Source organism: Benincasa hispida, chromosome 1, assembly GCF_009727055.1.
Source record: "Benincasa hispida cultivar B227 chromosome 1, ASM972705v1, whole genome shotgun sequence".
Lineage (NCBI taxonomy): Eukaryota > Viridiplantae > Streptophyta > Magnoliopsida > Cucurbitales > Cucurbitaceae > Benincasa > Benincasa hispida.
In genome coordinates this window covers 41,458,936-41,531,024 of record NC_052349.1, presented here as the reverse complement: position 1 = coordinate 41,531,024, position 72,089 = coordinate 41,458,936, and the positions used below count along the sequence as shown (strand labels likewise).

Sequence of the window (72,089 nt, the reverse complement as noted above, 5' to 3'; positions counted from 1 at the left end):
GAAAGTGTGTGTTTGCGATGCAGATTATTTTAATTTGAATTTAGAGAATTTATGTTTGAGTTGCATATTATTTTAGCCCAAGTTTAGAGCTTTATGTGTTTGGTCGTTGAATTGTCTAAAATAGAGTTCTTTATGGGTTTAAGGTTTAGAGTCATTTTTTTTTTTTTTGGGTATTGTATAGTATTATATTGTATTATACACATGGTGGAAAATTTACATTGGAATTTCAGTAAGAGGGAAATTTCACATTTCAAGGAAATTTTGAGAAAATTTCAAGATTTTTTTTTTTAAATTTTGTTATCCCTGCATTTTGATGAAATTTTGATAAATCTCGATAATATGAGAAAATTTTAATTTTTCTAATTAGTTACGTTAGCTCAGTTCAAGTTTTTTATTTTTTTTATTAAAATAATATATTTTTTAATATATAATGATAAAAATAGGGTAAGATGGAAACTTTTTCTAAGAACAGGTGTTTGGGGGAAACTATTGACAAAATTGGGGTAGTGAAATCGTGTACGGGTACACGATTGCCATGTGGCAAACTCGTATACCCGGTACATGAGTACTATTTAATCCAGTCAGCACCACGTCGACTGACTGGTTGACCGGTCAGATGCAAATTCGTGGACCCGATCTACGATTTGATTTTCTTTTTCTTTTTCTTTTTTTAAAAGTAGTGGGGTGGTTGGTTCCGATTCGACAAGAGTCGAATACCTGGTCGAAGGTCCAGTACAGTAGGTAGCAGGCGTTTTCGTTTTGGCTCCGAGCGAGAACGAGAAATAGGCGATGACCATCCTTGCTGCTACGTACGTTGACCTTGACTTAACAGATTCATCCAATTGAACCACACTAAAGGAGGACCACAAGCTCGGGCTCGACGAAACGGAAAGTATCAGCATGTTGAAACTTCTTGGGTTAGCAGTGAAAGAAAGAGCCCGACATTCATTTCTTCATTCATATTCATAGCTTAGTCTACTAAAATCAAAGGGGACCAGCCTCATCGTGGTAATTAGAGGACATCTTTATCGTTCAGCAGACTCTAATGTGACACGTTCCCTCCCAGTTATATGATCAACGGGATCAGTCGTCCCTCGAGCGGGGCTCTTTTTCTTCCGGGGAGGCAAAGTCGTCCCCTCTACTGATCGAACCCCCTTTCTCTAATAAGTCGGAGGTCTTCGTAAACATATTAAAGGGCTCCCGTCTTCGGCGGGACGTTGACTATTTTTTTTTTTAAATTGTAGATGTACTTTAGAAATGGGTCCACAAATTCCTTCATTATTAAACTTAATTATATATTTAATCTACAATCAAAACATCTTACACTGATATTAAAAAAAAATGTCATGATATTAAAGAAAATTTACAATTAGTCATTTAATTTACAATTTGAAAATGAAAGTTTACATGAAATTTAAAAATGAACCCTCTAACCCTTACCCCTCATGCGGGTTATCTTTGTATCCCTCTAAATTAGGTTCACCTGTTGTCGCTGTCGTCATATGACGAATACGTCTTCGATCGGTGTCAGCAACATTGAGTCGTCTTGTTTGTTGAATAATACCTTCTACGTTGACCAATGTTTGTTGACACATTGAACCCAAGTCTGGTAAGTTGTTCTACACTGAATACTATTGAACATCGTCGATAAAATTATTCTGTACAATAAAAAAATAAATATTAAACAATATTCATATCATATATATGGAAAATGTCTGATTTTAAATCTTTTACCATTTAGTAATAGTAAGTGCTGTCAGGTGTAATAAATCGCCTTGTGATTGAATTATACCAGGAAAAGTAATCGTCTGATACAGCTAGCCCATTTGTTAATTCTCCCTGTGCACAACGATCATGTAGTCCATGCCAGTAGGATAAATATTTCGCATGGATTCGACGCTAGTCTTGGTCGTGCTTACCTCTCAAATCGATCTGGTGTAATGTTGGGAGTGTATAGGACAACGAAGGTATCATTTTTCGCAGACCGAACTGTCACAACACACGATCTAGATGATGCCACTCTACTATATGGAAGTATATAAGAGAGCTAACGGTCAACCAGATGTCTTCACCATTACGACAATAATCATGTAACGATAACCAAATCTGTTGTGTGTATAACGTCCAAATAATCTGACAAAAAATAATAATAATAAATATACATCTAAAATGTTTTAAATATTTATTTATATATACATTTTCTACCTGATTGTGCATCAGCATGCCAAATATTTTTCTATACATGAGCAGCATATTTGCTAACTGTTCAGAGACAGCTAATACACCACTCCATCTAAAATTATAAAAAAAATACAATTAATTTATATTCTTACATAAAATGGTAACGAAATAAATATATAAATGAAATAATATCTGACACTAAGTGGACGATGATCTGGGGCCTATAGTTGGACTTGTGGTGCTATAATTGGAAATTTGTCATAAGCTCATACTTGTAGTAGTATCAGTGGCCCCACTATTTCCAACGCTTGTGCACTGGAAGCCCGACAAAGTTCTCTATACAACCATGCAAGACATGCACCACCCCACGAGTACGTACCAACGTATCAGACAATAGTGGGAGGAACATGAGATGCACTAGAGTATTTGACTTGTCAGAAAACAAAAATCCTCCAATAAGCTGCATGATATATGCTCGTGCATACTTACGTACGCTGATGATGTCGGCATTGGGAAGTAATTCTAGAAACTGGGATGCCAACCAGGGGATACTCAATCTTGATCCTTTTAGATCCTCTGGTAGAACGCCTAAGAGCTCTTCACAAACGTTCTTCCAATCATAGTGTAGTGAACCCGTCAATGGTTGCCCGTCCACTCGTAACCCAAATTGTATGGCAACATCCTGCAATGTAATCGAATATTTCCCACAAGGCAGGTGAAATGTGTGGGTTTCTAGTCTCCAACACACAACTAGAGCAGTAGTAAGATGCCAATCAAGCTGGATAAAACAAATTTGTGCAACCCAAGAAAACCTGCATGGTGAACATAGGGAATAATGCGGTGATCAAATGGGATAGTATGTTGTGCAGTCGGCTCCCTTCTCCGACAACTCAACACTATAGTGGAAGAACTATCCATACTGATTGTGAACGATGCGTATTTTATTGGTCTAATTGTACAGGATTAGAAGGACCAGACTCCATTACCTAAGAAGTTCAAATTACATTACATAATAAAATCCATGAAATAAAAGTTATATAAAAAGTACATAAAAAGATACAATTACATAAAATAAATTCATTACATAAAAAATACAAGTACATAAAATATACAATTACATAAAATGAAACAATTACATAAAAAGTATAAGTACATAAAAGATACAATTACATGAAAAATATAAGTATGTAAAATATACAATTACATGAAAAATATAAGTACATAAAAAATACAAGTACATAAAATATACAATTACATAAAAAATACAAGTAAAAAAAAATACGCCTAATGACCCGAAGACGGAGCACCTAATATATGTTGTGGACAAGTGCGTCTGTTATGTCCTTCTCTCTTGCAAATTATACATCGCACTTTTTGGCTTGCCTCTCTCCAATCCATTTTATTATGAATGTGCGTACTTTTTGGTCGACCTTGTTCTCTTAGTAAGTCCGCATTTGAACGAACTTCTGTAAATGATAATTCTGGCCAATAATCTGGGTGTTGAATTGGATGGAAGCGGCCTTCATAACAACGCTTGAAATTGGACAATTTGTAGCATTCATCAATAAGTGATATGTATGTCATACGCATGTAATTACAAACTGCAATTACATTAGAGCATGGAATCTTGAATGACTGCCACTTATTGCAAGAACATGTTACTTCTTTCAAGCTCAAAATTTGGGTGTGTTGTCCTTTATAGGAGAAATCATATTTATGCCAGTTTGTATTTTGAAAGTGTATCGGGTACACGATTTAAAAACCTATTTTTGACAATACTTTCACTTCTGCCCTATTTTTGTCATTATATATTAAAAAAATATCATTTTTTTAAAAAAAATCAGTTTTATGATTCTAATTAAATAAAATTGTATAATTTCATACACGAATGTCATTTCCGATGAAAGATGAATATTTTTCAATGTGCCACTTTTTCTAATTTCCAACTTTTCTCAATTTTCAACTTTATTTTCAATCCAAAACTTTCATTTTTAAAGAAATCAAATTTGAAAAACCAACAAAAAGAACCTATATTTATTTTTAACCTCATTCAAACTTTTTCCATTCACATAATTTCACTTCAAAATTGAATTCACGCGAGTTTTTTTCCCCTTTACTATCCAAAACTTTCATTTTCACATTTCACCTCAAAATATTCCAAAAAATTATACTTTTTTTTAATTATTTTTCATTGATTTTTATAAATTTATGTATTCGTGTCGATATTTACATCGACATTTATAATATATATCTAAATGATGTCTTACTTTGTAGAAATGATGATTAAAAATGGTTAATTATAGACTAATTAAGCCACGATCAAAGTTTCATTAATTAATTATAATAGTTTCCATCATTTTCATAAAGTTCTCCAAATTCTTCATCGATATTTCCATAAAATCGAGGATATTTCCATTGACATCGATATTTCAAATTTTGATCATACAAGTATTAGTACCTTCAATATTATATTTTGTAAAGAAAAAACTTCAAGTGTACAAAAGCAACCAATTTTTTGTATGTGTATATCTAAGCGTGATAGTTGTCATATATAGGCCGCCACCACGATGATACAAAAAAATTGTCAACTTATATACATGATTAAAAAAAATGATACTAAGATATCATTCAAAAGTAGTTCAAGAAGAATGGTTAATCAAAAGTGTTTTTTTGAAGAGGAGTGATGCAATACTAAAATAGTTTATTATATTATAAGAATGAATGGAGTGTGCAATACTAAAATAGTTTATTATATTATATGGATGAATTAAAATGTATAAATCATTTTAAAAGATTTCTGGGAGGATTTTTTAATCTTATTTTCTAGTTTAATTTTTATGAATGACTTATTTTTTCATATATACAAGTTTTTTTGCTTTAAACTTTGATGAGGCGCATGAAATAAGTTATATCTTAGGACATGTTTGGATTGACTAGAAAAATATATTATTCTTTATAAAAATTGTTTAAAATAAAAATAGTTATGCCTTTGATTACATTTTTAAGTGCTTTATAAACAAGTTTGTTTGGTTTGTTATTTTCAAAGTGTTTCTATTAAAGTTAAATTACTACAAAATAAGACTATTAAACACTATAAATTGATTGCTGGAATGATCATTGAAGTTAGTCGGTTGTCGCTGGAGGTGGATGTCAACGAAATTGAGTGTCGAAAGTGTTCTTTATTAGAGTTGGCTACCTGAGGTAGTTGTTGGAGTTGGTCGTCGATGAGGCGGGTCATTGGAAACATTAGAGAGAAGGAGAGCTAGTTATTTTAACCACTGAACTATAAATAGTGCTACTGCATCAAAACGAGTGTTAAAATAACTTTAATCCCTCATTTTTTTTAACATATGCCCCGAATAGTGAGTTGTATATTTTACCCAACTCAATTCATTCCAAATTGGAACTGCAAACATGTGCTTAGTTTTTATTTTAGTAGTAGTTTCATTCTTGCCATAAGATTTTTATTAATTACTAAAAAATAAAAAACTAATCTGACACCCTTTTTTATAGAAAAAAATATATTTAAAATTTTGTTCAAATAAAAAAAAAATACTTTTAATTATTCCTTTTTTCTTTTTCTCTTTCCCCTTCCTCCCATCCTTTTTCCTCTTCTATCCATGGTTATAATCGCAATGGCTGTCTTTTCTCTTTCTTCTTTCCTTCTTCTCATTCTTTCCTCCTCTTTTCTTTTCAATTCCTCTTTTCTCAACATCTCTCGTTTAAGATCTAAAACATGGGAGGAACTCTCTTCGTAAAAAGAAAAAAAATCAGGAGAAAGCGACGGGCAAAGAAAGAAAGAGGAAATAAGGAGAGGAGAAGGAAAAAAAAAAGGTAGATGGCATCGAGTGACATTGGTAATAGGTGGTGGTTGCAGGCATGGTATTAAATTTTTGTGGATACATCGATATTTTCATCTATATTTTCACGGATTCGTTATGGACATGAACGGTAAATCGATATTTCTATTATTTCATTAATTCTTTTATTTCAAAATAGAAGTTCACATGAAACTAAAAGTTTGAATTACAAGTCACTCAACTTTCCACATGGTGGTTGTCTTTGTGTTCCTCTAGATTAGTTTCACCTTGTTGTCGTTGTTGTCTACGAAGAATACGTCTTCGATTAGTGTCAACAACATTGAGACGTCTTGTCTGCTAAATAATATTTTCTACATTTACTAAGTTTTGGTTACACATTGAACTCAACTTTGGTAAATTGTGTTGTACTAAATACTGGTGTACATCTTGAACAAAATTATTCTATATAATGAAAACAATTAATACTAAATAATGTCCATATCATACATTTGGAAAAAAAAACATAAGATAATAAAACTCTTACCATGCAGTAATAGTTAGCACCATCAGATGTGATAAATCGTCTCGTGTTTGAATCGTACTAGGAAAAGTAGTCATTTGATACAGCTGGCTCATTTGTTATTTCTTTTGTGCACAACGATCATGATGTGCATGCCAGAACGATAGATATTCTGCATGAGCTGGGCGCCAATCTTGGTTGTGCTTACCTCTCAAATCAATCTGGTGTAATGCTGGAAGTGTTTGACACAATGATGGTACCGTTTTTCGTAGACTAAATTGTCTCAACACGAGATCTAATTGATGTCACTCTACGATATGGAAGCATATAAGAAGGCTAATGGTCAACCAAATGTCTTGACCATCACGATAATAATCAAACAGTAATTACCAAATATCTTGCATGTATGACATCCAATTAATATGAAAAAAAAAAAGAATAATTAGACACCCAAAAAAGTATATAATTTTCATTTGTATATTCATTTGTTACTTAATTGTGCATCAATCGATCAAATATTAGTCTGTATACTAGCAACATATTTACTAATTGTTCGCTAAGACTGTAATACCCTCACTTTTATAGGGTTTCTTAAGAGGTAAAGAACAGCTTAAAGTACAAGCTTTAGAAGAAGAAGTTTTGCTAAGTCTCTAAACTATGCTTTAGAAGAAGAAAATTTCGAAGTGTTGGAAGTATAGTAGGTTAAGAGCCCAAAAATTGGCTAAGTATGGAAATAGGCATGGATGAGGTTAGTCTCTAAACTCACTCAGGATTAAGATCGTGTCATCTATGGTCATCCTAGTGAAATGTAAGTCTCAATTATGAATGGTGTTATATAAAGAGACTAATCATTTCGTGGTCCGGTCTTATACAAACTCTCTGTATAGCATACCCTCGCTCGTATGTCTCATCTATATGAATGGTCAGGATCAGATCATTTGTAGCACTTTAGAACACTTGTAACATCTACAAAGTAGGTCGTATCCGTAGTGTCACCAGGATAAGGTATCCCTCCTTTATCCTTATACTACAAACCATTTAGGTTATTACTTAAGGCATGATCCACTTGTATGTCTCCACATACATGCAAGTTACATAAAATAACCTCGGATCTTAGCTGATTGGATTGAGTAAATGCTTAAAATAACACTTATTTTATTAATAACAATATGTTCACAAAGTGTTTATAAACTACTAGACCACCAGGAGAATTAGAACACCAATCCCAATAAGGTGATGGTGACAGCCTTAAGCAAGGTGGGTGAGCCTAGACATGCACTAGTCTAGAGGCATGCGGCCAGGTGAGGCACTGGCGGATGCGCACGAGCAGACCAGTTGACGTAAGGTGTTGCGTAAAGGTGAACGCGTGGTTGCACGAGTATGAGCACAAGGCGTTGGGTGTGCGTTGAGGCATGCGGCTGTGAGATATGCGATGACGAGATCATGCGATTCCAAGACCATGCGATGTCGAGGCTGGTGAGCTATGCGATGCCAAGGTTGTTGGGGTAAACTTTAGGGTTTGCTATAAGGTAGTAGAGTGAGCTATGCATGGATTCTATACGATGCCGAAAGGCAAAAGCCATGAAAAAGGGGGTTAGATGTTGGCTTTAAACTAAGCGATGGGCAAGGGGGAAGCATGAGGGAAAGTGTGACATATGGGGTGGATGTTGAAGAAACCATGCACTCAACCCAAGACATATGGGTTGATCTTGAGCATTATTGGGTATTAAGGAACAAAATGACAGCAAGATAAGTTAGGTGGCTTAACCAAATGAAATCTTGGCCAAACCAAGTAGGAGGTGGATGCATACATGTATAGGATAAAGAAGGAGAATACACCTCAAAGTAGAAGGTGGTATGGAAGTAGGTGGTGGCACATTGAGATGAAGACACTCCAAAAAGTTTACAAGAAGGAGGTGTCATACATTGGGGGTAGTAGATGATGACAAGGATGATTTGGAGAGCCTATAAATACCCGAGGGACCTTCATTCCATGATGCAACTCAGAAATTCTCTAAAAAAGGCTTAAGGGAGAGGAGGGAGACAAACTAGGCATATAGAAAGGTCCACTAGGCGTTGACAAATGTCCCCTAGGCATCCAAAATGTTGTCTGTAAAAGGAAGTGTCTCAAAATAAGGTCGGGAATAATAAGTAATCTAAGCTTCAAATTGAATCTAAAAATTAGGGTTCGAAGAGGGAGCTAGGAGAAACCAGAGAACTTGCAAGGAAAAGAGGGTTCCTACAAACAAACTGTGAGTGGTATTCTTTTAAGGTCTTGAGCATATCTTTAGATTCTATGTTTATATTGTGAATGAGTAGCCATAACGAGAATGAGAATATATGGTCGGGACTGTCACGGGGTCAATAAACCTAGTTCCTAAGCCCGAGGCAGAATCTCACTAGATTGTCAAGGGACCATTAGGCCTAGTTCCTGAGCCTATGAGAGGAATCTCATATGGGATGGTCAGAGGTTTGACGAGCCTAGCTTCTGAGCCCATAAGAGAAGGATCTATGTGCACATAGGAGATAGAGCGGATATGATGAGTACTAGCTTTAACTATCTACCGTGTGTGTAGGTAGGATAGAGAATTGACTCATTTGAGGTTGAGGTTTGAGTATTAACCTCGTAATGTGATATGTTTTTATTATATGAGTTGAAAGAGACTCTATATGTTGCTTACCACGCACTGGACTTCTTAAACCTCATTCTTTTATTTTATGTTTTTCTTTCTAGGTAGCGAATGATGAAGAGTTCCAAGGTGCTGCTAAGGTCAAGGTCTGCCACACTACAGCCACACTTCCGGATTTAAGTTATTGTTGTAAACATTTGTAGTTAAAAGCCTGTAATTGTTGGGTTAAGTCTGGAGATTGTATAAATGTTATATCAATTGTAATAAAATAAGTTAAGCCATAGGCTGTTATTTATTTACTTAGCTTGAAGTTTAATGAGTGAAATAGGTTCAGATCAGTATCACAAAAGAGTGATATCTGTTGTCCTCATGCCTCCTTTCGAGTCTTAGAGGTGGACTTGGGAAGAAGTGTGACAACTACACCATGTCATTTAAAATTAAAAAACATACAATTAATTTATTTTATTACATAAAATGGTAACAGAATAAATATATAAATAAAATAATACATGGCATTGAGTGGACGATGATTTGGGGCCTGTAACTAAAATTGTGGTACAACAATCTTAAATATATCATAAGCCCATACTTATAGTATTATCAGTGGTTCTGCTATTTTCAAAGCCTATGCATTACTAGCCTGACATAGTTGTCTATAAAGTCATGCAAGACAGGCACCACCCCACGAGTACATACAACATGCTCAAAATTAGCTAGCAGTGGAAGAAATATAAGGTGCACCAAAGTGTTCAGATGTCAGTGAACAAAAATCCTCCAATAAGCTGCATAATATATGTTCGTGCATATCTCTCTATGTTGATGTCGTTGGCATTAGGGGACAACTCTGTAAATCAGAACGCTAACCACAAGATACTCAGTCTTGATTCTTTCAAATCATCTGGTCGAACGCCCAAAAGATTGTCACAAACTTGTTCCCAATCATATTGCAATGAATCCATCACAAATTCTTCGTCCACTCATAATCCAAACAGAATTGTAACATCCTGCAATGTAATTGTGCATTCCCTACAAGGCTATGGAACATGTGAGTTTCTAGTCTCCAATGCTTTACCAACGCAATAATGAGGTGCCAATCAAGGTGGATAAATCCAATATGTGCAGCTCTGAGAAAACCAGTCTATTGTACGCAAGGCATGATACATGGATCAAATGAGATAGTGCGTTGTGCAAATGCCTCCATTCTTGACAGCCCAAAACTGCAATAGAAGAACTATCCTATATCAATTGTGAACGATGGATATTTTGTTGATATAGTTGCACAGGATTAAAAGAACCAATATCTACGATGCACAATCACTAAAAGAATATAAACAAAATTAAATAACGAATTCCAATTACAATAACAAAGTCTACTAAAATAATAAAAAAGTCGATTACAATAACATATATTAATAAAGTCAATTGCATAACAAAGTCCATTACATAAAAAAGTCCATTACCTAATAAAGTCAGTTACATAACAAAATCAATTATATAAAAAATTCATTAATGACCCATAGAGAAAGCATCTAACATATGTTGTGGACAAGTACACTTGTATGTCCTTCTCCCTTGTAATTTGTACATCAATTTTTTGGCTAGCCTCTCGCCAATTCATTTCATTATGGATTTGTGTACTTTTTGGTCGACCATGCTCTCTTAATAAGTTTGCATTTGAATGAATTTTTGTAAATGATAATTCTAGCCAATAATCTACCTATTGTATTGGATGGACGTGACCTTTATAACGTCGCGTGAAATGGGACAATTTGTAGCATTCATTAACAAAAGGTAAGTATATGTCAAATGCAAATAATTACAAATTGCAATTATATAAGAGCATAGAATCTTGAATGACTGTCATTTGTTACAAGAAAAAGTCCCTTCTTTCAAACTCACAACTTATATGTGTTGGCCTTTATAGGGAGAAATCATACTTATGCCAGTTTTTACTTCAAAAGTTTGGGTTTCCTTATCAATAGACGTCACTGTATGTGCATATGCTCGTTTTTCCTATCTCTTGAACTTTCTCATGGCATATTTTGTATATATGTTCCCACGATCGAGTGTTTTGCTTATCTCTTGTCTTTGACGTTCAAAATATAGTATTGTGCAATAGAATGTTAACCTAACCAAAGAAGTAATCGATAACATTCTAGCTCCATTGAAAATCCCATTCATATATTCAGCTGCATTACTATCATCCACTCATAGCGGTACCCATTATCATATAATTATGTCCATTTTTTTAAGTCAATAAATCAGAAAAATATTCAAGGCACTCAGGGTTCAATTGCTTTAATTCTTTCATATTAATTAACTTGCACCTTTACTGTTGATTTCTTGCCTTAAACACTAAATCTTTCAGTTGCTTCGATTTGTATTACGTATTGAAATTACTAGCAACATAATGAAGACAATATTGATGGTACGCTCTAGATTCACTCCAACCAATTTTCTCATTGTTAATTGCAACAAGAATGCTCTTATGTCTATCAGAAATTAAGCAAATTTCATATTGTTCGGTAACATATTCGCGCAATACCGACAAAAACCATGACCAACTGGACGAGTTTTCTCCTTCAACAATAGCAAAAGCAAGGAAAAATTTATGCCCATTTACATTAATAGATAAGGTAGTCAATAATTTTCCCTTATACAATTCGTAGGGATGAGTTCCATCAATATGAATTAATGGCCTACAATATTTGAACCATTCTCTTGAAAGATCAAAGGATTAGAAAACTCGACAAAAAATAGTCATACTTGGTACATCAGATAGAAGAAAATACTGAAGGGTTTGGACTACCTGAAGTGGAAGCACTTGACTATCGTTGTGTTCCAATTTCATTTTACAGAACATGAAATACAAAGGGACGAAAGCCAAGATAAACTAAAATAAATTAAGCATGAATTTCTACTGAGATTTACAAAGATGGGAAAGGGATTAAGGGACTAAACTTGAAGAATCAAAATCTTCACGTTTCCTCTCCTCAACACAAACAGGAACAAAACTCTTCTTGATCTCCCAAACTTGGCAACATGAACAACAACACTTGCCCAAAAAGAATACCACCACAAATTCATTCTTGTTATTCTTAAGGATGATAATCAATAGAGAGTGTGTGGGCTTCTATTGATTAATTTTGGTGAGGAAGGGAAAAAATTTTCTTTTGAGTGAGATTATATAGAGAATTCTTGCAAAGAGATAGATCATGAAGAAGAAACAGTTTAAGCTCCTATACAATCTGTGTATCACGTTTTTATGAGAGAGGTGGATTGAGGGAGTTAATAACTCCCTCCCTTTTTTTTATTTTAATTAATTAATTAATTAATTAATTAATTATATATATATATATAATTAAATATTCAACTATATGTTATATTAAATATAATATAACCTATAGTTTATTATTCTCTCCAGTAACCTCTCGTATTAATATGAATCATCTTATATTAATTTTAGCCTATAGTTTTTATATGAATTACATTCATATAATTAATATTTGAATCATATTTAAATATTTATTTTTCTCATTAAAACTTTTTATTATAATATATCATATACATTACATAAATTAAATGGTATCTAATTATTTCCCTTTAATTAGTTTGAACAATTCAAGTTAATCCAAAATTAATTTGATTCTCATTAATTCTTATTGAGCTAACAAAGGAACCTTCTAGATCTATAGATTGAAACTCCAATGATACTTAATTAATTAATTAAACTATTTACCGATGACTCCACTAAAGACCGACAACTACGCTCTTTGCAGTATAGATATATTTCTTTGTCCATTGGATATAACCAATCAATAATTCATTAACCCTTCACAGATTGCTCGTAAGTACAACTGAGTCAAAATTACCGTTTTACACTTGTAATTACATCTAACTCCTTAAGTACCACTGATTCCTGGCACCACATTGTTCAAGCCCCGAAATCAGCCCTTAAGGGAGCAATTTATCTCTAACAATAGGGAAGGAGTAGATTTCTTCTTGTATAACTATACTCCCAGTTCTCCAATCAGATGAATCCCCAAAATGATAGGCTTATTAAGTCGGTGAATCTGGCCACTCTCACCCATACAAATCAAAGGAACGAATATCTCATCAGATAAATCCTCAAGATTGTCATTAAAAAAAGCAGTCTTGACATCCATTTGCTAAATCTCATAGTCATAATATGCGACAACAGACAAGAGTATATGGATAGACTTTAACATGGCAACAGGAGAGAAAGTCTCCTCATAGTCAACTCCCTCAACCTGGGTATAACCCTTTGCCACCAATATAACCTTAAAGGTTTGCACCTTACCATTTGCACTCTTTTTTCTCTTATAGATTTACTTGTAACCTATAGGTTTAACCCGATCAGGTTGATCTACAAGATCCCAGACTGAATTGAAGTACATCGACTCCATTTTGAGACCTATAGCTTTGATCCATTCATCTTTGTCTACATCCTCCATTGCCTGTTTATAGGACAATGGATCCTCAACATCCTCATCAGATACGACGGTTAGGGTTTCTGTTAAACCCATACAAATTGATGTACTAGGCTCTTCAAATGAAGGGATTGAATCCTAATGCGGAAGTGAATAATCGTTCTGTCTTTGAATTGGGATTGAAAAACATCAAAATGATTTTACAGAGACCTCAATTAGGCTAAGCATGGAGATTTTTCAATTAGAAAAATCAGAGATAAAGTAAATAATACCTTTGTAGAACTAAGAAACTCCAAGCTTTTCCCTTCAAGGTCACATATAAATCACAGTGAAAATCCCAAGAGATCTTTTTCCAATACGGACATCACTAATTGGAGTCCTTGTTATTCTTAGGACACAAGGATTGAAGTGTGGGCTTCTGTGAGTTTTGGTAGAGGAAAATTTGAGAGAGAGGGTGAAAGAAAAATCTCTAGAGCAATTAGAGAGAGTCCAATATCTCTGTGTTTCACGCAGAGATCAAGAGAAAGGGGAAGGGAAGGGAGTTACGTTAACTCCCTTCCCACATTGTGCAAAAATAACTCCTCAAACAATAATTTCATGTTTAATATAATTAATATTAAATAATATTATTAATATAATATTTATAATATTGTTAATCTAACTATTAGTAACCATATTATTGTTGGGGTTGATGTCCTAAATCTCGTAGGATCCTATAGTTTGTAAACCTTGTATGAACAAACTTTTATGTGATTAATAATATATGATATTTTTATTCACTTTGTTTATAAAATATGTGATATTTTAGTTGCATTAACCAAAAACCAGTAAACTAACATCCAAGGTTATCGTTGTAACTTAAACATGTATGTGGAGACATACAGGTGGGTCATGTTTAAGTGATAACCTAAATGGTCTGTAGTATATGGATAAAGTTGGGTACCTTATCTTGGTGACACTACGAGTATGGCCCACTTTGTAGGTGTTACAATTGTTGTAAAGTGCTACAAATGATCTAATCCTGATCATTCATGTATTAGACATATGAGTGGGGATATTCTATGCAAAGGAGTTTGTATAAAATTGAACCACGAAATATTTAGTCTCATTATATAATACCGTTCATAACAGAGACTTTCAGTTCACTAGGATGACCAAGGTAACATGACCTTAATCCTATATGAGTTATGAACTCCTGCCCATGAGGGTAGTCCTTTGATTTGTATGGGTGAGAGTGGTCAGATCGCCGACTCAACTAGCCTACCATTTTGGGGATTCGTCTGATTAGGGAGCTCGGAAAACAACTACATAAGATGGAATTCACTACTTTTCCGAAGCAGGGATAAATAGATAAATTGCTCCTTTAAATGTTGATTTTGGGTCTTGAACAATGTGGCACCACACTATCTCCTGGCCCGAGAAGGGTTTAGTCATAGTGGGACTATGATCTATTGTTCATTAGAGGGATCAATGGTACTTAAGAAGTTAGATGCAACTACAGGGACAAAATGGTAATTTTGTCCAATTGTACTTACGAGCAAATTGTGAAGGGTTATCGTACTATTGATTAGTTATATCCAATAGAATAGAAATATATCTGTAGTGCGAAGAGTGTAGCTGTCGGTGAGTGTCTGACGATAACGGATGGTGGATAATGTAATTAAAGACTTTAATTAATTATTCATGTACCATTGGAGCTTCAAGCTACAGTCCATAAAGTCCCCTTGGTAACTCAAAAAGATTTAGTTGAGAATCAGTTTTTTGGTTAATTTGAATGTTCAAATTAATAAGAGGGAATTTAATTATATATGATATAATTTTCATAATGTATTTGATACATTATTATTTTGGAGGAAATAAATATTTGAATGAGATTCAAATATATTTTCTATGAATGTGATTCATGGTTGTTAAATTTAATATAAATATGATTTATATTAAATGCCATAAAATAGAGAAAATGAACTATAGTTTATATTGTATATGATACAATATTAAAACTATAAATCATGTGCTATATTTGATATAACATATAGTTTAATATAAGTAAGATATGATAAGTTGGTTATCAAATTTATTTATATTAATTTTATTATTTGGATAATTATTCCTTTTTTCTCTCCAACCACCTTAGTGGGTGGTTAAGTAGTTTTTTATGGCAAATGGAATAAAATGAAAAAATGATTTTCTTTTCTTCCACACGACATAGACGCACGTTTTGAGAGATATACGATAGACGAGTTCTGTCTTCTTCAATCTTGTTGCTCCTCCAAACTCAAAAACACCCTCCTAACCAAAATAGTCAGGGCCCACAACTCTTGGACTCTCACCCTGAGTATACCGAAGGTTCTTGGTGGTTGTGTCTCTTGTTGGTTCGAGTTTTCTTGAAGAGGATCTTCAAGCTTGTTGCTGTCTTTGGATTCGTGACAGTTTGAGGGTTCTACACGAAGAAATATCCTTCAAAAGTATAATCTCTTGAACTCTTTTTCTTAATAAAAATCATGTTGTAATTTACTATTTAAGAATGTGTATCCTGTATGTTTACTGTAAATTTATTTTTCAATCAAATTGGAATTTGGACGATCTGCTTCCACTTAAGGATCTCTTTAGAATGGGTTTATATGCATTTAAAATCACATTATAATGCAACCTCCTCTTTTAACCTATAGTTTTAATATGAACCAAATTCATATTAAATTTTAATCTATAGTATAAAATTTATCTAAAATATATGAATCTTCTTTAAACATTTTTCTCTCACATAATATATAGTTTTGTATGAGTGAGATGGCCAGATCATCGACTCAATAAGCCTACAATGTTGGGAATTCGTCTGATGGGGAGGTGGGAACACAGCTACACAAGATGAAATTCACTCATTCCCTAATGTTAGGGTAAGTAGATAAATTGCTCTCTTAAGGGTTGAGTCTGGGGCTTGAACAATGTGGTGCCACACCCTCTCTTGGCCCGAGAGGGGTTTGGTCATAGTTGGACTATGACTGATTGTTCATTATAGGGATCAGTGGTACTTAAGGAGTTAGATGTAACTATAGAGGCAAAACGGTAATTTTGGCCCAATTGTACTTACGAACGATTTGTGAAGGATCATCGCACTGTTGACTGGTTATATCCAGTGGACACAGATATATATTTATAGTGCGAAGAGTGCAACTGTCAGTCTTTAGTAGAGTGACTAGCAGTTAATGGATGTTGAATAAAGAAGTTTAATTAATTATTCAACTACCATTGAAGCTTCAATCTAAAGGTTCATAAGGTCCCCTTTGTAGCTCAACAGAGATTATTAAGAATTAATTTGAATTGTTCAAATTAATTAGAAAATTAATTATTGTGATATAATTAATATAATGTATTTTATACATTATAGTATAAAGTTTATTTAGAGAGGAATTAATTTGAATATGATTCAAATATTAATCATATGGATGAGATTCATATAATTGAATTTAGTATAAATGTGATTTATATTAAATACCATGCATTGATGAGAGATTTAAAAACTATATAGGTTATATTAATATTATATATGAATAACATTTAGTTATATATATATATATAAATAAATTAGTTATTATATATGTATAATATTGTTATTTAAATTAAAATTATTTTTAATTAAATTTAAATTTAAATTTAAAGGGAGAAAATAACTTTCCTCTCTTTAATTCTCTCTTGATCTTAAGGTGGTTGGTGGGTTGTTTTAATGGGAGATCATCAATCTTCCTTCAACCCCCCCCCCCCCCTTTTTTAGTAGATGATCTCTGAGAAATTTCTCTCTCAAATCTCTCTTCCTCTTACCAAAATATAGTAGAGCCCACATCTCCTGCTAATTCTCAACCCCTACAAAGAATACATGAGGCTCTCTTTTAGTTTTGTCCTCTTAGGATTTTTTTCTATACACGTGTCTTGGTTCGTGTTTAGTTCGTGACCAGAGAAGAGAAAATTTTGTGAAGAAGGTTTCGGTTCTTCAAGGGTAAGTTTTCTTGAAACCCTAGTTCTATTTCTTCTTCTTTATAGCATGCTATAAAACTATGTTAATGCATAATTTGGTTTTGTAAATTTCAATTATGTGTAAAATTTAAAATTGGGAACGATCCCCACTTCCGCTGTAGAACTTCACCGTTTCTTCAATTGGTATTAGAGCCAAGTTTTTTGTCCCAATTTTTAATTTTCCAGAATTAAATTTACGTTTTATGGTAGGTTTGCATTCTGTAAAATTGTTCATGTGATGAATTTGTATGGAATCTATGATGGTTTGAAATTTTTGGATGTTTTGGGATTGGACCCTTTTAGATTTATCGCTTTATTTTTAAATTGGTTTGTAAGGGTCCTTTGTTTTTGGCATAAATTGTGGTAGAATCTGTAATTTGAAAGCTTTTTGTTGTTCGTGATCATTGCGGTGAGTTTCTGGAGAAAACAAGGCCCAAATTGGAGAAGGATCGATGAAATTCGCAACTGTACAGTGGCTACTGTACTGAAGCATTGCAACATTGTGCCCTAGCGTTGCAATACTGTAAAGGACAAAACAGAAAAATATTCTGTAGTGTTGCAATGCTGGGTCATAGGGTTGCAACGCTCTGAGACGGAATTTTTTTTGTTTGTGTGCAGTTCGTTTCGTGGTTCAGCTGGTTCGCGTTCGATTCGCTTGGTTCGAGGGCTATTCGAGTGTTGGGCAGTCCGATTCGTGCGATTCAAGACCTGGTTCACCTGTTTAAACTTGTTTGGCTATTAATTATGTATAGTTAGTTGTTTTTTAATTAATTAAATTGATATAAGTATTATATTAATTTAACTAATTGCTTAGGAGTCCAATCAGGTCCATAATTGTTGTTAAATTATGCATTTGATGTATGATTTATTATTTTAATATATGTCATAATGTATGTCATATAGTAAAATCCCACCATAGGTTATGCATTATTCATGCATCATATGTATCATAAATGTTATAATATATAGTTGCATGATTTAATTTTATAGTATGCTCATGTATCATTTAATATAAGTGTTATAATATATACTTGCATGCATTAATAACATAGTCATGCATCATTTATGTTATAAGTGTTATAATATATAGTTGGATGTATGTATGAATGCATGTTTTTAATTATTTTATACTTTAGTATATAAATGTTATGTATGCATACAAATGAAATGGAATTGCATGAAGCATGACACTATTTTAGGTTATCTTATAATTGTAATAATTTACCTAAGTATGCTTTCACATGCAATGATTGGTTTTAATTTATTTCTTTTTTATATAATTTTTATAATTAAATAAAATTAGATATTAAAATCAATAATTTAGAATGACATGCAAACTTAGGTTCAAATAATTTTTAAAATAGTTCTAAAACATGATTCACATAGACCTAAGATTACATTTCTAATGAGATTAGAAATGAGTTTAATCTTTTAATCAATTTAATAGGATTAAATTAGTTTTAATTAAGAGATTAAATTTATCAAATGTATCTATAAGGGACCTTTTATCTAAGGCTAGTTCTATCTAGGTTGAGGTATTTGAGTTGACGGAGACAATACACCCCTACCTGAGAACTAACCTGAAAATGTCAATTAGATAGATTTGCTACAAGCATGCAATCATTGATTAAAGTTTATTAAAGTGTTTAATAAATATTAATCAAATTTGTTTAACTATCCAAAGTAATTGTTACTTTTGGGCAAATTTGAACAGTCACTTAGTAGAAATAAGTAGTCGTATTTTCCTAAGTTAAAGAACCTTAGGTAAAACACTTAATAGGAGGAAATGGTGGTATATGACACTTCATTTTTTCTTTTCACCCTTCTCCCTATAAGTTCACATCGTGAGATCTATACTCGGCCTCGAGACACCTTTGCTTGTATCCCCCTATGAGTGATGTTTGTATAGGTCAATACCAAGGTGAATAGAGAGAATGTTTATAGTATGTGGGAACGGGACATGTATCAACATATCCCTCGGTCTCTCTCATTAGTTTATAGTAAATTTTCATGGTTGGCCTCGAGGCACATTTGCTTGTCTCCCCCTACGGATGACATTTACATGACTCTTTACTCAAACTCCAGAAATGGATAGAATTGCTTTAGTTTTTGCCCTAATTGATTTTTCTTTACTGTTGGCTCATCGGGGCGGAACTTTAGAATCTAAAACGAGGGGTTACATTTACAAAAAAAAAAAATGTTCAGCTAGTTAACACTTTCTTGACCGAACAATGGTGACTAATAGTTATAATAACAAGAGTTGTTCTGTATATTGGTTGAGATTGTCTCATTTCAGTGAAGGGGTACCTAATCACCCTATGGTGGCTTTTCCCCTGCCTCACTGAAACATCATGGTAAAATAGATGTCACATACGGTGCATTAAAATTAATTTTCTAAGTTTGATTGGTTTTTCCAAGTGGATAATACTTAAAGACTAATATAAATAAATTGTATGATTTAGCAAATTTCATTATGACATCTGCAATACTAAATTTACTTGTTATCGACAAACTTACCGGAGAAAATTACGCTACATGGAAAAACACAATCAACATAATATTAATCATTGATGATTTGAGATTTGTCCTAGTGGAGTATTGTCCTTTTGTTCCTACTTAAAATTCTCCTCGAAACATTTGAGAGTCATATAAGCATTGGATATGGGCAAATGAGAAGACCCGAGTGTATATCTTGGCAAACCTTTCTGAAGTCTTGGCCAAGAAGTATAGGCCCGTGATCATTGGTCGTGAGATCATGGAGTCCCTGCGAGAAATGTTCAGACAACCGTCTGCACAACTAGGGCATGACGCTCTGAAAAACTTCTTCATTGCCTGTATGCAAGAGGAGACATCTGTTAGAGAACACGTAATCAACATGATGATCCACTTTAACGTGGTAGAGATGAATGGATCTGTAATTGATGAGGCCCGTCAGGTTAGATTTATCCTAGAATCTTTACCTTAAAGTTTCCTGTAGTTCTATAGCAATGTTGTTATGAACAGGATTGACTACAACCTAACCACCTTGCTCAATGAGCTATAAACTTTCCAATCCTTGATGAAATCCAAGAAATAGAAGGGTGAGGCAAACGTTGCCTTGTCCTCTAAGAAGTTCTACAGAGGATCATCCTCTAGAACTAAGTTTGTGCCGTTTTCTTCCGACACCAAAAAGTGGAAAAAAAAGAAAGATAGAAAAGGGAAAGTTAACCCACCAGTTGCTGCCCAAAAGGGTAAGAAGGCCAAGGCTACAAAGGGAGTCTGTTTCCATTACAACTATAAAGGACACTGGAAGAAGAATTGTCCCAAATACTTGGCAGAAAAGTAGAAGGCCAAGCAAGGTAAATATGATTTACTTGTTTTGGAGACTTGTTTAGTGGAGAATGATGATTCAACCTGGATAATAGATTCAGCCACCACTAACCATGTTTGCTTTTCATTTCAGGGAATTAGATACTGGCAACAAGTGGAGGTTGGAGAGATGACAATGCATGTTGGAATTAGGCACATCATTTCAACTACGGTAGTGGAAAGACTCCGACTTTGTTTACATAACTTGTATATTATATTAGATAATGTATATGTGGTTCCAAGTTTTAAAAGGAAAGTTATTTCTGTAAAGTGCTTATTAGAACAAAATATTCAGTTTCATTTGATGTAAGTGTTTATTTACAAAAATGGTGTATATATTTGTTTTGCAAATCTCAAAGATACTCTTTATGTGCTAAGACCGTTAGCAATTAAAGCCCTCCTAAATACCGAATTGTTTAAAACTACGGTAACTCTCAATATAATTGAAAGACTTGTCAAGAATGGACTTCTAAATGAGTTAGAAAAAAGTTCTTTACCTATGTATGAGTTATGCCTTGAAGGCAAAATGACTAAAAAATCTTTTACTGAAGAAGATCACAAGGCCAAAGAACCCTTAGAACTTATACATTCAGACCTCTGTGGTCCGATGAATATTAAGGCTGTTGAGGTTTGTGCCCTAAAGTCTCGTGTCCAGTAGTTTGTAAACAACTTTGTACGAACACTTGTGATGTATAATATAAATGATATTTACTTCACTACTTGACTTTGCACATTTATATTTTACTACAAACCAATAAACATAAAATCTCTGGTTATCTGTATGTGACTCAAGCATGTATGTGGTGACATACAAGTAGATCATGTCTTGATAGGTAACCAAAATGGTTTGTAGTATGTGGATATAGGAGAGAAACCTTTTCTTGGTAATGCTACGGATGCAGCCCGGTTTGTGGAATGGTTACAAATGTTGTGACTTGTCACAGATGATCTGATCCTGATCATTCGTGTAGGGGACATGCGAGCGGGGGCGTCCTATACAAAGAGTTTGTATAAGACCTGACCACGAAGTGTTAATGTCTCGTTATATAACACCGTTCATAATTGAAACTTCACTTCACTGGGATGACAATAGGTAACATGACCTTAATCCTGAGTGAGTTGGGAACTTCTGCCATTGAGGGCGGTCCTTTGATTTGCATGGGTGCGAGTGGCCAGAACACCGACTCAAACTTACCATTTTAGGGATTCGTTTGATTTGAGAGCTGAGAACTCAGCTACACAAGATGGAATTCACTCCTTCCCTGAGTCAGGGTTAAGTAGATAGATAGCTCTCTTAAGGGCTGATTCCAAGGCTTGAACGATGTGGCGCCACACACCTTCTCATGGTCTGAGAGGTGTTCACACATAGTAGAACTATGTTGTATTGTTCATTAGAGGGATCAGTGGTCCTTAAGGAGGAAGATGTAATTACAGAGGCAAAACGGTAAATTGGTCTGCTGTAATTACGAGCATCTGTGAAGGGTCTTCGTACTGATGATTTGTTATATCCAATGGACATAGAAATACATCTATGGCAAGAAGAGTTCAACTGTCAGTCTTTAGTGGAATGCCTGCCAGTTAACGGATGATGGATATCGTGATTAAAAAGTTTACGCAGCTATTTACGTATCATTGGAGCTTCGAGCCATAGGTCCATAAGGTCCCTTGGTAGTTTGGATACAAGTTGAGAGTCAGTTTTTGGGTCAATTTGAAATGTTCAAATTGACAAGAGGGAGTTCGATTGTATATGATATAATTGAACGAGTTAATTAAATATGATATAATTAACTTTATGTATGAGATACATTAATTTGGAGGAAATTGGATATAAATATGATTTATATCTAGTAGAGGAAAAAATATTATAATTAATATTTGATATTAATTTATAAGTTATGAATGTGATAAGATCATATTAATTGGACGGTTATAAAGAAAATGGGAAGGCACCTCTTCGTTTAAAATAACGGATGAGTGCATTATAAATAGCAGACGGTATGTTGATCTCAGGGTGCGTGGATATTATAAAAAAGATAGTGTCATCGTTTAGAAAATCAGTGCCTATACAATAGGTCTACAGGATCGCTTACATATATGATATTGCTAAGCGATCACATACCAATTACACCATCGCGCGCTATTATCTAAACGATCGTTTACCTTTTTACTAAGCGATCGTTTAGCTCCCGGTATTTACTAAACGATCGTATAGACAATCGCTTAGTTTTTCCTACGCGATCATTTTGGACGGTCACTCACCCTTTTCCAACACGATCGTATAGATGATCGTTTACCTTTTCCTACACAATCGTTTAGACGAACGCTTACTTTTACTATACGATCATACATTTTACCTAAACGATCGAGTATATTGTCTATGCGATAAACGACCGTATCTCTCACTTGCTTGATCGTTGTGTACGGTCGCTCTTCCTTTTTCCCTCTACCAAATTCGAACAAAGCCCACACTTTGGATTCTCACTCCAAGAATACTAAAGGCTCTAAGTGGTGTTGTCTTCTCCGATTCCTTCTGTTCGAGTGGTGACTGTTCGAGGTAGACGGTTGGGCTTCAGACTTGAGAAATCTTCATCTGGTATGATTTATTGATCTCTTTAGCATTATGAAAGTATGTTTGAATATATATACGGTAATTCTATCACAATGAATTGGAAAGATCCGCTTCCGTTCGTGGGTACTCTTGAATAAGAGTTTCTTCAAAGGCAAGAGGAGGGTTTGAATATTTTATCACCTTTACTAATGATTAGTCTAGGTATGGGTATGTTTATTTAATGCAACATAAGTCTGAAGCCCTTGAAAAGTTCAAGGAGTACAAGGTTAAAGTTGAAAACGCATTAAATAAAACCATTAAAACATTTCATTCTGATCGAGGTGGAGAGTATATGGATCTAAAATTCCAATACCATTTGATAGAACATGGAATTGTATCCCAACTCTCAACACCTGGTACACCTCAGCAGAATGATGTATCATAAAGGAGAAATCGAACCCTATTGGACATGGTTCGGTCTATGATAAGTTATGCTTTCCTACCTGACTCGTTTTAGGGTTATGCAATATAAATTGTAGCTTACATTTTACGCTCATTTTAGGATCTATGATTGCCTAGCACATGTGTTTGAGGCAAATCCTAAGAAATTGAAACCTTGTTCAAAATTATGAGTATTTGTAGGTTACCCTAAAGAAACGAGAGGTGGTTACTTCTACGATCCTAATGATAATAAGGTGTTTGTGTTGAAAAAAGCTAACCTTTTTAGAAGAGGACCACATAAGGGAACATAAGCCATGTAGTAAGATTGTGTTGAATGAAATCTTCTTCTTCCAAAATGGACTTTGTTTTCTCCAAAAAGACACCAGGAATAGCACGAGCGACTCAAAACTTTAAATTACAAATTTTATCGCAAAAATTATGCCCCACAACATGGGTCCTTACAAATAAAATTGTAAAAACAAAACAATAAACTAAATGCCCAATCCCGAAAACCATCCATAATTGCAAAACCACATTCATTAACAATCATCACATGAATTATACAGAATGCTAAATCCCACCAGAAACTGTAAAATTAATTCTGAAATTTTGAAAAAAAAAATTGGGCAAAAAACCTCGCTCTGATACCAACTGAAGGAATCATTGTAGGTCCTTGAGCGGAAAACGAGATGGGACCCAAACCTAAAATTGACGAAATATAAATTTTACAGCAAACAACATACAGATTATGTATTTAAGAGATAATTACAACATGCTTAATTTTTTTTTTTTTTTTTTAAAAAAGAGTAAATTTGGTTTCAGAAACCCTTACCTTGAAGACTAATCTTCAATTGAGAAAATCCCTCGAACTGATGGAGGACACCACCATGATGAAACCTCCATATTCTTTGGGTGAGAATCCAGAAGTTTGTGTGTGCTTTGGCTATTTTGGAAGGGGGAATTTTAGAGAGAATAGAGGAGGAGGATGATAGTGATGAAGCTAGAACTTACAGCAAGCTTCTGTAGTTTTTCCTTCAATAAGAAGAAGATCAAACAACCCCCTTGCAAAAACAAAAACTTCCCACTAACATAGTAGAGAAAAAAAGGAGAGGGAGTTATTACTCCCTCCCTAAAATTATTTTTCAAATAAATTAAAATAATTTATTTTAATAAATAATTTAATATATATTTATATGATAACTACCTTACCATATATAACCTATAGTTTCTATATTGTATTAAACACTATAACCTATAGTTTCTATTCTCTCACCAACGATATTTAATATAAATCCAATTTATATTAAATATAATTATATGAATCCAAATCACATCATTAATATTTGAATCATATTCAAATATCTATTTCCTCTCGTATATACATTATATTATAATGTATCAAATACATTATAGTAACTATTGTTGGGGTTGATGCCCTAAACTCTCGTTGGGTCCTGTAGTTTGTAAACACTGTATTGAACAAACGCTTGTGATGTAATAATATATGATATTTTCTTCACTATTGTCTATGAAATAATAGATGTTTAAATTGCTTTACCACAAACCAATAAACTAAGATCCCTGGTTTTCATTGTAACATACAGGTGGATCATGTCTTAAGTGATAACCTAAATGGTCTGTAGTATATGGATAAAAGAGGGAAACTTTATTCTGGTAACATTACGGATGCGGCTCGCTTTGTAGAATAGTTACAAGTGTTGAGACTTGCTATAGATGGTCTAATCCTGATCATTCATGTAGAGACAAGTGAGCGGGGGCGTCCTATACAAAGGAGTTTGTATAAGACCAGACCACGAAGTGTTATAGTCTCGTTATGTAACGTCGTTCATGACAGAGACTTCACTTCACTAAGATAATCATAGGTAACATGACCTCAATCTTGAGTGAGTTGGTAACTCCTGCCTTTGAGGGCAGTCTTTTGATTTGCATGGGTACAAGTGGCCAGATTGCCAACTCAAACTTACCACTTTGGAGATTCGTCTGATTTGGGAGCTGGAAACTCAGCTACACAAGATGGAATTCACTTCTTCTCCAAAGTAGAGGTAAGTAGATAAATTGCTCCCTTAAGGGCTAATTCTGAGGCTTGAACGATGTGGCACCACACACCTTCCATGGCCCGAGAGGTGTCCACACATAGTTAGACTATGTTGTATTGTTCATTAGAGGGATCCATGGTACTTAAGTAGTTAGATGTAACTATAGGGGCAAAACGGTAAATTGGCTCAACTGTACTTACGAGCATCTGTGAAGGGTTATCGTACTATTGATTGGTTATATCTGATGGACACAAAAATATACCTGTGGTGAGAAGAGTGCAGTCGTCGGTTTTTAGTGGAATGTTTGGCAGTTAACGGATGGTGGATCTCGTGGCTAAAGAGTTTAGTCAGCTATTCACGTACTATTGGAGCTTCGAGCCACATGTCCATAAGGTTCCCTTGGTAGCTCCATGGATTCGAGTTAAGAATCAATTTTTGGGTCAGTTTGAAGTGTTCAAATTGACAAGAGAGAGTTCGATTATATACGATATGACTGAACTGGTCAATTATATATGATATGGTTAACATGATGTATGAGATACAATAATTGGAGGAAAATGATATAAATATGATTTATATCTAGTGGAGGAGAAAAGGACTATCGTTTATATGTTGCATATGATGTGACATTAAATTATAGGTTATAGTTATCATATGATTATATTTATTTCTAATTAAACAATTATAAGATAATTGTTGGTAGTTTTTTCTCCATAACTGAATGAGATAGTGGGAGGTTGCAATCAGCTTTCATAATTGAAGGATAAAATGAAAATGGTTTTCATTTTGCAAAAAAAATCTGATAATTGCTCCTTGATTTAGTACACTACCTATCGTCTAGTAAAAGAGAGCCTACACGATAGCTCAAGTTGTCCTAAACGATCGTGAACACGCGCAGATTACCTAAACGATCGCATAGACTTTTCTAAACGATTGCGTGCCCGAGCAATTTTACTAAACGATCGCTAAATGATCAGGCCTTTTTTATTGAACGATCGTGCACCTTTTGCTAAACGATCAAGCACCCATCTATACAATAGACTTCAGATATCTCCCACTTGCTTGGTCATGGTAAACGATCGTTCCTTCCTCCTTCCCTCTACCAATTCCAACAGACCCCACACTTCCTGGATTCTCACTCTGAGAATACCGAGGTTTTCGAGTGGTTATGTTCTCCCTGCTATCTGTTCGTGAGAAGTCCGTTCAGTGGTAGACCACAGCGAGATTTGGTGGACGATAGACTTGACAATCTCAGCAAGAATTGCTGACTTGACGAGAGCGAGATTTAAAGTAAATAAAAGTTCTTCAACCGGTATGTCTCTCGTTCCTTTGCATTTAAGTTTCAAAGCATGTTGTAATTTATTGTTAAATGCATAACTTGTATGTTGGATTATGAATACAGTATTTCTATCATAATGAATTTCGAACGGTCTTGCTTCCACTCAGAGTTACTCTTTGATAAGAGTTCCTTCAATTGATATCATATATAATTAGATTAAATTAATTCCTCCAATTAATTTGAACAATTCAAACTAATCTAAAAATTGATTCTCGTCAACTCCCATTAAGCTACAGAGGGGACCTCATTGACCTATAGCTTGAAGCTCCAACGTATGTGAATAATTAATTAAACTTTTTAATTAAAATATTCACCATCCGTTAATTATCGGGCACTCCACTAAAGCCCGATAGCTGCACTCTTCGCACTACAAATATATTTCTATGTGTATTGGATATAACCAATCAACAGTACGATGACCCTTCACAAATTGCTCGTAAGTACAACTAAGCCAAAATTACTATTTTGCCCCTATAGTAACATCTAACTCTTTAAGTACCATTGATTCCTTTAATGAACAATAAACCATAGTCCAACTATGACCAAACTTCTCTCAGCCAGGAGAGGGTGTGACGCCACATTGTTCATGCCCCGAAGTCAGCCCTTAAAGGAGAAATTTATCTACTTACCTCGACATTGTGGAAGAAGTGAATTCCTTATTGTGTAGTTGTGTTCCCAACTCCCCAATCAGACGAATCCCCAAAATGGTAGGTTTGTTAAGTCGGCAATCTGGCCACTCTCACCCATGAAAATCAAAAGACTACCTTCATAGGTAAGAGTTCACAACTCACTCAGGATTAAGGTAGTCATTATGGTGAAATGTAAGTCTCTATTATGAACGACGTTATATAATAGAACTAAACATTTCGTGGTCCAGTCTTATACAAACTCCTTTGTATAGAATATCCCCACTCACATGTCTCTACATGAATGATCAAGATCAGATCATTTGTAGCACTTTACAACAATTGTAACATTTACAAAGAGGACCATACTCGTAATGTCACCCAGATAAGGTATCCAGCCTTATCCATGTACTATATACCATTTAGGTTATCACTTAAACATGATCCACCCGTATGTCTTTACATACATGTTTAAACCAAGATAAGCTTGGATGTTAGTTTATTGGTTTGTGGGTTTAATGCAACTAAATGTCAAATAAAACATCACATATTTTACTAGATTAATAATATGTTTGTACAATAAAATAACAAATTATAGGACCCTACGAGATTTAGGGCATCAACCCCAATAGTATTGATCCTTCACAGATTTCTCGTAAGTACAGCTATGTCAAAATTATCGTTTTACCGATGTAGTTATTTCTAACTCCTTAAGTTCCACTAATCCCTCTAATAAACAATTAGCTATAGTCCAATTATAAGTGGACCCCTCTCAAGCCAGAAGACGGTGTGGCGCCACATTGTTTAAGCCTCGAAATCAGTCCTTAAGAGAGCAATCTATCTACTTATCCTAACGATAGGAAATGAGTGAATTCCTTCTTGTGTAGTGATAATGGGCAGAAATGCACGTTATTACAACGCAAAGTTATAAAGCAATGCAGGATTGCGATGGTAAAAATATACAATATTGCATCCAAAAGCATTAAGTTCATAACATTGCGATCGCATGCGTACATCGCATTAAAACAACTAACTTATGTATTTTATGCAGGAAAATGTGTTGACGCAAGGCGGAAACGCGATCCAAAGAAATTAACGTCCGAGCGCATTAAGAGATTACGACCGCAAGGCTATGCGATCATTTGCGCTCGCAAAAATCTGCTCAAGAAGGTGGCTGCATAGAGCCAACGTATCAAGGTGGGCGCATCTGGGTGAAATCTTAATAAATCATGAGGGGACAGAAAGCTGATGACGGCCGATTCCGAATTAAGTTGACAAGCCGTTAACGACATATTGTAGCAAGTACACTCAACTTTTCGGTGACAATTATTCGGCGCATCAGATAGAGAATTAATAGAAGTTAGCCTTGTTCATAGTTCTTTTACTTAAAAGGCGGAAGCGAGTGAAGNGAAGTTAGCCTTGTTCATAGTTCTTTTACTTAAAAGGCGGAAGCGAGTGAAGGGAGATTACACTGAGAGATCGTCCCAGTGAACTCGAAAGAGTGTCGGGGAGCGTCAAAATCAAAGAGAGGGCCAACTCTTACGGAAGCAAGAACACCTTTTGGGCAGAATAGAGATAACATAATATAAAAGCCTTGGGAAGCAAGATATTGCTACCAGGCTCTCTACCCTTATTTTCCGTTGTCATTTTGTACTCTGAACCTATTTATAAAAACGGAAATTGCATCTTTATATCTGTCCACTCTCTTTACATTACGCATGAGTAGCTAAATCTATCGAATGGGTTGAGAAGCACTTAGCTAGCATAATCTGAGATCTTCATTCTATGCGATTATCTTGTATTATGTATGCGTCATTCGTCCATTAGAGATACTCGGGAGGGTAGTCTAAGGATAGAATCAAGGCTTGGAAAAGTCAAATTAGAATCTAGGCTCGGGAGAGTCATATTAGAACCGCATAATCAAGATATAGAAGCTTAGGAATAAGTTCTGTTTGCTATTAGCGCATCACATGCACCCTCGAGATAGGATATGATTGTATGCGGTCGCCTTGTCCTTGTGTGCATCTTTCGTCATCGCATAGGCAAGAAGTAGAGACTTAGGAATAAGCTCTATAGACTTTATCACATTCATCCTAAAATTAGGAGCTCCTGCATTTGCATTGGAAAATGAACTATTGTCGCATGAGCGTAGCATGATCGAATAGCTTGAACGCATTCTCAGGAAACGCTAGCTAAAGACCTTCTCAACCCGTTCCTCCGCATACCCAGTGTATCTATCGCATAATTACTCTTTTTCCAAATCCGCTGCATACATTTTATACCTTAAACAACAGACCAACCAGACCATTGATTTAATTGTTACCGCAAAGTGATCTCTTCCTTAGTCCCTATGTTCGACCCTGGGCTTACCAGGCCACTCAGTAGGATTTATACTTGGGTCTTACTGAGAAAACTTGCATGCACAACGCATATTCCACCATCGTATTCCACATCATTATTTCATCGCATAAAATAACACATCAAGTTTTTGGCGCCGTTGTTGGGGACTTCGACAATACATTGTACTAACGGTAATTTTTTCTGATTTTCTTTACAGCTTTCAATCTTTGGCTAATTATGACCTGAAGATTGGAAGAACGTTTCGACGAAGATTGAGAACCAACCACTAATAACAAGACAGAACTCCAAGAATGGCGGAACAACCGAAAGAGAGGGCCGCATTCGCAAATAATATAATGACCAACCCCATCCTCCTGGTGAATGACCGCAATAGACCCATTCGGGACTATGCGTCACCCAACTTATATGATTTCTCCCCAGGAATCATGAGGCCAGCTCTGGACGGATCGAGGTTTGAAATGAAACCAGTTATGTTGCAAATGATTCAAACGACCGGACAATTTGGTGTAAGGCGTGGCGAGGATCTACACACCCATCTTCGGAGTTTTATTGAAATTTGCAACACTTTTGTGTTCTCAAATATCTCTGCCGAGGAGATTCGACTAACGTTATTCCTATTTTCCTTATACGATCAAGCAAGAAAATGGGCCTATTCTCTCAAACCAAGGAAGATAACATCGTGGGAACAAGTAGTGGAAAAGTTCATGAAGAAATACTTCCCTCCAACGGAAAATGCAAGAAGGAGGAAGTTAATTACGAATTTTGAACAGGAAATTGATGAATCGCTCAGTGATGCCTGGGCGAGGTTTAAGAGGCTGGTAAGAGATTGCCCGCATAATGGCTTACTAGATTGTTTACAGATGGAGATTTTCTACCACAGACTGAACCCCGCATCACAGACGGCTGCCAATGCGGCAGCAGCTGGAGGTCTGCTGGATAAAACATATGATGAGGCGAAAAATATACTTGATCGCATTTCAAAAAATCACGAGGACTGGAGAGAAAGCAATCAAAGATTAAGAATTAAAGATAGTGATGTGAACAACGAGGCCATCGCATCCCTACAAACCCAAATGAATGCGATGATGAGTTTGATACAAGGCATCACAATTAATAGCACGGGAACGCAAAAAAGGCAGGTCAACGCAATTGTTCAAACGACCATAAGTTGTGTCATCTATGGAGAAGCACATCAGATGGAAGAATGCCCAAGGAATCCGCAGTCAATTTGCTTTATAAAGAATAACCCTTTCTCTAATATGTATAATCTCGGTTGGAGAGACCACCCTAACTTCGCGTGGAAAAATCAGCAACACAATTTTCAACTAGTGGCACCACCAGGATTTTTCCCGTGAACAACCAGTTCGCAAGCACCACAATCTTCATCCTTAGAGAGATTACTGAAGCAATATATTGAGAAGAATGAATCGGTGCTTCAGAATCAGGCGACGTGCATCCGAAATCTTGAAATTCAACTAGGACAGATCGCAGACGAACTCAAAAATAGACCGCAAGGACGTTGCCGAGCTCAACTAAGATCCCTCGCAACTCTGGGGATACAGGAAAGAAACAATTCTTAGCAGTCTCTTTGCTAAGCAAAAAAATGACAGCAGAAGTAGGGGAGGAACCCAGCACGACCAACTTGAATGCGGTGACAACCGAGGACCCATTGACATATGATTTAGAAGAGCCGAAAAGATGAACCCAGAATTTGCGTCCACCTTCAAGCCTCTAGAACACGAGATAGAAGAAGTCCAGCTACCACCATTCCTGCAAATATTGAAAAAGAAATAGAATGATGAAGAAAAGATCGCTACAGTGGCAGTAACGCAAAATGCTATGATCCCACCAAAATTGTGCGACCCAGGAAGCTTCACGATCCCATGCTCAATTGAAGGGGTCTATATTGGTCAAGCACTATGCGATCTTGGGGCGAGTATAAATGTAATGCCGCTATCAATCTTTAAACGATTGAATATAGGCAAACTCATGCCCACGATGGAGACTCACCTACTCACAGACAGATCTTGAATAGATCCTGAGGGAGAGTTGAAAGATGTCGCAATCTCAATTGACAAATTCATCTTGCCGGCAAACTTCATCATTCTGGACTATAAAGCGGACGAAGATGCGCCTATCATATTGGGACGACCATTCCTCTTGATCGATTGCGCTCAAATTGACGTGCACAAAGGGGAGATCGTGATGAATGTCAATAGGGAAAGGCTTCGGATTAAGGCAGTCAAGATCCCAGAAGACCGAGAAAAGAAGAGAAAGCCGCCTTAGACGTAAAAAGNCGTGATGAATGTCAATAGGGAAAGGCTTCGGATTAAGGCAGTCAAGATCCCAGAAGACCGAGAAAAGAAGAGAAAGCCGCCTTAGACGTAAAAAGAAAGTAGTTCGCCGCAAAGCAGGATGCGTCCACAAATAATGCGGGCGACAGAGCAAATTTGGGGGTTGTATCTCTCTTTGACTTTGTCTATTCCAAAATTTTCACTATCGCATTGCATTTTAACTTTAAAAATTTTATCATCGCATCCTCTTTAGTCGGCGCAATCATTTAACACTGATCAATCATTATTTCTCCTTGCCATTTATGACTTCAATGATGAAACGCATGCTTCTATTTTTTCGTATATACTAGAGTCAAACTTAATTTTAGGACAATCAACTCATGAAATATTTCTAGAAGTTAGTGGTCTACTAGCTTTCTTTCAAACTGACCTTTTACGAAACTTTCTAAGAGCATCGCATGACTTCTTTCAATTTTTCAGCAATGGGGACATTGTTGCGTTTAAATTTGGGGGTGTGGTATTCATTTTTCAACCTTGCTATTTTTAGTTTCTATAAAAAAAAAAATGTTGCGATCGAATCCTACTCGTAGTTGGACGTCCGCATGACACACGTGGAGGCAAGCAAAAACAAAGGTAGGAATCGTGATCACCGCATAAATAAAATGATCGCAACTCTGCTGCCAAATAAGCGTGAGTTTAGACTGAGAAAGAGCGTCTTGCTCGTAGTTGGATGTCCGCATGACACCTGTGGGGGAAAACAAAACGAAGGTTAGGCACTTGGATCAGCGCAAGGTCATAGAAAAAAAATGTGTCTAAAATACGCAAGGATAAAAATCATTTGAAAACATCCTAGTTGGAAAAGTTTTTTTATGAAATAAATCATGCGATGCCCTTGAAATCTAGTAAAGTCTTTTTGAAAGTTAAACTTGCGGTCCCTAAATTTTAGAAATATTTTAAGAAGCCTGGATAAAAATTAAGGAGATTTTGGTACATAGGATTTGGAATAAGGCATCCTTGAGAAATCTAAGAAAGAGAATGCGGTCGACTTTCTAAAGAAAATCTTTAGTTTATGCTTGAGGACAAGCATTGTTTAAACTTGGGGGTGTGATAACGGGCAAAAATGCACGTTATTACAGCGCAAAGTTATAAAACAATGCAGGATTGCGATGGTAAAAATATACAATATTGCGTCCAAAAGCATTAAGTTCACAACATTGCGATCGCATGCGTCCATCGCCTTAAAACAGCTAACTTATGTATTTTATCCAGGAAAATACGTTGTCGCAATGCAGAAATGCGATCCAAAGAAATTAACGTTCAAGCGCATTAAGAGATTGCGACCGCAAGGCTATGCGTTCGTTTGCGCTCGCGAAAATCTGCTAAAAAAAGTGGCTGCATAGAGCCGGCGCATCAAGGTGGGCACATCTGGGTGAAAGCTTAATAAATCACGATGGGACAGAAAGCTGATGACGATCGATTCTGAATTAAGTTGACAAACCGTTAACGACATACTGTAGCAAGTACACTCAACTTTTCGGTGACAATTATTCGGCGCATCAGATAGAGAATTAATATCATCCCATCAGTGTAATCATAATAGAGAAAAAACCTTTTACCATGAAGCTCTATAAATATCGAAGGACACCTTCAGTGAAGGAGTTTGCTTAGTTTACAAAATTCACCATATAGATAGAAGTTAGCCTTGTTCATAGTTTTTCTTTTACTTAGAAGGTGGAAGCGAGTGAAGGGAGATTACACAGAGAGATCGTCCCAGTAAACTCGGAAGAGTGCCGGGGAGTGTCGAAATCAGAGAAAGGGTCAACTCTTGCGAAAGCAAGAACATCTTTTGGGCAGAATAGAGATAACACAATATAAAATCCTTGGGAAGTAAGATATTGCTACCAAGCTCTCTATCCTTATTTTTCATTGTTATTTTGTACTCTGAACCTATTTATAAAAATAGAAATTACAACTTTATATTTGTCCACTCTCTTTACATTACGAATGAGTAGCTAAATCTGTCAAATGGGTTGAGAAGCACTTAGCTAGCATAACCTGAGATCTTTATTCTATGCGATTATCTTGTATTATGTATGTGTCATTCGTCCATTAGAGATACTCGGGAGGGTAGTCTAAAGATAGAATCTAGGCTTGGAAAAGTCAGATTAGAATCTAGGCTCGAGAGAGTCAGATTAGAACCGCATAATCAAGAGATAGAAGCTTAGGAATAAGTTCTGTTTGCTATTAACGCATCGCATGTACCCTAGAGATAGGATATGATTGTATGTGGTCACCTTGTCCTTGTGTGCATCTTCGTCATCGCATTGGCAAGAAGTAGAGACTTAGGAATAAGCTCTATAGACATTATCGTATTCATCCTAAAATTAGGAGCTCCTGCATTTGCATTGGAAAATGAACTGTTGTCGCATGAGTGTAGCATGATCGTATAACTTGAACGCATTTTCAGGAAATGCTAGCTAAAGACCTTCTCAACCCATTCCTCCGCATACTCAGTGTATCTATCGCATAATTAATCTTTTCTCAAATCCGCCGCATATATTTTATACCTTAAACAACGAACCAACCAAACCATTGATTTAATTTTTACCGCAAAGTGATCTAAAATTACCATCGCATACAGTCTTCCTTAGTCCCTGTGTTCGACCCTAGGCTTATCAGGCAACTCAGTAGGATTTATACTTGGGTCTTACTGAGAAAACTTGCATGCACAACGCATACTCCACCATCGCATTCCACATCATTATTTCATTGCATGAAATAACGCATCATGTAGCTTTGTGTTCTTAGCTACCTAATCGGACGAATCCCTAAAATGGTAGGCTTATTGAGTCCACGAATCTAGTCACTCTCATCCATACAAATTAAAGGAACGCTTTAATAGGCAGGAGTTCACAACTCACTTAGGATTCAGGTCAAGTCACTTATGGTCATCATAATAAAATGTAAGTCTCTTCTAGCAATGGTGTTATAAAGAAAGACTATTCATTTTGTGGTTCGGTCTTATATAAACACTTTGTATAGGATAGCCCCGCTTATATGTCTCCACATGAATGATCAGGATCAGATTGCGGGTCGTCTCCGTAGTGTCATCAGGATAGGGTACCCAGTTTTATCTATCTACTACAGACTGTTCAGGATATCACTTAAACATGATCCACCTGTATGTCTCTACATACATGTTTAAGTTACATCTAATAACTTTGGATCTTAGTTTATTGGTTTTTTGGTTAAAGCAACTAAATGTCAAATAAAATACAACTTATTTTATTAGATAAATAATAAGTTTGTACAAATACAATTATAAACTTCAAGGCCACGATATTTAGGGTATCAACCCCAAAAAATACCAATTTGATCGTGTTCCGGGATTGTAATGCACAACAACACTCAACCAATACAAAACCTCCAAATATGATTTCTCCCAATCACCAAACAAAGCAATCAATGCTTTTCTTTTTGCTTGCCATATAGATATATAATTAACATTATGCCCATATTGTTTTTTAGTTGCTTCTTGGAGTAAGGCCACAGGAGCCACAGGAACCCCAGGATCAGCTCTCACCATATTTTGAATTCTAATACTCATAAAAGTCAAATCAAGCTGTGAATGATCCTGTGTCAATTTTGAGTACAAACATGAGTGCTCCCCATAAGGTTTAGTAGTTTCAAACATCCCATGAGTTTTACGTCGACAAGCACATATCCTCCAATCACAACCATCCTTCCACTGTTTGCATCTCACATACTAAATATCTTGGTTCGATTCTACTACAAAAATCTGATAGTGTTTTTCACGCATTATCTTTTTGTGGCCAACTGTAGGTCTTCTTTAGTGTCAAATAAAATTTCTTTTTGTATTAAACTAGAATTATCTACACATCTACTTATTTCCTCCAATGTCGACCGTTGTTGACAGATTGAATTAGCAATGTCCCAATCTATTTGGGTAAACATCTCTGATGGTACCAACTCATTTTCATGTTTTATACTTTCTTCGTTTCCAAATAATTCATCAAGTTCTACATCAATATCACTGTCCTCAGTATTTGTGGGTTTAAGAATGACTAAATCTTTATGACGCAACAACATATTTAATCAAATGTTTACAACTGTTATAATAGACAAAATATTAGTCTAACATAATAGGTTACAATCCAACATCAGTCCAAACTCAAACAAATAAACTCCAACGAATTGATGAAAGTTTTTCTTCTTAAAAAAAACAATAAACCTACAACCCAAGTCCAAACTCAAATTCAAGATCAGTCCAAATCTTTTCTTTTTAAAAAAACAAACTACAACCCAATCTCAATGCAATATCAGTCCAAATTACAATATTAAACTAAAAAACACAATCCAAAATTTCAAGTCCAAACTCAAACAATCCCAAAACAAAATTTCAAATCCAATCTAACGGTAGAAAAATACTAAATCTTAGACAAAATAAAATTTGCATACTAGATATTCCAAATTTTCAACAAAACTAGTTTAAAACTCTAGATTTTCATCTATACATTTAAACAACATACTAGATCTATGAATATTCAAGGCACAATATCATATACTGAAGAAAAAAATTACCTAGGGTCGACGACGGCGACACAACAGTGGTGGCAGGGGGGAACGGTGGACGACGGAAGAGCACGATGGACGGTGGTGCACGACTGGCGGTGAGTTGAGAAAGAAAGGAAGAAAGAAAGTAGGAGATTGAGGAAGAAAGTAATCGGTAGGTGGTGGGAAAGGGTTTTGGGACCACTAATTTGTGTACTCGGTATACGAGTATGGAAGTCGTGGTCCACGACTTCCTGGTCCACTAACTCGTGGTCCACGACTTCCTGGTCAACGTAACATGTCAGACTTGTAGCAGTCATCTAGTGGTAGGTCAGCGTCAGGTTAGCAATTGGTCACGTGATGTGGAGGGAAATCGTGGACCCTGTCCACAATTTAGCTTTAAATCATGGACCAGGTACACATGTATGTGCTTACTCAGTACTCGTGGACCTGGTCTACAATTTTAATATCCTATTTTGTCAATTCTTTCCATTCAACCTTGTTTTTATCAATAAATTTAAAATAACATTATTTTTTTAAAAATTCTATTGTTGTAATTTAACTTAAATGATTTATCTACAATTAAATTTTTATATCTGAATATTTGAATCTCTAATATTTGAGTTGACAATCACTTGATGAATCATGTCTTGATCGGCACAAATCAATTTATTAATTTATTAGTATCCATATTTACATTCAAGGGCATTTTATGGCAGTAAAAAGAACAAAAATCACGTGCATAACTTTTTATTGTCGCTATTTACACCGGTTAAGATTGAATATATATATATATATTCCAATATGCTTAAAATTAAAAAGAAAAAGAAAACAATTCCTAGGGAAAATCATGCTCCACAACTCATCACCGACAGTTCAAAAACTATTTTTAACTTTTTGTATTTAACAAAATAGTTTTATTAGTTTACTAAAGTGACTAAGCCCAAAATTAAATCTTAATTAAATACATAGTTAAAAATCCAAATTATTTATTCTCTTTAATTTTATTTTTTAAAAAATATAATAATACTACAAACTTTCTTTGCTAAATGGTTAAATATATTCACCCATATTTATAATAAAGTTAAATTGAAAATAAAAAGAAATTGCTTTATTTAATTATGTTAGATGAAAAGAATATTGATTGGCCTACCAAGTTGGACTTGTGTAGGCCTAGCTTGTGAGGATTATTAATCTTCCTATCTACTCTTGTCTTTTAGTACATTCTTTCTTTTTTTATAATACATTTAATCTCTCTCTTTTTGATGTGGTTGGAGTTCTCTCTCTCCAAACAAATTATTGTAATATAATTATCACTTTAATAATTGTTAAATAATGTTAAAAGATAAAATTAATATCCAATTAATCACGGATGAAAGAGGGAAAACTCTCCCTTCATAATATAATTTAGAAGTAAAATACTTTTCGGTCTCGTCATTGTGAATCTTGTTTTTATCTGATTTCTAAATTTTAGAAGGTTCTCATTTTACTCTTTAATTTTGAATTTTGTTTCAATTTCGCTCTTCGAATATTCATTAAAATATTTATTTTTATTAATTGGTTTTAGTGTCTATTAGTTAAAATTAATCAAAATGAAATTACTTTATAATAAGTTTTATCACTATGAAATTTAATTTTTTTTAAAAATTCATGTCATAAGTTTTATTAATTAGTTCATTTGAAGTTAACTTCAAATATCAAAGTGAGCATTAATAAATACTTGAGGATAATAAAATATTCAAACTTTGTGTTTATAGTGAAATAAAGTGAAACAGTTGAATATTGAAACATAAACAAATGAATTTAATTATATAGATTAAATTCATAGTTAAAAAGTTTCAAATTAGATTGAAACTTCAAATTGGATGATGTTTCATGTACAAATTTTGCATATATAAAAGTTAAATTTGTAGTTTCTTCAATTTGGACGTGTTATGTTTGATTTTGATTAAGTAACAACTCAATTGAATTAAATTTGACAAATATTTTAATTTTTGTATTTATTTGATTTTATTTTGTATTTTGGAGAATTGATAAGTTGCTAGCCTATAGGTAGCAACTTGTTTCTCCATTTGTAGCATCTCACTTCAAATTAAAAAAAAAAAAAAAATCTTTCATTTCTTTCTTTATTTTCATCTTGAGTTGAGTTGAGAACAAGTATCCAAGAGTTCTGCTATATCCAAATAGTTCAAGGTTGCAGTTCTACTGGAGTTAGTCATTGTATTCTGTTGTGACAATCGTTTTAGCATGCTTGCAACATGTGTAGAGCAAATAATTGTCTTCAGGACACGCTTATCAAAAGTGTGCCTCAAGTACCTATTGACGTCTCCATAATATTTTGAGGTTTTCAAGGATTATTTAAGAGGCTGGAATATAATCATAATTATTGGGAATCAGAGATATCAAGGGTGAAATAGAAAATGAGATCATGAAGCGTAAAAATGATGGGAAAGAGGGTTGGGTTGAAAACAGGGTGAAATAGAAAATGAGATCATGAAGCGTAAAAATGATGGGAAAGAGGGTTGGGTTGAAAACTGTGTGTTACACCCTCTCCTGAGCTTTCTCTTTTGTCTGCAAGGAGACGTGAGGATGAAAAATATCACCATTTTGTGATATCTACTGCCCATCTTAAACCTGTTTTACTAACAACCCTATAGTCGAGTATAAAATAACATCAACTCTCTGGCTAAAATTATTTTATCACAATCCAAGTAATGTTTATACAACTTAATTCCTAGGTTACAAAACTCATAAAGAGCATACTTAAATCCTGAAACATGGTCGTAGTATGGCAGACAAACCTTGACCTTAGCAGTATCCTAGAACTCCACTCTTGTGCTACTTGGGGGAAAGGGGAACAAAACATTTGGAAAACATGAGCTGGGAAGCCTAGTGAGTGATATGTTTTTATACAAAGATAGGTTTTGCTTTTGAAATTCATTTTGAAAACGTTTTCATAGACAATCAGTCATAAAACAATATCAAAATATAAAAATGTAAATATCACAGTCTATTAACTAAGACAACAATAGCATGATCATAAGTTTTCCAAAGTAAACCATTTCAACCAAATACAAGTTACGAGAAAACAATCCCAGTACCCAATACAACCCGCCGAATGTGCACATGTCGACAAATCCCACTAGACGTATTCGGGTATGCTAACAATCCCAGCCAAATCATACTAATCATCCTAGTCATATGTCCACAAGATATGCTTACATTTCCAGGGTAAAATTCCCATTTCCAATGGTTGAAATCCCATTTTGAAAGAAAAATTCCAACAAAATCAATATAAAACATGATTTCAAGCAAATCAAGGATTAAAACATTGTAAAATAATGAAACCTAGTTCTTAAAATCCAAGAAATCACATTTTTAAGATCATTCCAAATTTTCTAAATCATACATGCATATATATATAATACCATATACGTATATAGATTCAACCAAAACATCTAAAAATAAACAATTCTCAGTTTACTAGTAGAGTTTTCCCCTTCATCCAAGTCTTTCGGTTTACTAGTTCCTCCTCGAATCTCGGGCCTGCACTAGCCCAATATTAGCTTAGAACCTCATTTTTAGGACTAGAGTAACCTTAGGATATCTTATTGGCCCTAAACTTAGCTTACCAACTTCAACAGACATGAAACTAGGCCTTTGGACACCACCAGACAATAGTGGATGCAGGGTTGATCTTCTACAAGTCAGTTGGACGCCTAGCCCTTCTTCCTCAATGCCTGTAGTGCTTCATGTGTTGGGATTGGTGTCCTAAATTTAGTGTATCTTGTGGTTTATAGTTTTGTTAACACAAATTATTTATCTAATAAAATCAGAGGTATTTTATTTGACATTTAGACAATATTAATTCAATCCAATAAACTAAGATCCAAAGTTATATGATCTCACTTGAACAGTATGTGGTTGACATACAAGTGGTTCATGTTCAAGTAATAACCTAAAGGTCTATAGTAAATGGATGAAGGTTGGGTGCCTTATCTTGATAACATTGTAAATACGACCCACTTTGTAACTATTACATGAGATGTAAGTGTTACAAAAAATATGAACCATATTATTCATGTAAAGACATGTGAGTGTGGGTATCCTGTATAAAGGAGTTTATACATAGATCGGACCACAAAATAATTAGTTTCTCTTTATAACACCATTACTTGAAGAAACTAATATTTCACTAGGAAGACCATACGAGACTTGACCTTAATTCCAAGTGAGTTATGAACTCTTATTTTTTATGACAATCCTTTGATCTGTATGGGTGAGAGTAGCCATAATATCCGACTCAATAAGCCTACCATTTTGGATTTTTCTGATTGGGGAGCTGGGAACACAACTACACAAGATAGAATTCACTCCTTTCAATTCCTTAGGAAAGTAGATAAATTACTCCCTTAATAGCCAGTTTCAGATCTTGAACAATGAGGCCTCAACCTCTCACTGGCCTGAGAGATGTTAGTTTATAGTTGGACTATAAACTGTTTGTTCATTAGAGGAATCAGTGGTACTTAAGAAGCTAGATGTAACTGTAGGGGTAAAACGGTATTTTAAATCAGCTGTAGTTATGAGCATTTGTGAAGGGTCATCACTTTATTGATTGGTTATATCCATGGACACAAAAATATATCTATAGTATGAAGAGTGCAGCTAAAGATGTCCACGGGATGGGGTAAGGAGACGGGAGATCCCCGTCCCCACCCCCCTATTCCATTCCCCGTCCCTGCGAAAATTTTCCGGCGAGGAATGGGGAAGGGATTCCGCGGGATTCAAGTTTCCCCGCAGGGAAAAATTCCTTGCCTTTATTTTTCTCTAATATTTTTCTTAATTTCAGTATTAAATTTTTTTTACAATTCTTTAAACTTTCAATGGAATTTTTCATTTAAATGAAATATTATCAATTTTACTAATTAAAACAATAATACACATGCAATTTTAAAAAAATATAAACTAAAATGCTTAAAATCTCATAATTTGTAAAAATTAAAATTCAATATTTAAAGCATAACTAACTTAAATATTACAACATCTAAAAATTTAAAGTTAATAAAAATCTTGAACTAAATAATTAAATATCCATAATTATCTTAATAAAGTCTTATTAATATATATAATATATATATATATATATTATATATATATATATTCCCTGACCCCCAACCCCGATCCCGTATTAAAAATTTATAATTTATATACAAAGTCGGGACGGGGCGGGTAAACGGAGTGGGACCAGGGTCGGGGTCGGGGTCAGAGAATATATTTCCCGTCTCCGGCCCGAACTGTAAATGAGGAAAAAAAATTCCCCACTCCCTCCCCCATTCCCCGTGTATTCGGGGATTCCCTGCCCCGTTCGAGGTGGGTCCCCGCAGGACCCCGACCCTACGGATTTTTTGGACATCTTCAAGTGCAGCTATCGGTCTTTAGTAGAGTGATCGGTAGTTAATGAATATTGATTAATTGGATTAAAGGAGTTCAATCAATTAATCGCATATCGTTGGAGCTTCTAATTTGTAGGTCCACAAGGTCTCCTTATTAGTTCACTAAAGGATAGTAATGAGGAATGATTTAAATTGTTCAAATCAAATGAGAAAATTTTATATTAATGAGATTAATATATAATGGTTAATTATAGATATGATCTATAATCCAAATTATATAAGAGAGGTATATTTGAATAAGATTCAAATATTAGATTCATATGAATTGTATTCATAAAGAGATGTACACATATAAATGTGTGATATTTATATGCTAATTAACTCCATAATAAATATGATTTAATATAATAATTTAATTGATTCATTAATGGTTAATCAATTGATTAAGAAATAATGGAGATTGGAGGTTGGTATAAATAATGATATTTATGATAATTAATTAAATGTATATTAAATAGGACTTAATATATGGTTATTTAATTAATATGTCAATTAATTAAATAATGGTTATTTAATTAATTAACACTAAAGGTATAAAGAAAAATTTTTGAAGAAGAGGTTAACCCTTGTCCATATAAATATATCCTTACAGTCCATTTACGGTAAGGGGTTTTATTACATAAAACCTAGCCTCTGAGCCTTTACATTCTCTCTAAAAATTCTCTACCATTTTTCCTCTTCAAAAGTTTTTGGAAACCACTCTTCCAAGTGTATTGTATCTAGTTGAGGCGTAATCAATTTGCTAGTGTGTATTCCATTTATATATATTTTTTCTCTCAACAAATTAAACTCAAAACTACATTTTAAAAATTTAAGAATCAAATAAAAATTAACTCAAAACTCAAGAATAAAGTATAACATTTTGAAACCTAACAATTAAATAGAAACTAGTTAGACTCACCATCGACCAAAAACTATTTGTCCTTATAATTTGTAGTTGGGTACTTAGTTACTAACAAAGTTTAAGTGAGAATATGAGATTCCTACCCATTTCTTTTGAGAAGAGTTATCGTTTGGTGATTTGTTTATATTACTAAATAATGTTTTTTATATAGCAAAGATATGTCATATCTAAAATAATAGTGAGGAAAAGTTTTTATTCATTATTATGTAACAAATTTAATATTAATTTTATTTTAAGTTGTTGAAAAGTATGCATCTTGCACATGGCTACACAAAATTCAAAATCCACTTTTACTCCATATAACATGTTATATAGGTCGAAAATTTGCGTATCTTATGTTATTTGAGTTATCCATTGTCGATGATTAATTTAAAATTTTGAATTCTTATTGTTCTCTTTTTGTTGGATTTTTATTAGGTCAACTTTTCTAAGTAATATATGTTTTTGTTTCCTAAATTTTGGTTTGATTCTAAGTTGCAAAATATTACATATTTAGTTCTTAAGTTTTGAGTTTAATTTCAATTTAATTTTACATTTCAAAATTTTACAATTTTATCCATGAAGTTTGAGTTTTGTTTTAATTTGGTCCCTAGGTTACAAGATTTAAACTTCTAATCTTGATTTTTCACTAAATACTCACTTCTGGTCTTTAATGTTAATATCTATTAATTAATTTAAAAAAATTAAAAAAATTATAGTTAATTAAGTTCACTATTTTTTTTTACCAGTATTAAAATTTCATTTCGTTTCATAATTATTTTAAATTAATTAAAGACATTAACGCCAAAGAATGAAAGTGGGTATTTAGTAAAAATCAATGTTAAAAATGTAAATCTTGAAATTTATTGACCAAATTGAAACAAAACTCAAACATTAAGGGTAAAATTGTAACATTTTGAAACATATGAACTAAATTGAAATCAAACTCATAACTTAAGGGTTAAAAGTGTAACATTTTAATAAAACTTACAACGAAATAGTAACTAAACCCAAAACTTAGGATCAAAAAATATTTTTCTCAATTTTTTAATAGTTCTTCAAACAACATCTTAAAACAAGATATCAAAGCAAGTATAGCTCAACTGACATACGAATATATCGACAATCAAGAGGTCGTCTATGATCCGGATTCCCTTTATTCTTATTATAAAACTTCTTAAAACAAGTAAAATCAGAAAAAATCTCTAAGTTGAAAGATCCAAATTAGATGAAACTAAAAGATCAAATCATAAATTATTCAATATCATCAATTTGCCGCACCATTAATCCATATGCAATTACAAGTGTTCGATCTAATATAGACTTTAGAACTATATCTATGAAGAAGTCTCCATCTTTAAAAACTCTCCAACAATAATTCACCACAAACTTCTAACTCAAGTTATATCTCCACACCATTAACTTCATTGAACCCACTCAAAACCACCTATCTCCATCATCCTAAATAATTAAATATATACTAAACTTTAGGATTGTAATAGATTTAAACCCTAAATTAATAATTATATCAATTTAAATTCTGAACTTTCGTAAGTATATAAATTTACACCTTTCTTCACATCTTGTTTTTGATAAATACATCATGTGAGATGTTATAGTTTTATTAATTAAACCTTCAAACTCTTGTAAGTGTTTCATTTTAAGCTTTCGATATATATATATATATTTATATTTTATATTTGAAAGAATATAAATATGTGTAAAAACGATTTTTCAAATGTAATCTTAATGAAAAACCTACATTGATTCACTTAGTTTATAGCAATTTAGAAGTTTTAAATGAAACAATTATATGTTTTGCATGATATCTTCGATCTAAATTTAAAGGAGTGTGCATTGATATACTTATGAAAGTTGAAGGTTTTAATTGATACAACCTCCAAAGTTGTAGGTTTTAATTGATATAACCTCCAAAGTTATAAGGTGTAAATTATTTTTTTCCTAAAATAAATACCCACAAAATCAAACCTAGAATTAGAATTTTTTTATAAAAAAAAAAAAAAAATCAAGAATTTTCTCTAGAAAAGTTCTTAAAAAGTCTTTATTTAGAATGTGGCTGAGTGGTGGGATTTGAATCTTGAAACTATATGTTTTAACCAATAGTAGATCTTAAAAATTACACACACTTAAAATAAACTCTAATGGTGAAAAGATCCAAAAAGTTTCGCAAACTTTGACATAAATTTGAACTAAATTCCTAGTTTAACAAAGATTAAATTACAAGTTTACTCCATGAACTTTTAGATTTGTGTTTATTTCGTCCACAAATATTTTTTTATGTCTATTAGGTCCTTGAAATATTCAAAATATCTACTCTATATAAATTTAAATTTAATGTCAAATAGCTAAACTTTCTCTTTTGTGAATATTAGATCCATGAAATTATAAAAAAGAAAAATAAAAAAATAAGAATCTACACAAAGTTGAAAATTTATAAAACTATTGAACACAAAATTAAAAGTTTAAGAACTTATTAAACATTACTTTAAAGTTTTAAAGACCTATTTGAAATTAATGTAAAAATTATATGAACAAAGTTTGCAAATCAAATAGATACATATTTTAAAGTTTAGTGACTAAATTAAAGAAATAGATTTAAGTATTTAACTTTGGTCGTTGTATTTTTTGTTTTCATTTATTTTGGTCTCCATACTTTCAAAAGGTTAATTTTAGCCCTTATACTTTCAACTTTTGTTCATTTTGGTCTCTATACTTTTAAAATGTTCATTTTGGTCCTTATACTTTCAACTTTGATTCTTTTTGGTTCTTGTATTTTTAAAAAGTGATAATTTTGGTTATTTCATTTTCATTTTCATTACATTTTTAAGGGATCAAACTGAATATTTTATTTTAATTCTTAGATAGGTTATCGAGCAAAAGAAGTTGTCAGGACGTTTCGGATGCGATTTGAGCTTAAATGGAGCAATTAGCAAGCAACGGGAGGCAAAACAATGCATTCGAGCAAGGGGAGGAACGACGTTGCTTAAACGTTATGACATTTGTGTCCTGTGCCATTCATAGAGACAGTCTGCTAGGCAAGCATTACAGTGCTATCTTGTAGTGCCACATCGCTCTCCATTTGATACGTGAGCATGAAGAGACACTCCTTCCAATTTACTCTCCAAGGCACTTCATGAGTGGGCCTTCAACATCACAGCGTTTTGGTATGTTTTGGTTGTTGAGAAAATTGGTGTAAGCTAAAGATTGGAAAATTAAGAGAAATATGAGAGTACATATGAAAAAGAATGAGGATATTTATATAATTTATTTAAAAATTCGTTCTTTTCCAACATAAAAAAAACTTCAAATAAATTGATCGGGCCATTTTTTTTTTACCTAAAATGTAAAATTTAGGGACATTTTTTATAATTTAATCAAATAATATATAAATTAAAGAAATATTTAGAATTCGAAGCATTAAGAAAAATGATGTGAAATTTATTAATTAAAATAATATATCATCTAATGACGAATCAAATTACGGTAGATATTAGGGAAGTACCGACCTTCCAGTTGTAAGAACACATTTAATTTGTTTTTCCATGACTCCCATAAATTATGGTAGTACTTCCATTTCACTAATCTAGACTTTAGTCCTTTCTCACTCCCACTTTTTTCTCTCTTTTTTTTTTTATTTTAATTTTTTATAAATTTTCTCTCTCATTATATTAATTATCAAATTTCTTTTTTTTTTTTGGTTTTCTCTTCATCTTTCTCTCTCCAATGATGCTCCAAGGCCAAGCAACCACCACCGACCTCCGCCCCTGCAAAAATGGCCAATACAGAACCCTAATGGCCATTCTCGGCGGAGCGTTAGCTCTATTGATCCTCACTACCATCCCTCTCACTTTCCCTCTCCTCAATTACTCCCTTCTCCTCCTCAAAACCTCTCTCGAATCCCCTGCAGCAGCCGCTTCCGCCGCCTTCCGCCCCCAAATCTTCGCCTCCGGTAATCTCTCCATTCTCTCCGCCCTCCCCTGTGATCTCGCCATCGGCGATTGGATCCCTAATTCCAACCCTAACGCCGCTCTCCCCTACACTAATGACACCTGCTGGGCGATCCACGACCATCTGAACTGCTTTAAGTACGGCCGACCCGATGCCGGATTCCTCCGATGGCGGTGGCGGCCGGAGGGGTGCGAGCTGCCGGCGTTTAATCCGGCGCAGTTTCTGGAGCTGATGAGGCATAAGGCGTTCGCGTTTGTGGGGGATAATATTGCCAGGAATCATGTTCAGTCTCTCATCTGCCTCCTCTCTAAGGTAACTTTTTTTTACCCTCTTTTACTTTCCTTAAAAAAATTTTTGTTACGTCAACATCTTTACCTGTTCAAGTGTGAACACAAATACTAAATATTTTTTAACATTAGAAATCGGAAAAACTAGTCATCTTCGGTTACCTTCTAATAAAAATGTATCACGTGCCATTTTTATTTTTTAAATGACTTTTTTTATTAAAAAATTATGACATAAAATTAGTTGCCGCCATTTATCTTAATTTAGAAGTTGAAATTCTCATAAAATTTACAGTTTATATTTTTTTTACTTAAAAGAAAAAGATTAGTGTAAAGATTTAATTTCATAAATCTTGTGTAAGGTTTTGATGGATTGATAATGAGTTTTGATACTTTTTACCTTTTTGAAAATTGTGAATGGTTGGTGGTGGAATTTCTTTATTTTGATTTCACATTTTTTGAAGTGTTGGTAATATAAAAAAATATAAAAAAGAAGGGTTTTTTAATTAAATTTAATTAGAATCTTTTTATTTTAATGCTTAAATTACCTTTTTTTCTTCTTGTATTTGTTTATAAATTTTTTTGTATTGTATTTTAAACCTTAGTTTAATTGGATCCCTTACTCTGGAAATTTTTGTTGGTATTCCTTTTTTAGATTTTTTTTTTTTTTTCAAAAGGTTTCATGGTACTAGGGAGAAGTAATAGGAATTCAATGTAATAATAAATCATTTATGAATATTTAAAAATACCTCTTTATGGCATATTTTGTTTTAGAATCTTGGGAGTGTGGGGTAAGTCACATTGGAGAATCTAAACTTTTTTTCCTTTTTAACTTTTAATTATAGAGAATTTTAAAAAATAGAAAAGTAAGAAAAATTATTTACACAAAATAACAAAATTTTCATCTTCTTTAATTGAGGTTTGATAGATCTATCCGTAATAGAAATTGATAGAAATTTATCATTGATAGACGCAGATAAAAATATAGCAGTGTTTATTAGTGTTTTTTTTTTCTTTTACTCTTTTTGTAATAGTTTGATATTTTTTATCTATAAAAATTTTCCTTTAATTATTTTTAATTTTATATAAAAAGCAAACATCTGTGTTGTTTGATAATAATTTTTATGGATTTTTTATCCGAAATTTTCTATAGATAGCAAATGCAACTTGAAATTCACTTCTTTGTAATAAAGTATTAATAAAAAGCAAATTTATTATTAATTTAGAAAATAAGAAACCATAACAAAATACAAATTCCAAATTTTGTTAATAAATAGGCCCTAGATTGCTATTTTCTTACTAAACCAATAGATCTTGTATAGGTTAGGTTATGAGAGATCAACAACCTTATGTGAAAAATTATGAATCAATGCAATATATTTATCGGTTAAACTATAAGTTTGGTCTCTAACTTTAGTTTTGGTTGATAAAATATATTAAATATTTAAAAGTTCTAGTGGGTGTATTAAACTTTAAAATCTGTCTAATAAATCTATAATTTTTATTTAATTACTTTTAAAATTTTCAATTTTGTATCAAATAAATATGAGATGTTTTTTAAGATTTGAGGATTTGCTAGACGTTAAATTAATAGTTTAAATTTTTTCTTTTTTTTTTTTTTTTTTTTTTTTTTTTTACATGATAGAAAAATTCAGTTAGTCCCTTGAACACCTCTTCCCTTTTATTATTATTTTCTAAAGAAAACCCCTCAAACACACCATGTGATATTGATCTAGATAAGGCATTTAATATTATGAGAATCTTTACAGAGATCAATGACATAGGGATTCCACTAAATTTCCTAGTTAATCAAATCTTTATTTATAAATAAAAACATGTTTGTTGTTCTTAGTGAGTATTGTTTAGTACTTTTTAGAGAGGTAACAATTTTTAAGGATTAAAGACTATGCAACTATAATTTATGGATTTAAAACACTGTCAATAAAAATAAGGAGAAATTAGTAATTTAGCACCATTGATATTAAATCAAGGATCAAAATGAGCATGATTTAACTAGCATAAATAATGTATTATCAATTTCGATGCCAGAAGTTCAATTTTCTTCTCTACTATATATATAAAAAAAAAAATACTAAATCAACTTCAGTTTATAGTTGTACTTGTTATTGAAATTATATAAAAAAATAAAAAAAAATCGTATAATAGAGGTTGGAAGATTCAAATCACATATGCTATGAGTTATGCTTTCTTTGACACGGAAAAAAAAATTAGTTTGTACTAAGACACCCTTGATCATGTTTGAAGGATGAGGACTTAATGTTTTGAAAATCAACTTTTTACTTTTAGTTTGAATACTATTAAAAATGGGGTTTTTTTAAAATGATTTTAAATCTTAAGTTAAATATAAAATGTCATTGATTTGATAGGATCATCTCTATTTTATCCATAAATTTCAAAAGTTTTAAGTTCGTCAATTCTTATCCTAATTTTTTTTAGGAGATATTCAAACTACAGACCTTTAGATCATATACATTAGTTAAAATTTTGTTAAAATTTTTCTAAAAAAAATTTATTAAAATTATTTAAACTAACGAAATTACATAAATGCTCTTGTTTTCGCGTACATTTTAAAATCTTCAATTAATAAGAAACCTTAGGATATTTCTTTTCTCTTTTCTGATGTGTGTTGAGGTCAAGATTGTTACCTCATTGTTCAAGTTAAACCAACTTAATGGTTTTCAAAAACAAATCATATGAAAGAAATAGGTAAAAGAAAACGAAAGGGGGATAAACTTATCATTCAAACATGTTTCATTAGATTTTGTTCTGAAAAAGCAGAAAACTACTTCAGAACAGCTAGCTTCTAAAGAGTCATAAAGCAATCAAACTTCCCTTTTAGTGAAATTTACTTCATTCTTTACACCTCTTTCTTCGTTGATTTTCAGCTGGAGTATCCAATAGATGTTTCACCCAGCCGAGACGAACACTTCAAGAAATGGAAATACATGTCCTATAACTTCACAATGGCTTTTTTGTGGACAACCCATCTAGTAAAATCAAAAGAATCAACAACAGGAGGCGTCTTCAATCTATATTTGGATGAGTTTGATGAAGCATGGACTTCCCAAATAGCTGGATTCGATTACGTGATGATCTCGTCCGGCCAATGGTTTCTCCACCCTATGTTTTTCTACGAAAATGGCAAAGTCATCGGCTGCCATGACTGCTTCCTCAACAACGTAACCGAGTTGGGAATCTACCATGGCTACAGAAAGGCCTTCAGAACAGCCTTCAAAGCCATTCTCAGCTCAGACAGCTACAAGGGAATCACTTACTTGAGGACTTTTTCACCTGCACACTTTGAAAATGGGCTATGGAATCAAGGTGGGAACTGTTTGAGAACAGAGCCATTTAAGAGCAAAGATTCAGCATTAGAAGGTATGAATTTAGAGCTTTATATGACTCAAATGGAGGAGTTTAGAAGAGCTGAAAGAGAAGGAAGAAAGAATGGGTTTAAGTTGAGGTTGCTAGATACAACACAAGCAATGTGGCTAAGACCTGATGGCCATCCAAGTAAATATGGTCATTGGCCACAAGGGAATGTGAGTTTGTATAATGATTGTGTTCATTGGTGCTTGCCTGGTCCTATTGATATTTGGAGTGATTTCTTGCTTCACATGCTGAAAATGGAAGGCATCAGATCAGCTCAAGAGAGAGTTCAGTTTGCTCATCAAACAGAGTTGAATCAAAGATGAAGTTTCTTACACTATATTTTGTTTTGTCATGTTTGATTTGCTTTTGGTTTTGATTCTTTATTGTTATTATTTCTTTTCTTTTTACATTCACAGATCTTCATCTGTATTACTCCACCTAGTAAATGAAAGAATGAAATGCCAATAAACACAATCAACACAAGTTTGCATCTATTCATCAATTGCTTTGTCTTGGAGAATCCAAAAGGGTGATTTGTTTATATATTTGATTCACTGTATAGTGTTCTATTCGAAAATAGCGTACGTTCGATATCAAGTTTCTATATATCTAAACAATTTTACTACATACAGAAAATACTGATGAATATGGCTGTTCAGAATGAAATTTTGATGAAAACCACGATGTGTAGAGCTAAAATGTAGAGCACGAAAGCAGATCGGAGTAGCATTAGTCTCTGTTGATTCTCACTCCGACCACCGGTGCGACAAGGAAGTCTGTGGTGTGAGTCAGATAAGTGGTCTGAAAAATTCTTGTCAGACATGCTTCTTCCAAACCGATTCCGAGCAATTTTAGCCTCAGAGCTGCTACTTTGAAGCCTCCTTAATGATGCATTTAGTTTTTCCAGCTCCATCTCCTTCAAATGAATGTCACTTGCCAAACCTTCAGCTTGTGCCTAAAAACATAGGAAATACTTGAAAATTGATTTTGTTATCCGAATCGAGGTTTAAGCATCCGACTCCAGAAAAGTAAGATTCACCTGTTTTACAGCTAGCTGCTCGATGAGACTATGGAGTTGCTTGTCCAACATTTTCTCTCTCTGAACTGCAAATGTCTTTGATATCAAGTCTTTGAAAAAGGAATAAAGTGAACAATGTTAACATGATGACGAATTAAAAATACCTGGTGAAGGCTGTTTTAGAGATTTGTCCTGAATTTCTACCCACCTTTTCTCTAACTCTTTAACTGTATCTTCCATTGAACTCTAGAAGAATAACAAAATTTTCTCAGCAATGACTGTTAGGCAATGTGGAGAAGAGGGATGAAAGTAAAAGAAAAAAGACAATATTTAATCAAAATAAGGTAGCAGACCAGCTCTTGTTTCTTGATATCTAATTTTTCTAGCAAGGCAGACTTTGATACTTCCATATCTTGTTCTGCTTCAACTTTAGAAGGTTTGGATGTCAATTCTCCAAAGTTGATGGATTCATCATTTTCCAGAGCAGCTTGTGCTTTTTCTAGCTCGATTTCCAGATTCTTGGTGGTTTCTTCCAACTCCTGTAGTATAAATTAACAAAAAAATAAAAAAAAAAAATGTGCATGGCTTGAAATTATCCAACAATTTGAGGAGTTTTTAATGTCAAGTCAGTAATACCATGGAAATGCAATTAAACCCTTCCATAATGCAGAATTAATATATCCATCTGTAGGAGAACTCAAAGGAAATAAAATGAATATTTATGATCACAGAAAACCGATGTGATGCTTAATTTTGGTTTTTGAAAATTAAGCTCATAAAGACTATTTCATCCTAAGTTTCTATGTTATATACTTCTTTAGAATCTTACTAGGAATTCACGTGTTTCTTTAACAAATATGAACACCATAATTGAAAAATTGGGTGGAAACCCACATAAATTTCAAAAACCAAAAGCTAAAAATGAAATTGTTATCAAACGGAGCCTTAGAAACAGCAATGGAAACAAAATTGGGATCTTTAACCATTACCTCTAACTTGCTCATAAGCAAATCTGCTTCCTGCCTCTTTTCCTGTATTTTGTTTTCACAATTTGATATGGCCTTTCCATATGCAACATTTTCTTCCTGTAGTGATATCACTCTCAATTGGACCTGGCAATCAGAATCATACCAACTATCAGAAGCAATAGCAAGAACATTTCTAGGGTATTACTAACTCATTTCTCCTGCCATCAGTTTAAAGCAAGAATTCTTCCTTATGCATGGTACAGAAAGCTTAATATTTGTTTCCATAAACTGCCAGCATTCTCTAAATACCAGTTTTAACTCATAGAGATGCACAAACTAGTCCAAACCTCATACCTTCGGCAAAAGTTATCATCAAATCTTTTTACATTGTTTGATCTAATCAATTTCACTTTGTGAATTCAGATTCTGCATGAATCCTTTCTCAACCCTCGGAACCTCTCACCAAAAAGTAGAATAGGGGTTAAGCAATAATCAGCATTCATCTCCGCTTGAAGCTGCAGGCCATGCATCGGATCTGAGACTCGCTCATCCAGTTCACAGTCTACCAGATTATTTCTTAACTTGAAAAATAGGAATCCAATACATACTCGAGCTAAGAATAAAACAATTTTGTAATGATCCCGGAACAGAACAATAACAGATATCTAACAATGCAACATCTAACGTGAACAATTGAATTTTCCGGAAAAATAAACTACTTAGACTTGTCGACAACAATCACAAACGTGAGTCAAAGTCCGAGATCGTTAAACCTTTAATTCGATGAGTTCAAAGTAATATTTAGAATCTATAAATAACAAATTTGATAAGATGAGAACTACAAAGGAATCGCAGAAGCCTAACCTGTTCGCGAGTGGAAGAATGGGCGTTCAATTGAAGAGTAAGATCGGCCGTGGACGCAAGGGAGTGGGCATGAAGGTGGGGAAGCCGTTGGGAGATGTCGGGAGGAGGCAATCGAAGGCGCAGATCGCGGACCGAGCGACTGAGAGAAGCTGCTTTCTGATTCAATTCTCGAACGTAATTCTGCTGCTCTGGAGTAAATATTATGGGAATCGAAGTGATCTGTTCGTCGTCGTGGTTCGCACCGCCGCCGCCGCCGCCGCCCACGACGTCCGCTGCCCATGCGAGCAAACCGGCCATTTTTACCTGATCCTATCCGTCGCTCGTTGCTATTATTGCAAGTTTGGAGCCTAATCTAATGGGTTACTTTCCCAAATTAAGGGAGAAAATTGGGGTAGATAGCTAAATTCTAATTATCCTTTTGAAATATGTTTAATGTTATTTTGTTTGGCCCATTTAAGGTGTCTTCAATGTTCAGAAATGGGCAGATATGACAAAATATTTAAATTAGAATTTTCATTTCTTTTCGATCCAATTTGATTAGCGACCACATTACATAATTTTATAAGTATGATATTTCAAGTGTACCAACACTATATTAAATATCAAATATTAGTATATCAAACATCAATTAGTAAATACTTGAAGTATGACATGCGTATATGGATTATATATTTAACATCAATCTACATTACAAGTGTATATCAACACTATATCTGACAACAATCAACATTCAATTAGTAATTTATTTAAAATTAAAGCATGCATGTTCCATTTTATATGCATGATATTCTAAGTGTATCAGTAGTACATCATATATAAGACATGAGTATATTAGACATCAATTAGTAAATACTTAAAATAAGACATAAGTGTATCGGTGTATATATATTTAACATCAATCAATATTGTATGTGTATCAATAGTGTATATCTAACAACAAGCAATATTAAATCAATAACTTATTTTGAATTTAAAGCATGCATGTTTCATTTTATAAGCATGATACTCCAAGTGTATTAGTAGTATATCAAATATAAGATATGAGTGTATCAGACATTAGTTAGTCAACTTTCAAGTCTATCAAAGTATATCAATAGTACATCATATCAAACAACTCTCAAATATAATAGATATCAAACAACTTACAAGTGTTGGGTTTTATGCTCTAAAACTCATGATTTGTAAATAATAAGCTTATTTTGATAAATTAAATAAAGTTGTTATTGAAGTTTGATTCAATAAAGTTGTATTGAATATATAAATTGCTTATTTCGTTTTAGAAATAAATCCAATAAACTAAAAGATCCATGACTATTACATCAGTACTTGAATTTTATGTGGAGACATAAGAATGAATCATGTTCGAGTAAACAATCTAAATGATCTATAGTATATGAATAAGGTTGGGTGTCTTACTTTGGTAACACTATCGGATGCGGCCCACTCTGTAGTTGTTACAAGGAGTTGTAAAGTGCTATAGAAAAAGTGATCTTGATTCATACATATAGTGACATGAGGAGTTGGGGTGTCTTGTGCAATAAGTTTGCACAAGATCGGGCTAAGAAATAAGTCACTCTTACTTTATAACATTGTTTATTATTTAAGATTGACTATTTCAAAATGACGGCCTAGGTAACTTGACCTCCTTAATCCTGAGCTAACTATGAACTCCTGTTTATTTCTGGATTATTCTTAGATTTAAATGGGTGAGAGTTGGCTCAACAACGCCAGCTCAATAAGCTTCCCATTTCAAGGGTAAGACCGAGTAGATAGCTGAGGACATAGGGTGCAAGACAGAATTCACTTCTACTCATTTTTAGAGATAGTAGAGAGGTTGTTCCCTTAAGTGCTAACTCGGGGTCTTGAACAAGAGGCCCCACCCTCTCATTGGCCCGAGAGGGACTCGGTTTGATGATCGGATCACAAACCAATTGTTCATTAGAGGATCAGTGGGATTTAAGGAATAAGAGGTAATCTCGGGGGTAAAACAACCTTTTGATCCAGTCGTTATTATGAACAACCTGTGAAGGGTTAATTTACTAATCATGGTTATATCGAGTAGACACAATATATCTACCGTGAGGGGAGTGCAACTCTAGATTTTAGTGGAGTGACCCAGTAGTTAATGAATGGAGGTTAATTTGGTATAAATAGTTTAACTAATTAATCTCGGATCATTGGAGCCCATGATATGTAGGTCCATTAGGTCCCCCTACTAGCTCATAAACGGATTAGCCTTAGAATAGTGTGATAAGTTGATTTGAAACGTTCGAATTTGAATTAAGGGAATTAGTAATTATATGTGATTTGGATGTAAAAGTCATTGGAGAATCAATTAATATATAAATATGATTTATATATTAATTTCATGAATAGGGATTAATGGTAATGAAATTGGTGACAAATTAACCTAATATTTGATATTAAATTATTTAATTAATTATTAATTATTAATTTTATTAGAAAAATTGATTATTGAATTAATTTTTGTAAAATTAATAAAATTTCAATTTTAATTAAAGAATTAAAATTAGAAAAAGTTTTGATTTTGAAATCAATTTCAATTTTTTTTTTTAAAAAAGGAAATTGAAAATGGGAAAATCCAAATGTGGGATTTTCCCACTTGCACATAATTCCACCACCAAATTCAAGGAGGAGCTGGAATCACTTGTGGTGATCAGTTTTGCATGAGAGTCATGTAATAAAACAACTCTTAATTGAGTGAAAAAACTGATGCAATTGACTGAAATTGTTGAGAAAGATCTTCAACCTTGATAAACCAGTCCTCTCCATTTTTCCATAATTCAAGATTGTTTTTGAGTCCCACAACTCAATCTAAGGCTTCAAGAGAATAGTAGGGAAGACCTTGTGGTGGTTCACAATCAAAGGAAAAAGAGATTGCAGTTGAAGATCAAGATTCAAGAGGTTCTTCAAAGGTATATGTTGAAACCCTCTTAATTCTTTGTGAACATGCTTATTTTGATGTCAAAATTGATGAATGAGAATATTTAATGATCCTTTTTTCTTCAGCTGCATGTTTCTGTATTCCAACAACTAGTACATCAATAGTATATCAATTTATATTATTACATAACAAATAACTTTCAAGAATATCAATAGTATGCCAACAGTATATCACATACCAATCAACTAAGTGTATCAACATTATATTAGTAATATATCAATACATATCAAGGAACTTTAAAAAAAATATCAATAATATATCAACAATATATCACACACCAATCAACTTTCAAAATTATCAATAATATATTGGTAACATAACAAATGTCAAACAAACTTTCAAATTTATCAATAGTATATCAGCAGTATATCTAACATCAATCGACATTCAATCAATAAAGTATTTTGAAGTAAAATATTTGTGTATCATTTTATAAACATGATATTCTAAGTGTATATGATATGAGCCGTCCAAGGCATCAAATTATTATTTCTATTTTATTTAATAACTTTGATGTAATTTTGGTTTTTCCCCCCCAAATTTATCAATTTTATGACATATTAAGTAGGAGTAACTTTGTAATTTTTGTTATGATGGGAGGCTATATTAAGTCTTGCCATTAGGTTATGTAGGTAGATCACGATGAATTAAGTTTTGACCATTGGGCTTCTTTCAAGTTTAGCCAAGAGAACTTCTTGAATTTTGTAATTCATATGTTGAATTGTATACAAAGAACATTCAAGTGGGATTGATCATCTTATCTCGTAGAGTGTTCGAATTTAAGACTCAGAAACTTGTTCTTTGTCTAGAGAGTTTTGATCTTAAGGCAATCCGTATTTAACCCAATCCTTAGGGTTGAAATCCAAATGATTTGAGGGTTTTAGCGATTGAGAATTAAGAATTCTCGTATCAAAAAGATTCTTAATTCCAATTCAATCTCAATTCAATCCCATTCATTTTTTGCCACAAGGAAGAATTGAATGAGTTGGGGCAAGAATGAAGATAAGGAATTTTGCATGACTTTGATTTATTTTTATGGAACAAATGTTAAAACCAAAGCCTTCTATAAGACGTTGAAAATTGCTGTCTTTTAAAGTTTAAAGTGCAATAGGGTGTTGTAAAAAGGAAAAAGAAAATGCAAAAGGGTGAAATTGAAAGTTGTGAACAATAATTGATACATCTAATACAATAAAATTTGATACCTTGCTAAAATTTTAATTTTTAAAAAAGAATACATTCATTTGAACCTTGGAATTTCTTTTATTATATTGTTAACTTTAAACAAATTTTTTACAATATAATAATTTCAACATTTTATCATAAAAATATTATAGTTTTAAATAGAGGAGATTGCAACATAATTATACCTTCAACTTCATAGAGATTACCAATATGTATTAGTTTAAAATTCAATTGATTGAAATATATTTTGGTCTATATATTTTGAGATTTATTTAATATTACCTATATATTTTTCATAAATCTTAAATTTAGATTAATTAAAAATACATGGACTAAAATTGGACAACTAAATATAAGAAGTAAAATTAAGGTTAAACTATATATATAAAAAATATCCTCGAACTTTGCCATTTATTTAAAAATATGCTTATATTTTCAAAAGTTTTAATATTATCCTTGAACTTTTATAAATGTTTCGAAAATATTATTGGAGTAGAAATTCCTTAGAATTAGGACAAAAATTGAGATGTGAAATGATGAAACGAATTGAATCATTACATCGTCATCTTTGTAGAGCTCTAAATTTTTATTTTTGTTTGAAATTTTAAAGAATAGTTTTGAAACATTTATGGAAGTTAAAGGGATAAGATTATAATTTTTAAAAATATAGGAATATTTTGAAGACAAAGTTCGAAGGGTATTTATTTATAATTTAACCTAAAATAAATCCAATATCAAAACAAAAATTTAACCCAACAAAAAAAATGGAATGCGCGTGACGTAACTCGCAAGGAAAAAGTGATTTAACCGTATAAGGAAGAAAACGACGGCGTTTAAAGTGCAGGATTGGATGTTATCATAGAAGGAAGAAACATCGGCGGGGAAGAGAATGAAATGATCGACGTTAAAAGTTGAAGAAACGAGTCATCCTTCGTCTTCTTCTGCTCGCACAGTCACACGCACAGAGAAAGAAAAAGAGGAAAATGGGGGAAACCAGCGAAGAAACTCAGAGGTTTAAGCGAATTGCGGCGGCTGCATACGACTACGACAACGACTCCCGATGGACCGACTACTGGTCCAACAGTCTCATTCCTCCCAGCATGGTTTCTCGCTCCGACGTCATCGATCATTTCAAACGCAAATTCTATCAACGTTACATCGTTTGTTCTCTCTCTCTTTCTCTCAATCTAATTGCAACTGCCCTTTCTTTTCTGTGTAGTTTGATTGTTGATGTCTGTGAAATGATCGAGTTTATTGGTTGTTTTCCCTATTTTTTCCTTCTTTGTTGGACACCCTTTATTGGGGTTTCTTGATTTTCATGATGGATTTTTGTTAATTTTTTGTTTTTGTAATTGGGTTTTTTGTTTTGATTGCCGACTGTGTTGTTTTGCTTGGACTCTGTTGCTTTTCGAGATCGTTCCTTTGTTACTTCTTCTGCATTTTCTTTGTTCCTTTCAATTCTGATTGTTAATTAACTTGCTCTTTTGAATTACTCTAATGGGGATTTCTTTTTTCCTTAATTAGTTGTTGAGCTGTGCATATATGGTGTGATTGTTCTAGGATCTTCTTAATCTGCTGAAATTTATGACACGTGCCTTTTGGTATATACTCTGATATATCTAGGATTCTGGTTGGTTGATTGGATTTGTTTGCTTCATTGAGTGATCGTCTGCTTTCACTGTGATTTCATCAGTGATCGTTCATGTGTACATGTTTTATGTTTTTAGTGGTCTTTTATTAGATTTTTGGATTAATCATGTTTTTATGAGTGCTGTGTTAAATGTGTCATTTATACATCAATTATCATTCCCTTTGTATACATCAGCTGGTGCAAATATCTGAAATTTCTTGTTTTTGTACAAATTCATATGATTACGTCATGAAAATTTGAATGGCTCAACACTAATTAGGTTGATGTCTGTGATGGTTTTACTTTTTATTTATTTATTTATCTTTTTTTTAAAGGACATATAATTGGGTAAAAATGAGTCGTGAAAAGGAAAGAGAGAACGAAATCTATAGAGGAATAAGGAGAGTTTCTTATAGCCTGCTTAGTCTGGTGTAGCCTATATCACAAAGAAAAGAATTCTCCTAAATAACTTTAAAGTTTTTATTATGATTCAAAAGTATGCTAATATTTAAGATTACTCTTTAGGACAGGGTTTAACAAATAACAAGTATTTAGGAAACTAAAAGTTAAAAAATTAAACCAAATTATTAAAACTAACACACTACATCATAGCCATTGTTATTCAATGTTGTCTTTCCCTTGGAGGAGACAGGTTATTTATCCATAGTTTCCTTTTTGAATTTTATTTTACTTAAAGGAAAGCAATTTAACTGCTGCAATTCAATTGATATGCAGGATCCTGATCTTGTAGTCGAGACAATGTCTGTCAGCAGTTCATTTTTTCAGCCAGCTTCGCAATCAGCACCTTCACCTCCTACAAATGATCAGACTCAGAAACAGAGCTCAGGTATGAGATTTATCTTTATTTACGTCTTACGACAGAAATAGTTGCCTTCAAGCACTTGCTTGTAGGTTACCAGGTTTATACATGATTTACTAATTAGGTTATATGTATACTGACTGACAATATATGATCAGCTAAAAGAAATTCAGAAATGTTGGCAACTACAGACTCAATTTCAAATTCTTCACGCTGGAATCGACATATGGTTCTTTTTTCACTCAATGCCTGGGTAAATGAATTTATTTTCCCTTACAGTATAGATGCATGCCTAGGGAAATGCAGTTCTAAATATACGTTTGCACCTGTTCTTACATAATATTAGTTCTTCACGACTTTATATATCTTGGCCTTCATCAAATATTTTTGGTAATTGTATTTTAATTTATGGGGACTTTAGTTTTTTCCTCTCTTAATAAAGACAAATATATAATCCACATTTGATGAAATTTTGGTTGATGTTTGTAGATTTAATTAATGTAAGGAAATGGCATTTACTTAAATTGTATTGATGTTGTAACCCATACTTTGAAAACAAAGGGGAGGCTGAGAGCTAATCTTAACTTCTTTACTCATTCTAAATATATATATTTTTTCAAGTATGCCAAGTAGACCTCTGAAGAATTAGATTTTATTTGCAGAATCAAGTAAGGTTTATCCAACCTTACCTGTTTTCATTCCTTATCCCCTGTAGGTGCTTATTGTGGCATTGTTTGCAATGATACCAATGGTACCCAGAAACCTTTCGCATAGGGCTTATCGGCTTTCTATTATGGGCACTGCATGCTCCTCTCTGTTCTCCTTGTTCATTAAATGTGGGGTGAGTTTTTTGGTCAATTAGTGCATGCTAGGGTTCCTTAAGGTTTGTCTGACCCTGTTTTATCTTGTAGATGCCCAGGGCATTTGATATGCAGGGTTTGGAAGTTTATTTCCAGGCTGTTGTTGCAACAAAAACTTTTGTCTACTTCATTTACTCTGTTACCTTTGTAGCTTCAAATCTCTGCCTTAAATGTATTGCTGCCTTCCCTTTTACCCTTTTCTTGTATCAAAAAGTTAACTTTAAGTATTTTTTTACTTGGTTATGCCTTGTATAATGGTTTCTCCTTCATTACAGTTGCTTTAATTCCGATTATATGTGAAGCCGCTGAGCAGATTGCCAAGTTCCTTAGGCGTACTTTCCCACAATCTTTCTTCTACAGGTAAAGTGGCGAGTTTCTCTCAAGTTAACCTGTTTGCATATATGAAATAAAGAGATTGGGCTATTCGATGACAGCATATCTGCACATGGATGTTTGCATATAATGTTTTTCCTTTTGGAAACATTTTTTCTTATTTCCTTGTTACAGCTAGGAAGGTAGGGAGATTTTGGTGATTGGCTTGGGCCTCTCAGGATGCCAAGTAAATCTTTGTATATTCCTCTTCTAACTATAATCACAAATCATCATACAGCAGTAATTTTCTGTTTCAAATTTAGTAGTTTCTTAGAATGACTCAAGTCAGGTGATGGATATAGCTTGAGGTTTGTTTCAATTGTGAAAAGATGATGAATTGTAGCATTTTAAGTATTTGGTTTTCTTTTTTTTACACATTGAACCATTAAAATTTTATTTTATTTTACAAAATAATTCTCAATTACACTACTTTGAAGTTTAAACCAAGAATTTGGTTGGGCTATTTAGGTTGCTGGATCATATATATATCTTTATTTGTTTAACATCCTTACAATTAAATGATTCCCTTCTGCCCACAACTTTTATACTAGACCAGTTGTATCACCGATTAGAGATGACATGATGTAGAGAAAATTGTTAGATACTGAAGCTGTACGGGTGATTTGGTGAAATTTTGTTGGCAAGTGAATAAGTTAAGAGGATTAGTCTGTTAGTTATGGGTTGGAAGAAAGAGAATAGTAAAGATAGGAAGGTGGAGTTCTGTGTTGAGCTCTGTTTACCAAATTATCTCCGTATTATCGCACTTGCTCTATTTTTTTTTTCTGGGTTTCATCTATTTCATGCAATCTCAGCAGGATGCATCAGCAAAATTCTTTGTGCAATTCCTACTAGGTTTGTTAGCTGTGTTTTTCCCATTTTCAGCTATTTTATATATTTTTTGGTGCATCATCTGAGTTCTCATTAACCATTTTGCCTTGTGTTTGTTTTTTAATAAACCAAAAAGCTCTGAAAAGATGAATGAAGTTATTACAAGGTGAAAGTAGTTTCATCTCTCTCCTCCACAACTACGAAAAATCAATCTGCTCTTCCTATTGAAAATCGACCTTTTGCAGAGAGAGGCAGTAATCTGAGTGTGTGTGTGTGTGTGTGTATATAAAATCTCTTATCTCAGTTTTCTGCATATAGCTGAACTGCGTGTGAACTTCCTTCAGTAGATGCAAACCATGTACTTAGATTTTAATTTCAGACTCTTTTCTCCGTGGGGTTTGAGATTCATTGATCTAATGTTTGGTTGCTTAGGAAATGGTTGGAGCGGCCTTGTGCTTGGGTGGAATCAAATACAACCACTCTTTCTCTTCTGTCTTCACATGTTGAAATTGCACTGGGTTTCCTTCTGATCATCTCCTTATTTACGTAGGTTCCTTCTTGCCTTTCTCCTTTCCATCTCTTAAACATTCATTTTATTCTTTAAATCTATAAACTTGATTTCTCCGTGCAGATGGCAGCGAAACTTTGTGCAAACATTCATGTACTGGCAGGTTGGTTTTCTTCTGTTTCTCTCGTTTCTTGCATGAAATAGCTGTGTAGTGAACTCGAGTAAGCACATTATGGAGAATCAATCGTATTAATGTCCTTGAAACTGTTTGCTTTGCAGCTACTGAAGCTGATGTATCACTTCCCCATGACTGCCGGGTTTCATCAGAGTGCCTGGGCTAAGGTTGGGAGAAAAGTTAATCCATTTGTCAGGAGATTTCTCCCATTTCTTAAACCTTCATTTTCTGCTGCACAAAGTTGGTGGACCAGGTAGAAAGCACTGAGATTAATGAAGTGTTACTATTAGCTCTCTTTTAGTCTAATGAATGAATATTCATTTTCTTACTTTGAAGATAAAAGGCAACCTCCATTCAAAGCACAAATGAACCCTGTTAATTGTGGTTTCTGGATGGAGATTTTGAATGTCCATTTCTTATAAGTTAATTTTTCTCTTTTTTTTAAAAAAAAATTATCTTTTTCCATGCTTTCCGATGACAATGGATTGTATTTCTGTTTAGTGCATGAATTGAACCTATTCTTTTCTCACTTGCAGTCAAGTTAAATCTTTATAATTGAGTAAAAAACAGAGATTATTAATTTTATTTATGTACAATATTTGCAAAAAAGTTAATTTGTAGACGTTAACTTGGAGATTTAATAAAAAAAGAGGGGTATCAAGGTAAAAAGAAGTTTTTCCATAGTCTTTCTTTCATGTTTGGAAAAAAAAAAATTGCTTGCTTACCTTTTAAGCTTAATAATTTGGTGAGTCCATTGTTATATTTGAAGGTGGACTTCAGAAAATTATAAACTAATGACTTCACAAATAGTCGGAATTTAACAATAAATAAATAAAATGCTCCTTAATTTACCCATAAATTTAGTAATTGCAGGATTTTGATTGAATTTTTAGGATATAATATAATATAATATAATATATGAAATTAAAATATTTAAAAATTGATGTCAATTTGGACATGTGAGACTCATATCAATTAAACTCGTAAAGTTTCATAATCAATTAAACTCGTAAAGTTTCATAATTATATGTTTGGACTATTTTTAAATATAGAAAAATGAATCAAAATATTTATAAGATATAATAAAATTTTAGAACTATCAATGATGACGCGGATAGATACTAATAGACGAGTTCTAAAATTTTGCTATATTTTGTAAATATTTTCAACAGTTTTACCATTTGAAATAATTTCTCTAAACATATATTTTTTGAACTCAACCTGAAGGAGAGTATTAATTGATACATTAACAAAAATTTAGAGTTTAAATTAATATAATTATTGATTTAAGTTTTAAATTAATACAACAAAGTTTCGAAAAACTGGGTTGATGACTCAAAATAAAATATCCACGTGAAATTTGACGTCAATTCTAAAACCAAATAAAAAATTGCTTTTTTCCACGTTCTTCTTCCGTTCATCTTCTCATCTTTTGCCTGCATCTTCTTTTCCTTCCTCGGCTCGTTTTTTCTTTTTCTTTTTTCTTCTGCCTTTTTTTTCTTCTTCTTTTCCTGCGCTTTTCTTCTTCGTTTTCCATTTTTTTTCTCTTCCTTCTTCGTTTTTATTGTTCTTTTCTCGAAGAAAAAATTGCAGTTGTGTCTGATGAGGAATAAGAGGAAGGAGTGAGAAGCTAGAGGAAGAATCTGAACAAAGGAAAAATATCAAAGAAAAAATTACAATTGTGCTTAATGGGGAACAAGAAAAAGGAGCAAGAAGAACGAGAAGTGAAAGGAATGAGGGAGAAGTAGGAGAAGCGAAAGGTAATTGCGAGAAGCGAGAGGAAGAATCTGAACAAAGGAAAAAAATCGAAGAAAAAAGTTGCAGTTGTGTCTAATGAAGAACAAAAGGAAGGTGCGAGAAGCAAGAGGAAGGAACGAGAATTCGTTTGAGCGCTAGACCCTCGCGTGCAGTCTAGGGACAAGATGGTCTTTCACACACAACTAACATAAGCAGAATGCCATTTTTTGAGCAAATTTAGATCTTGAGCCAAATTTCATTTGGGCCCCTAACAGGGGCATTCCATACAAAACCCCCCAAGGTTTAGATATGCAATTAGAAATTTTCCTTGGAAAATTTGGTCCCGTAACACTAATTACACTTTTATTTGGAAAAATAATAAAACACAAAATTGTTTTGAATTATAGCAAAGTGTGTGAAACGCGCTCGTCTCTTTTCTATTAATCCTAGAAGGCTTCTATAAGTTTTTTGTAGTTGCATTGTAATTAAATCTAACCGCTAATTGCGCTATAATTAATCTATCAAGCCTATTCAATTATTTAGCGTGGCTTGACAGTTGACATCATTTTTATAAGAGGATATTTTGATATAAATCTCGATCTTTATTTGAAAGTTTTCCAAATTATATCAAGAATTTTCAATCTTCAAATTTTGGTTTGAATTTTCAAATCTTATATTATATTATTTTTCCTAAATTTGACTTTTTATATTTATCTTCTATTTTCTATTAATCTAACCAAATCATATAGTTTTAAAATTATTTTTATTATTATATTTATTATAATTTCATTTTAAACAGAAATATATAGATACATATTGTTTTTGATCCATTCTTATTTTAAAAATTGCGTTTACATCTTTAACATAATTTCGTTTTAAACATGAAACATAAAGTTTGGTTTATAGTTTCTTGTCTTTATCAATAAAATTAGCCTCATATTTCATCAAATTAGACTAGAAACGACCATTATCAAACTCTCAATGTCCATTAGCTCTTAATCTCTTTCCTTGTTATGATTATTCAACAATTAAGAATTTTGTTTAAAGCAAGGTGAGATGAAAAGAACCATTATCATGACGTCTAGTTATTGAAATTTGTATCCATACAAACGCATTTTCGAATCATTTTATTGATTTAACTTAATCTAAGTTTTCTCGAACTTCTAAATATAGTTTTTCTCGTTTAACCATGTATTGCGTTGGCTGCAACAATTCTAACATTATTAAGATTGTGGAGGACAAAGATGTATTTAATTTCACCATAAATGCCCTTAACAACTCCTTTAATTGCATTGTAATTAATCCAACAACTCCATTAATTATACTGTACTTAATTCATCAAATTCACAAGTAGGACTCTATCAATTTCCATTCAGATATTTAACGTGAATTAACTTTATCTTTTAATGTGGATATGTTATGGCATAAATCTTAGTTCTTAATTTGAAAATTCTTTAAATTTGTATTTAAAGAATCTTCAATCTTTTAAATGCTGATTTGAATTTTTAAATCTCATATTATATTATTTTTACTAAACTTTACTTTTTTTTATAGTTATCTTCTCTTTGTATATACACATCCCTGTAACTAACTTTTTGAGTTGGACTCTCTATTTTCATTTGGATGTTCATTGTGGATATACTCTCTTTTCATACTTATATAATGCTCCACATTTTCAAATGTGATTAATTTCCATAAATTCAAGTTCAATTTTTTTGGATTTCATCTTGACAAGTATTTTGAAAGAAGTTGGATTAGATGGTAATTGTTGAGAAGAATTAACTATCTTTAATTGTAGGACTTTATTTTCCATTAATTTTAGAGTTTGGAGTCAAGATTTAATTAAATTGACGAAGATAAATGATTTATTTGATTTAATTTGAAAAATTTATCGAAAGATTTGAATTCAAGAAAGAGAAGAAGAAAACTTTGATTTTGACTAGGTCAAAATCAAACTTAGCTTAAGAGCTAATATGTGTGTTTTTATGTGAGTTAAAAAAAGAAAGAAAGAAAGAAAAATAAAACTTAAGTTATTTTAGTCTAAAAGTGCCCCTACATCTTCTCCTTTGCGCAAGCCACCTAGAATGCAAATTCCTTTTCCTTTTTCTCGTGAGACCCATAAACTCCAACCTACAACTAGCCACCATTAGCAATTATCCGTTGAAGACCACAACTTGTCGTCAACCTCTGCATGTCGGCGATCACTGACCATTGTGGGTAATTCATGCGTCATCTTTCTCACTGTCCCTCTCAGATTTCATTGACTGACACTTCTTGATGCAACTAACCGCCACGACCTGACTGCCTTTTGTCAACATTCACAGATGGTTTCTAAAATGTTGTTGTCGTCGGTCATGATTGCTATCATCGAGCACTACCACTGCTCACACAGTTCAAGGTTAGAAGTAACAGATAAAAAAAAGTTTTTATTTTTGGGGAAGATGAATATGGGGTTTCACATTTCTCACCCATTAAAATAGGTTGGTAATTTTGATTGATTTAGTGTAATTAAGAATCTTTAATAAAGGATGTGTAACATCTCATTTGTAAGTTTGGGGTACTTTGAACTTTGCAATTTCAAATTTATTTTACCATTTATATATATATATATATATATATATATATATAAAAAGTTGATTTTCTATTTTTCTTTTTAATGAAAAGTTAAAATATGCTACTTCTATTGTTACTCTTTTTCCTTTTAGTTTAATTTCGTATCCTTTGTCTATATGGCCTAATATTTTAGGTCAATTATATATTTTGTATTTTTATTTTTATTATTATTTTTTTATAACTTTTGGATGGTGTAGGGCTCTCGAACTTAAATATGTCAGAAACATCATATTATCATCTTCAAACAATTCTCTCCCATAAGTTGGTTGTTCTTTTCCCCACCACAATTTCACATGCAATTTTCTTTTATATATAAAAAATAAACTATTTTAGAAAATTTATATAAAGAATCTTCATCGTAAAACGTACTCTGTCCGCCCATAACTCATATAGTTTCTGTTTAAATAATAATTATAATGAACTCAATTATTAATTTTGAGCATCCCTATTTATTTTAGGAAAAATTAGAAAAATATGACCATTTTCAGGGTAGTTATTTTAGACGATAAAAATACAAAATATTTTTAATTATAGTAAAATATTATTTTCTATTGATGATAGGTAGTAATAGACCATGATAGATATATTTTATTGTACTATAAATAAGTTATATTTATTTTTTTATATTTAAAAACAACCAATTCTTAACACTAATTAGAAAAATAAAGTAGTTTCAGAACTATTTATATTAATATTGCTACAATCACATTAAAAATCCCCTAAATTTAACACTTTTCATTTACATTAAGTTTAACCAATTCTAAATTTAATGCAATCTTGTGAACGTTTCTTCGCCCTTTTTCATTCCAACTAAGCATTTCTTTTTCCTTATAAAGATCTTTTATACTTTATTTTTACCACATACAATTTAATAGTTATGTGATTAATTAGCACATTTATCATTTTCATTGTGATGCATTTTTTTTTTTCATTTTATAATAAGTTGCACATTTTTCCTTTCCATTTTTATAAAAAAAAATTTGCACGTATAAAATCAATTCACTTTTGAATTAGAAAAAAATGTCAATTTTATTAAAATGTCAATATTAATACAATACCTTAATGTGTCCCATTTACTAAAAAAAATACAATATATCCCACAAGGCGAAAGTTGTCGATTTTAAACTGGTTGTCGTTGCCGATGTTGAACTCTAGACTCCTTTATAGGAGCTGCATAGTATAAATATTGTTCATGTTGTCTACGACCACACCAATTTCTATGAATGTATGAGATGAGGAACCATTAGATGATGAACTAGCTTGAGAATCATAATATTGTGAACCAAGGGCCGACATCGTCATCATCAAGGTAGCATCACCGATCTAGCTCTACGTCAGTGTCATACGAGGCATGTCTTCAACATTGTGGTCAACTTCATTTATGTTCAGTTTCTTCTTCTCGAGCACATCCTCTAAGCCTAGGACTAGGTAGAGGTGCAACAAGTTATCGATATATGGTGTAGTTGCTCCATGTGTCTGGCATAAGTTAAGAATTTGTAGATTTTCTGAGAGATCGTGAATATGGTTGAAGCATGATCTTTTGCGAATGCTAAAATGAATTGTATAATATTTAAATAACTTTAATTAAATAAAAATTAATTGTAGTGCTTACAGTTTGACCAAAAGATACTCCCTCACGAGTAATGTAGCATCTTGTAATATTTTTATACCAATATATGTAATTTCGAGTAACATCTCCACCATTTGGATCAATTGGATCATTGATTGCAACAAAATTTCTATGTAGATGCAATCGCACTACCAAATGTGCAATCTGAACCAATCTGGAGTTTGTAGATATATGTCATGCAGTCTGGGTTCAATCTTGCATGATGACATTAAAGGGTTTTGAATACCTACAGCGAAAACACGTGAATGCAATTGAGTCTCAATTTACATTTTACAAAACAATATAAAGTAGAGGATGGAAACATGGATTAAACAAATTCAATTAGGCATGCTATTCATTGTGAAAACCAAGAGGAAATGCAGGGAATAAAAGACTTACCCTTGATGAACCAAATCTTCACGATTTCCTCTCCAAATCCATAGTACAGACACGAAATGACTCTTCTTCTCCCAAACTCGAATGGACTGCACAACAATGTAAAATCCGAACAGTACCATGAGGGTTTCCCTGTTATTCTCTAGGAAGAATCGACTGAGAGTTGTGGGCTTTAGTGATTTTTAATTTTGAGAAAGGGGAGAAGGGTTTTTTACGAGAGGAATTTTTTTTTACACAAAGCTTCACCTGGGAGATCCAAACATGAGTGATGAAGATGAAGATCTCAATCTCTCTCAGACGGTAGGATTTGAGAGATTAGAGGGGAATGGGTTGTTATTAGAAAATAACTTCCTCCCTTTAAATTAAAATTTTAAAATAATAACAAACTTTATTATTATAACAATATGTTATATCGTATATAACATGTAATCTATAGTTTATATTATATCACATACAATAGTTTATTAATCTTTCAGTTAACCTATAGTATTAATATGAATCACATTCATACTAATTTTAACCTATAGTTTTTTTATATAAATCATACATATAATATATGGTTATTATTATATCACATACAATATAACCTATAGTTTATTAATCTTTCAGTTAACCTATAGTATTAATTTGAATCACATTCATACTAATTTCAACTTATAGTTTTTATATGAATCATATTCATATAATTAATATTTGAATCATATTCAAGTATTTATTTCTCTCATTAAAAATTTATATTATAATGTATCGTGTAAATTATAAACATTATATCTTATATAATTAATTTGAACAATTCATATTACTCAAAATTAATTCGATTCTCATTAATCCTAATTGAGCTAACGAGTGGACCTTATGGACCTATAGATTGAAGCTTCAATAATACTTGATTAATTAATTGAACTGTTAACTAAATTTATCAACTTTCATTAACTGTCGGTCACTCCACTAAAGATCGACAGCTGCACTATAGATATATTTCTGTGTCCATTGGATATAACCAATCAACAGTGCGTGGACCCTTCACAAATCGCTCGTAAGTACAGCTGGACCAAAATTATTGTTTTGCCCCTATAGTTATATCTAACTCCTTAAGTACCACTCATCCCTCTAATGAACAACTAGTTATAGTTTTGAAGTTCCTTGAGCAGAAACGGGGATCGAACCCAAATCCCAATTTTTATAGAATTCCTAATTTTACAGAATCAACAGAAACAATATATATTTAATCACAAAAAAAAAAGCATGTTGAATAAATTAGAAAAGAGAACTGAAACCCTTACCTTTGAAGAACCTTTCTTCAAAATATCCTTCTAAAAAAACGTCACAAATAGAATGATCTCCAAATGACCACCACCACTCAGAATCTCCTGTATTCTCTGGGATGAGAATCCAAGGAGTTTGTGGATTCTTGGAATTTTGGGAGAAGGAAAAAAAATTAGAGATGGGAGGAGAGGAGATTTGGAAGATTGGAATCTCAGAACAGTTGTGTGATACTCCAAAACGAAGAAGAAAATCTCCCTCATCCAATCACCCACACAATACATGGGTTAAGAGAGAATAGGGGAAGGAAGTTATTTCCCTCATTTAATTTCAAATATTAAATACATTTAAATTAAATAAAATTAAATTAAAAAATAATTTAATTATATATATATATTTATATATATATTAACTATATTATACATGTATACATAACTATATGTTATATCACATATAACATATAACTTATAGTTTCTATATTGTATCAAATACAATATAACCTATAGTTTCGATTCTCTCACCTATGACATTTAATATAAATCTCATTTATTAATTTATTATATGAATCCAATTCATATAAATTAATATTTGAATCATATTTAAATATTTATTTCCTCTCAAATAAACTTTATAATGTATCAAATACATTATAGTAACCATATCATATATAATTAAATTAGATTAATTATATCACATATAATTAATTTGAACAATTCAAATTAATCCAAAATTGATTCATTTAATCCCCATTGAGCTACAGAGGAGACCTTATGGACTTGTAGACTGAAGCTCCAATGGTACTTGAATAATTAATTAAACTTCTTTAATTAAATTACTCAACATCCATTAACTACCTACCGAACACTCTACTAAAGACCGACAGCTGCACTCTTCACACTACAAATATATTTCTATGTCTATTGAATATAATCAATTAACAGTGCGATGACCCTTCACAAGTTACTCGTAAGTACAGTTGGGCCAAAATTACTGCTTGTCCCTGTAATTACATTAACTTCTTAAGTACCACTGATTCCTCTAATAAACAATAAATCATAGTCTAACTATGACTAAACCCCTATCGAGTCAGGAGGTGTGACGCCACATTGTTCAAGCCCCAGAA

At 33.0% G+C, this 72,089-nt stretch overlaps 3 protein-coding genes, 1 long non-coding RNA gene and 1 other non-coding gene across 5 annotated transcripts; 2 read left to right on the top strand and 3 right to left on the bottom strand.

Annotated features, from left to right (window-relative positions):
- Window positions 1-24,353: 24,353 nt before the first annotated feature.
- LOC120068040 lies at window positions 24,354-37,292 on the bottom strand. Its single transcript, XR_005479074.1, has 3 exons — window positions 37,207-37,292; window positions 24,760-24,988; window positions 24,354-24,629 (listed from the first exon to the last, which is right to left on the bottom strand). It is a non-coding gene; the product is annotated as an uncharacterized LOC120068040 (long non-coding RNA).
- LOC120070451 lies at window positions 31,048-31,154 on the bottom strand. The gene has a single exon (XR_005479947.1). It is a non-coding gene; the product is annotated as a small nucleolar RNA R71 (small nucleolar RNA).
- A 9,877-nt stretch (window positions 37,293-47,169) lies between the features above and the next one.
- On the top strand, window positions 47,170-51,652 carry LOC120084126 (protein trichome birefringence-like 19). The gene is made up of 2 exons (XM_039040027.1): window positions 47,170-47,793; window positions 50,672-51,652. The coding sequence occupies exons 1-2, from the start codon at window positions 47,257-47,259 to the stop codon at window positions 51,479-51,481; spliced, it is 1,347 nt and encodes a 448-aa protein (XP_038895955.1). The 5' UTR covers window positions 47,170-47,256; the 3' UTR covers window positions 51,482-51,652.
- An 18-nt stretch (window positions 51,653-51,670) lies between these two features.
- Window positions 51,671-54,387, bottom strand: LOC120084134 (golgin subfamily A member 1). Its single transcript, XM_039040036.1, has 6 exons — window positions 54,009-54,387; window positions 53,166-53,288; window positions 52,530-52,715; window positions 52,341-52,422; window positions 52,198-52,262; window positions 51,671-52,113 (listed from the first exon to the last, which is right to left on the bottom strand). The coding sequence occupies exons 1-6, from the start codon at window positions 54,303-54,305 to the stop codon at window positions 51,814-51,816; spliced, it is 1,053 nt and encodes a 350-aa protein (XP_038895964.1). The 5' UTR covers window positions 54,306-54,387; the 3' UTR covers window positions 51,671-51,813.
- A 4,622-nt stretch (window positions 54,388-59,009) lies between these two features.
- LOC120067410 lies at window positions 59,010-63,848 on the top strand. The gene is made up of 9 exons (XM_039018979.1): window positions 59,010-59,315; window positions 60,521-60,632; window positions 60,764-60,858; window positions 61,321-61,446; window positions 61,517-61,637; window positions 61,741-61,825; window positions 63,098-63,211; window positions 63,297-63,336; window positions 63,453-63,848. Exons 1-9 carry the CDS (start codon window positions 59,139-59,141, stop codon window positions 63,603-63,605), a joined length of 1,023 nt encoding a protein of 340 aa, XP_038874907.1. The 5' UTR covers window positions 59,010-59,138; the 3' UTR covers window positions 63,606-63,848.
- The last annotated feature ends 8,241 nt before the right edge of the window (window positions 63,849-72,089 follow it).

Excerpts from the sequence above, each read along its gene's own strand:
- LOC120067410 (XM_039018979.1), top strand. The coding sequence starts at position 59,139 with ATGGGGGAAACCAGCGAAGAAACTCAGAGGTTTAAGCGAATTGCGGCG. Across the intron at positions 61,447-61,516 it reads CCTTGTTCATTAAATGTGGG|ATGCCCAGGGCATTTGATAT; the intron begins GTGAGTTTTTTG and ends TTTATCTTGTAG. Across the intron at positions 61,638-61,740 it reads TTCAAATCTCTGCCTTAAAT|TTGCTTTAATTCCGATTATA; the intron begins GTATTGCTGCCT and ends CCTTCATTACAG.
- LOC120084134 (XM_039040036.1), bottom strand. The coding sequence starts at position 54,305 with ATGGCCGGTTTGCTCGCATGGGCAGCGGACGTCGTGGGCGGCGGCGGC. Across the intron at positions 52,716-53,165 it reads TGCTTATGAGCAAGTTAGAG|GAGTTGGAAGAAACCACCAA; the intron begins GTAATGGTTAAA and ends TTTATACTACAG. Across the intron at positions 52,114-52,197 it reads AGCAGCTAGCTGTAAAACAG|GCACAAGCTGAAGGTTTGGC; the intron begins GTGAATCTTACT and ends CTATGTTTTTAG.
- LOC120084126 (XM_039040027.1), top strand. The coding sequence starts at position 47,257 with ATGATGCTCCAAGGCCAAGCAACCACCACCGACCTCCGCCCCTGCAAA. Across the intron at positions 47,794-50,671 it reads TCATCTGCCTCCTCTCTAAG|CTGGAGTATCCAATAGATGT; the intron begins GTAACTTTTTTT and ends GTTGATTTTCAG.